General features: G+C 41.7%; 1 protein-coding gene and 3 long non-coding RNA genes across 6 annotated transcripts; 1 reads left to right on the top strand and 3 right to left on the bottom strand.

Annotated features, from left to right (window-relative positions):
- Positions 1–2021: 2021 nt before the first annotated feature.
- On the bottom strand, positions 2022–2849 carry LOC140577755 (uncharacterized). Of its 2 annotated transcripts, XR_011981887.1 has the most exons (4): positions 2721–2848; positions 2467–2642; positions 2290–2361; positions 2022–2143 (listed from the first exon to the last, which is right to left on the bottom strand). It is a non-coding gene; the product is annotated as an uncharacterized lncRNA (long non-coding RNA). The 2 variants fall into 2 exon arrangements; XR_011981886.1 differs by having other exon boundaries at positions 2467–2849.
- Positions 2850–16340: 13491 nt separating this feature from the next.
- LOC140577756 (uncharacterized) lies at positions 16341–21601 on the bottom strand. Its single transcript, XR_011981888.1, has 2 exons — positions 18761–21601; positions 16341–17035 (listed from the first exon to the last, which is right to left on the bottom strand). It is a non-coding gene; the product is annotated as an uncharacterized lncRNA (long non-coding RNA).
- A 4545-nt stretch (positions 21602–26146) lies between these two features.
- Positions 26147–45552, bottom strand: LOC140593597 (uncharacterized). The gene is made up of 4 exons (XR_011994003.1): positions 45203–45552; positions 42867–43076; positions 42274–42652; positions 26147–27623 (listed from the first exon to the last, which is right to left on the bottom strand). It is a non-coding gene; the product is annotated as an uncharacterized lncRNA (long non-coding RNA).
- A 746-nt stretch (positions 45553–46298) lies between these two features.
- smim20 (small integral membrane protein 20) lies at positions 46299–49815 on the top strand. Of its 2 annotated transcripts, none has more exons than XM_072718514.1 (3): positions 46299–46703; positions 46976–47027; positions 47759–49815. In XM_072718514.1, exons 1-3 carry the CDS (start codon positions 46595–46597, stop codon positions 47775–47777), a joined length of 180 nt encoding a protein of 59 aa, XP_072574615.1. In that variant the 5' UTR covers positions 46299–46594; the 3' UTR covers positions 47778–49815. The 2 variants fall into 2 exon arrangements, with proteins under 2 accessions (XP_072574615.1, XP_023663564.2); XM_023807796.2 differs by having other exon boundaries at positions 46321–46703; positions 46971–47027.
- Positions 49816–72089: the final 22274 nt, after the last annotated feature.

Consider the following 72089-nt stretch of genomic DNA (forward strand, 5'->3'; position numbering starts at 1 on the left):
GAGCTGCAGCGTGTGAGCGAAACAACCTAAGCTCGGAACTGCAATTTCTTCCATAGCCGCCTTCATATTACTCGCATTGTCTCGCACAATCACATGCACTTTAGTGAGTTGGATCTTCTAGTCTTTAAGCATTTCTGTAATGGAGGTTGCAATTGTACTGCTGGTATGTGACCCTCTGCACTTTTTCACCTGAAGCACCGCACTCTGTAGCGCATATGACTCCGAGTTCACCCAGTGTACAGTGAGACTTATGAGGGACATTGGGCTCACATCTGAGGTCCAAATATCAGTTGTGAAGCTCATTGCTTTAACATTTTCCAACTGCGCCGCTAACCGTGATGACACTCGGTTGTATAGTTCAGGTATAGCAGTTTTTGAAATGTATTTTCTAGACAGCAGATTGTACCTGGGCTCTAAGTGCTCCAACAGGCTACTAAATCCGACATTTTCCACTACAGATAGCGGTTGGTCATCAAGTATAATGAAGTTGAGCAACTTCTCTGTTATTGCTTTCGCTTTTGGGTTGTCTGCTGTAAATTTGTTGCGTTTTTGGAAAACATCAACGAGCGTCTGCTGCCTGGTGTCTTTTTCCCTGTTTGCTAGCATAAACTCCTGGTACTCTTTGTCGTGAAATCTCTGCAGGTGCTTGATTAAATTTGTTGTATTGTACGACGCAACCGTACTTCCACCCCTCGGCACGCTGGCTTTACACACATTACAAGTAGCTGTCTTGCTTTTCGGCGTTTCCAAACTAAAGTATCTCCAAACGAGCGACATTTTGTTCACAACAACGGCTAATGTTATTCGCTCGCTCAGACTGAAGTTGCCGCAGGTTCATGGTATGGAATAAGGAGCGGTGCATTGCGTCGAGTTTAAGGTCCAGCGCAAGCTGCGAACTGGAATATATATATCGGGCCTGTCTGACCGATATCCGATGACGGACTTACGGCTATATCGGACCCGATACCGATATCATATCGGATCGGGCCCATCTCTAAAAACTAGTACATCTGTTGAAGAAACAGTAATCTAAAAATAACAGGGCCAAAAAAATGGCAAATACAACAGAACAACTACGCAACAGTTATGGTTAAACCACACACACTACTGCTAATCACTGCCTCCTGAAGTTCAGGTCACCGACAGAGTCTGAGTAACACACAAGACATACATGAACAATTTCACATCTTCAGTTCACCTAACATCCAAGTCTTTAGGCTATGGAAGAAAACTGAAATACCAGGATGTAACCACTAATCATGAAAATGTCATAGACATGCTAAGCAATGCCTCTATGAACTAGCACAACAAATAACTCCAAATAAGTGAATTATTTCATCATTTATCATCTACTTCTAATTTATATGATGTGGCATCAAATATTCATTATTCATAATATATAATAATATAAATTTACACACAGAGCTGTAAGTAAACACTCACCGGCAAGTCAACTGGAACCTCTAAGGGGAACACTGCTTCTCTCCCATACATAAGTAGAAATGGGGAGTGCTTTGTTGTAGTGTGAATTTTGGACCTCAATGAAAAAAGTGTGGCGTCCAGAAACAAGTCCCAGTTGTTCTGCTGGTCGTTGACTAATTTCCTTAGGGCTCTAAAACGCAAGCATGATTGCTAAAAAAAATAAATTTTGTAAATAAATGTACCCTAGGAAACCTTCAAATAATACTTATCGTTTAATGTTATCATTAGTTTTCTCATCCAGACCGTTTGTCTGAGGATGATAGGCTGAAGTCACACTCCTCTCAACCCCTAGCACCTGACACAGCTTCTGGTTTAGCTTAAGAACAGCAAGAAAAGTAACAGTAATTATTTTATTCAGATACATAGACAGATACAGTACATAGAGAGTATTAATAATTATTACTGTGAATATAAAATAAAAGCTTACTTCATTAACAAATTCCCTGCCTTGGTCAGACAGGATTCGTTTGGGGCATCCATGCCTATATATTATGGAGCACAGATACCGTCCAACCTCTCCAGCAGATTTTGTTTTTAATGGATATGCTTCGACCCACTTTGAAAAATAATCAGTGGCAGTCAAAATGTATTGGTGGCCTTCTGATGTTTTTGGCAATGGGCCCGTCAGGTCAATTCCAATAAGGTCCCAGACAGCAGACACCTTTTAGACAAGCAAATATAAACAAATCATCCAAACTAACAAACATTGCTCAATAGCAAATGGATTACTTATGTTGCTGCACAAAAGAGTCAATGAGGGTCCCAAAGTAAATTGTGAGATTTTTTTGTCTACTATTACACATTTACCTTAATACACTGGAGTGGCTGAGCAACAGTCAAAGGTTTGCCAACCTTTTGGCATTTGTCACACTCCAAAACCTTTAACACGAAAATAATCAAAGTAAAAACCATACACAATATTTTAGTTATTTAAAATAAATATTATTTTTATTTAAAAAAACAATAATATGGAAAAAAACATACCCAGTTGTCAACATCCACAGACATGCCAAGCCAGTAAAATCTGGAGCACATGGCAATGCGGGTTTTCAATACACCTGTGTGCCCGCCAATAGGAGAGGTGTGGAACTCCTTGAACAGCTCCCTTGCCTCCTTTTTGGTCTTGATGACCTTCCTACTTCCAAAGAAGAGTTCCCCTTCTATATTGAAAGTAATACTTATTTAATGCCAGAATTAAATTGATAGAACATCAGATATATAGTGTTTATTATACTAACCCTTCAGAGTGAATTTGGAGGAATATCTCCTGAGGCCTTGTCTCTGAGACTTATCATACCCATCAGGGTATGATCCCGCAGACAAAAAGTTGAAAATTTCTTCCCACTTTTTTTCCATAGCTTAAAAAAGCAAAATAAACAAGTTCTAATTAGCACATTAAATTAACAGTTTATTTATTACACACTATGTCAACAAAAGCAACAGATTACTTGGCATGAATGGTATATACACTGTATATGTTACACCCATCCATTTATTGTAAGTCATAACATTAAACTTATAACGTTATACCATGTCATCATTTAACATGTTGTATTTAGAAGTCGTCTATCAAATTTATGGAAATGTTAACATTTCTCAATTTATTCTATATGCATCATTTAATGCCCGAAAGAGAGACAGCCTGATCTAAAGATTTCACAAGACGGTCATTACTCGTGCATGGCTACAATGGCCTGTACAAGATTAAGTCACACATGCAAAATATACAACTTATAAAATGTTGACAGTAAATACCTATGCAGTAAACTGTAATAAATGCATTAATGTAGTAAGGCTAAGAAAAGCATACATATTACTGAAATACAGTAACACTTACCTCAAACTTCAGCACTAGGTAGGATAGATCGACGAACAGTTGGTAAGCTTCAAGAAAAGTCGCGAAATTTTGGTCTGCGCATGCGTAGTATCAGTGAGTAGGTCATTTTGATGGGTAGGATGTTTCGTTAGAACACCTGTTATAAACAAAAGAGCCTTCGAAGAGCTTAGCAATGTGGTGCAACTGCGCAGTCAGTGCAATACGGTTGTCAGAAATCATATTGTTCTTAATCCCACTGTAGATACTCTGTGATGGATGCCAGAAGTGGCAACACCGTGTCTGTACTGGCATGACCAAGAGCCAATTCAAACACATAACAAATGTTAAATGGTATTGCACAGCTTGTGAAGAGGAGTCTTCTTTATAAAAACGCAGCCACACTACAGTGGTATGCAAAACTCTGGAACCACTTGTTAATTTTGCATTTTGCTAAGTCACGAAGTTATCTTTTGTCATGTGACTACGGTTACATACCTTAACGCAATTAAGATGTTTTCATGTGTTTTTAATGATACAATTAGTTTCCCTACAGGGGATAGCTGGGGTCCATGGGATGTTTGGAAGTTAGTGTCAGGGCATTCTGGTAGAATGTGACCATTGGCAACAATGGGCTGGACAGCTCTGTGCTCATCTTGTCTCATCTGGGACTCCCACCATCACTGCCACTGAGCATCTCCTCTACAAGCAAACACTGGGGTGCCACCAAGACCAGCAGGCCGCTGGTGGCTCTGGGATGCAACCACTACTGAGGCCAGATGAGGGAGCCACTAATGATGGCTTGAAGACATATCAGTGTCAGAATGACATGACATGGCTTATTTGTTGAACCTTGGCCGGGAATATGAGAGCACACAGATCCAAGGATGGGGCACATAAATGCAACAGAGGTACACCTGTGCAGATTTTGCCTAGGGGCACTAAAATGACCCAAACACAAAGCTCAGCTCTCCGGGTGCTGAGGGGAAATAGTTTCAGAAAACTTTTATTCTAGGGACAAACTTCTGTGGAGGCAGGACGAGTCACCAGCTTCACACTTCAGTTATTTACACGTAATGTTCATCTATCAAAGGTAAGACACAGTGTTTGAGATAAATGTAGAACTACAGGATAAATTTTCAGTTATACCGCCAGGTGTTTTCAGAACAGCTCGCTTATAGTAACATTATCACTCGCAACCATTTCACTTGTTTGATGAGAGAGAACTGACCAACTTTTGTCTCTCATACATTCCCTGTAATTATGCGCTAAATAATTAATTGTCATGACCGTTATTTGATAATGTATGTGGTTTTTATGTTGTTGTATGATAAAATCTTGTTGGCACGGTACTGACAGTAATTTTGTGTCACCAATTAGCTAGCATCGCTCACTTGGTAAGAGGCTGAAGCTAGGTTTGTCACATAGCCTATGTGTCTATGGCTTGTAGTAAAATGACACGCGGGATAATGAATGGACATGATCGTTTTTCGTATTTGTGTGTATAGTTTTTTGTCATAACTTTAAAAAATCTTGTCAGTCCGTTTCTGACAAACTTGTGTTGATCAGTGTCCTGAGCATCGCTCACGTGGAAGACTATTATCTGTCTGAACAATTATAAATTGCACTGACCAGAAAAGCTTGAGTATTGATAGCATCACAGGCAGAACCATAAATGATTTTTGGTAACATTTTTTTTGTTTTAGTCATTTTTAAACACATTGACAATGCATTATAATGCATTCATAAAGCATTATAAATATGGCTATATTTCTAAAACGGCATAACACATTGCCATGTTTATTATGCACTATGACTGCCTTATGAAGCTCTCATCTATAATGCACTATAGATACCTTTGTAATACGGTAGAAAGCTGTATTATTCCGAGCATCATAATGCATTATGAAGGTATCTATAGTGCATTCCAGATGAGAGCTTCATAAATCATTCATAATGCATAATACACATGGGTGATTGTAAATTTAAACATTTCTTTAGCTACACTATATAAAATGAATTTCACTACAGTTCTTCATTGCACCAGCAGAGAGCAGCAGAGACCCACACTACCTTCACACTAGACACGGTAGTTAGCATGTAGCATTAGCAAGCTACAGTGGTTTAAGAGGGATGTCTGATCTACTCCGTTTTTGTTCATCACGTTGTGTGGAGAATGGAAGTGAAGGTTACCTGATAACATAAATACATCTTTATTTTACTAAAATAACCACAGCACACTTGTTTTAGTGGGAAATTCCTAGTATTTTACCTGAATGCCATGGGTAATGGGAAAATGTTATTAAGGGCCTGTTATCATCAAATAATAATAATAATAATAATAATAATAATAATAATAAATTTTATTTTCAGCGCCTTTCAAAACACCCAAGGTCACTTAACACAACAAATCACAAATACATAAATAAAAACATAATAAAATTTAAATAAACAAAATTACCCATAAAATGCACAAAAATAAAGATTAAACTGCATATGCCAGCTTAAACAAGTGAGTTTTTAAACGTGATTTAAACATGCTAATGGAATTAATCTTGCGAATGTCCGATGGAAGCGAGTTCCACAGATAGGCTGCAGAATAACTAAAAGCTCTACCACTCATTGTAGTCAAACGAGTATGTGGAACTGTAAGATGGAGAGATGAGGAGGATCTGAGGGAACGAGATGGTCGATTGATTTGAATAAGATCCGACAAATAAGATGGAGCAAGGTCATGGATAGCCTTAAAAGTCAGGAGCAGAATTTTAAAATGAATGCGATATGTAATGGGAAGCCAGTGAAGTTCCTGTAGAACAGGAGTAATATGAGTTGTAGAAGGAGTTCTAGTAATGATCCTGGCAGCTGAGTTCTGGACCAATTGAAGTTTGTGTAGTGATTTTAAAGGCAAACCAAATAGAAGAAAATTACAATAATCAATGCGTGTTGTAACCAGTGTGTGAACAAGTATGGCAGTTGAATTAGGTGAAAGAGACGGACGAAGACGATTTATATTACGGAGGTGAAAATAAGCAGAACGAGTAACATTATTTATATAAGAACATAAGAACTATACAAACGAGAGGAGGCCATTCGGCCCATCGAGCTCGCTTGGGGAGAACTTAACTAATAGCTCAGAGTTGTTAAAATCTTATCTAGCTCTGATTTAAAGGAACCCAAGGATTCAGCTTGCACTACGTTATCAGGAAGACTATTCCATACTCTGACTACCCGCTGTGTAAAGAAGTGCTTCCTTAAATTCAGTTTGAAATGTTCTCCCGCTAATTTCCACCCATGGCCACGAGTTCTTGTATTTGAACTAATGCTGAAGTAACTATTCGGTTGAACAGCATCCAAACCTGTTAGAATCTTATAGACCTGGATCATGTCATCCCTCAGTCTCCTTTGCTTGAGGCTGAACAGATTTAGCTCAAATAACCTTTCCTCGTATGACATTCCTCTAAGACCAGGAATCATTCTTGTGGCCCTACGCTGCACCTTTTCTAAGGCCGCTATGTCCTTTTTAAGATATGGTGACCAAACCTGTACACAATATTCTAGGTGAGGTCTCACCAAGGAATTGTATAATCTTAGCATTACCTCCCTTGACTTAAACTCCACACACCTGGAGATATACCCCAACATATGAGCTGTGTAAGACAACGTGCAATCCAAGATGACACCCAGACTCTTAACCAGAGGGGAGGGAGAAACAATGGAATTATCAATATTAATGAAACAACTGTCTACTTTGCTTAATGAAGATTTAGTACCAATGAGGAGAACCTCAGTTTTAGCACTGTTTAATTTAAGAAAATTTGAGGTGAACCAAGATTTAATCTCATGTAAACAATCTGAGAGGGAGGTAGGGGGAAGGGTAGAGGTAGGTATAGTTGTTTTTGGCGGCCTGTCTTAATTTTAGTTTTAGTCTAGTCTTTGCGTCAAGCTGTCATTTTAGTTATTATTAGTCTTAGTCACGTCATACTCATTTTAGTCTAGTCAAGTTTCAGTCGACTAAAAGTCCGAGCATTTTAGTCATATTTTAGTCAGAATTATCCATGGCTATTTTAGTCTAGTTTTAGTCAACGAAAACTGATGACATTTTAGTCTAGTTTTAGTCAATGAAAATTGTATTTTAGTCTCTTCATTTTACTAATGCAATTCTATTTTACCTAGTCAATATAGTACAAGTACCTAGTAGAATAGACAAAAACAAAATTATTTTAGTCAAACGCATTTCACAATTAAAACAAGGTTCTTATTATATTATTGTTACCTTATAGACTCAAGAATACTCTACATCCATTCCAGACACGGAAGACGCTCTTTCAATGTTTCAAACACTACCCCTTTAGACATATATCTAGTCACGCAGTAATGAAAGCTTGAACGTTTGGATCGCCAGGATTCAAGACAACTGAGGTGTCCTTCTCAGTTTGCTACTTAGCTTTAGCTTGTTAAAATGCCTACATAGCTTCAAAATGTTCCCTTTACCCACGTATTCTCATCAGACATCTTATCAGAAAGGATGTTTTGTACAGATCGCCAAGTGTCCATGCTTATGAAATATAATTTTCTCCAAAACGACTAAAGCTAGCAGGCTAACATCTATTGCTAACGATAACATGTTAACCACAATTGGCACGAGCTTTCTAAAATAGAAAGTAACGTTACGTTAATGTCTTTACTTACCTGAATGTCATTGTGGAATGCCTTAAGATGTCGTTTGAGATTTGTAGTGTTTTTTCCAGACATTCTGTGGCCGCATTTCTCCCCATTTTTTTCTACCAGACATTCTGTTTTTTTTTCGACTTCGATGTATATAAAGTGCGTCCAAAGGTCGCTTCGTCTTTTCCTCCCAGCCATCTGCTAACGCACCACTGAAAACTAAAAAATGCCGCGAATACGTATTGAGGAAGTGACGCCATCTGTGCGCCCGAATGGGAGACACAGGAAACAGAAATTTTGCATAATAATAATAACGCGATTAAACGAGAGGAAATAACGTCTCGTCTCGTTCTCGTCAACGAAAATGAAGAGACATTTTAGTATAGTTTTTATTTTGTAAGCCAAATTTAGTCTCGTTTTTATTCGTCAACAATATTACATGATATATTTCGTTATAGTTATCGTCGCATGACCAGCATTTCCGTCTCGTCTCCGTCACGTCAAAAAGGTTCATTGACGAAAACAACACTAGAGGTAGGCTTAGAAGAAAGGTATAGTTGGGTGTCGTCTGCATAGCAATGAAAGTTAATATTAAATTTGCGGAAAATATTACCAAGAGGAAGCAAGTATATAATAAACAAAAGGGGCCCCAGGACAGAACCCTGAGGAACCCCTGTAGCCACTGAACAAGACCTGGATTTAAAAGATCCCATCTGAATGTACTGAGTACGATCCGAGAGGTAAGATTTAAACCAATTAAATGATGTATCGGTAATACCGATAGACGCTAGTCTTTGAAGTAAGATATAATGAGAGCTGGTGTCAAATGCTGCACTTAAATCAAGAAAAGTAAGAATAGTTAATAGTCCAGTATCAGCTGCCATAAGAAGATCATTAGATATTTTAACCAGAGCAGTTTCGGTACTATGCAAAGAACGGAAACCCGATTGAAATTTCTCATAAAGGTTATTATTAGCTAAATGAGTGTGAACCTGAAGCGCAACTATTTTTTCAAGAATTTTTGTAAGAAAGGGTAAATTAGAAATGGGACGAAGGTTATGAAAATCAGTGGGGTCTGAACCAGGTTTCTTAAGTACTGGAGTTATAATAGCTGATTTAAGCAATGTAGGAACAGTACCAGTAGTGAGAGAGGAGTGAATAATGAAAGTAAGTAAAGGAGACAGAGAAGGTAGACAGGCCTTCACCAATGTAGTAGGGAGAGGGTCAAGCTGACAAGTAGTTGACTTTAATTTTAGGATTAGGTTGGATATTTCTATAACGGAAGGAAGATTAAAATGTGAAAGAGAATGAGAAAAAGGAGTTAATAATGGTAGTGAGGCCAAATTCAGAGGAATGGTAGTAATCAGTTGTTGATGAATCTTGCCTATTTTGTCTAGAAAAAACTGCATTAAGGAATTACAACTCTCAGTGGAATAAAAATGCGGGGGGAACATATCCGGTGGTCGTAAAGTAGAGTTTACTAAAGAAAACAAAGCTCTGGTGTTCCCCTCACCAGCCATAATTAAACTAGTATAATAATTGGATTTTGCTATAGAAATAGAATCCTTATATTTGAGAATATGGTCCTTGTACATATCTTTATGAACAACAAGCCCAGTTTTCTTGTGAAGACGTTCCAAACGACGACCTTTTGATTTCATTTGTCGGAGCTCTGATGTGAACCATGGGGCAGAATGAGTAAAATAAACAGTCCGGGTTTTTATAGGAGCTAGCGTATCTAAAAGAATGTGAAGACCATTATTATAAAAGGAAACCAATTCATCAGTAGAAGAAGAACTGTTAAAATTAAGATTACTAATACCATTACAAAGCAAAATAGGATCCACAGACTTAACGTTACGAAATGTCATAACACGTGGCAGTTTGTTTTTATATAAAGTTAAGCTAGTGGTAAATGAGATTAGCTTATGATCAGAAATAGGAAAATCAACCGCCTCACAGTTACGAGGTGTGATACCAGAGCAACAGACCAAATCCAATATATGACCCTTAGAATGGGTGGGTACATGAATGTATTGCTGTAGACCAACACTATAAAGGCAAGATGTAAAGTCCTTGGTCATAATAGATTTAGGATCATCCATGTGTATATTAAAATCACCCAGTACTATTACATTAGGACATTGTGAAGAAAGATAAGAAATAAAAGCAGAGAATTCATTTATAAAATCATTATTAGGCTTGGGCGGACGGTAGACAGTAGAGACTATGACCAGAGTAGACCCATTCAATTGTATGGAGATTGATTCGAATGAGCGATATGAAGGCGGGGGCACCATTGAAACGTTCCACTTTTTACTGTGAATTATCGCAAGACCACCACCTCTTCCTAATTCACGGGGCTGACAAACATATGCAAACCCCGGTGGAGTACAGTCATTAAGTTGTGAAAAGTCTCCAGCTTGTTGCCAGGTTTCAGTAAGACAAAGAAAATCCAATTTACGATCAACCAAGAGATCCTGAAGGAGGGGACCCTTACTCGTGAGAGAGCGGGTATTAAATAAACCAAAATTGACATTGTTGCAGTCCATTCTGGAGTTGACCTTTGTCGATCTGGCTAGGCTGGCCAGCACCCTACGGTCAACTTTCCCACCAGCAAATTTAGAATGATGACGAGTAGAGGACCAAATAGATGGTATTAACTTGGAGGTATCAACACTAAAGCCCCTACGTGAACCACGATGGATGTATCAACCACTAGTTCATTCCATAGGGTTAAGCACCACAGAGCTACACATCAGTTACTTGGATGCAATTGTACTTTATTTATATGTACTTTATTATACTGTATATTATAGTAATCCGATACTGTTTCGGGTTAGCGAATTGTACAATCCTGTCAACAGGTAACAAATGCCCATACCCCCCCCCCCCCCCCCCCCGCCCCAAAAAAGAAATAAAAATTTTATCTGAAGCTCATGATTAATATGGGAGCCCAGGAAATGTACAAGGTATGTATACAGGGCAGACCACAATGCAGGACCATGCAGAAAATATCATGGAAGTTTTAGAAAAACCATCCCAAAGAAAAAATCTGCTCTGATGCCGTCTCTTAACCACAGAGCAAAGCAGGGCTTTGGAGCCTGATCGATGGGATTGTGGCTCATTTTGTACCATTCATCCTGTATTGTAAGACAAAACAGCCGCTAGCCCACTGTTTTATTTACACACAATAGCAGATATTTGGCAAAAGCATATTTAACGAAATATGACGGACATGTGTAGGAGCAGTATGATGAATTTGGTGGCCGGAGCCCGGCGCTGGCTGACAGCGAGCCTACAGCCCCCTCCTGCTTTACTGAGCAGCGAATCCATCACTGTCAGTTCGGCCTGAGAGAATCAGCGCTGCCTGACTGGCGAAAGTCACACTTTTACGGGGGGAGAACTGAAGGCGTGATTCACCTTATTCAATATATACGCGTGATAGGCAAGAATCCAACCAGATATGAACAAAATCATCGTTAACGTGCCAAACTGATACCCAGTCCTGGGTTATTACGGGATATTATCCGGGCCCCTGCCACCCTGCAGAAGATCATTAATACAGTTTGCGAAACCCTCATGAAATCAGTTTATCAGGGTAGCGAAACATGTCACAGATACCAGCCTCTAAAATACCTGCGACAGGCGGAAATGGGAAGAAGTTTGCTTGTAAGGAGGATCGTCGGTCCAGAGCCTCTCCGGGGAGGTAATACTGAATACGAGCGTAATTAGGAAGCTAACATCCATATTAATGCACCGATGACGACGGGGTACCTGAAGTCGGCTACTTATTCGCCAGCTTCTTATTCGCAGGATCCGCGCCACATAAATGGGGGATGCTGTTTTCATTTATAATGTACTACAGAATGTGCAGTTAAAACAAAGAAAAAAATATCACTGACAATGCACCAAGACTGACAATGCACCAAGACTGGCAATGCACCAAGATGGCAGCATGAGGTCATTGCACAAAACTGTGAGGAAATGCAACCCAGGTTGATCAGAAGGATAGTGCGGATGGTAGAAAGAGCCATGGAAAGCATTCAAAACCATTCAAACTGAGCTCCAAGATCAAGGTACGTCACTTACTGATCGCACCATACGTCGCCTTTTGAACAATAATGGGTTCCATAGAAGAGAATCCAGGAGGACTCCACTATTAACAGAAAAACATGAAAAAAGCTAGAGTGGAATTCAGCAAAATGCATTTTGACAAGCCCCAAAGTTTCTGGGAGAATGTCCTTTGCACTGGTGAGACAAAATTGGAGCTTTTTGGCCAGTCACATCAGCTCTGTTTACAGAAGCAAAATGAAGCTTTAGAAGAAAAGAACACCATACCTACTGTGAAACATGGAGGAGCTCGGTTTTGTTTTGGGGCTGCTTTGCTGCATCTGGCACAGGGAACCTTGAATCTGTTCAGGGCACAATGAAGTCTCAAGACTACCAAGGCATCCTGGAGTGAAACATACTGCCCAGTGTCAGAAAGCTCAGCCTCAGTCGCAGTTCATGGGTCCTCCAACAGGATAATGACCCAAAACATACAGCATTACCATGTCATATTTACCTTTGTTAGAGGACATTCCCTGTGGATAAATACAAAGGCAGGGAGGGTTTAGAGATCACAATGATTATTTTCCCAGTGACGATTTGCACCTTATAAGCTGTTTTAGTGTAGCAAGAACAATTCTGATGGAACGGTGTGATGAATTGGCCCTGAAACATACCAACAGGAACGTGCTGACAGACCAGGGACATCTCAGCCAATTTTGAGCTCCTTTATTCCACAAGTCGTGGCTGGTAAGAGCTGACTGTCAAGACAGTATATAAAGTTTCCCGAGTGTGGATGTAGGGGCCACATTACAGTGCAATTTGAAGCAATGTCTGGATCTCCTAATGTTGTCGGTGCTATTGTCTGCACGCCCAGACATTGAAATAGAAGCACCATCAGAGAATGAACCCACTTTTGTGAACAGATGGGTAGTAATCCAATTAAATGTATTCAAAATATATATTTAACTACTTTTCAGTATTTTGTGATTTGCATTTTGCCGGATGGAAAAAATTGTGAGAAAATACTTTGAGAGATGGTGTTTTATGTCATGCCCAGCTCCGTCCGATCCTCGTGTGTGCCACGCCCACCTCGTTACCTCGTGTGATTCCCCGATTGTAATCACCTGTGGCTTGTTAAGTTCAACCTGTCTGGTGTATTTAATCCGTGTCTGTGTCGGTATTCCCCAGTTCTGTCATTGATGTTTAGTCGCCGTCTGCCCCGTGTCTTGGAAATAAACCCGTGCACTTGTGGATTATCGTCTTCCTGCCTTGTCATTCCCCACGATCGTGACATTTTATGTATTTAAAATATTTTTTTAAATTAACACAAAATATGTATTTTTATTTATTTTCTGTCATTTTAAGAACCTTCATCACCAGGCTTAGATCTATCTTCAAAGTCACAGGGCTGCCAGCTCACACATCTAACGTGACACTTAACGCCAATTCATAGTTTGCCTTATCGGTTTTCAGTGTCGTTTATCTGTTTAACACGTTTGGTGTCCTACGCATGTATTTGTGCACAATCTATGTTTCATAAGTGTCAGTCTATTCCAAATCTAAATATTTAATATATTCACCAGAGAACAATTTGAAGAAAACAAATGTGTTCTATGGCACCTTTAAGCTTAAGGCCTCTATTAGCAGCAAAATGGTCATGCAATTTGGGTTTAAAACATAAAAATGTTCCCTGCACTGTGCTTGCAGCATTTAATGAATTGCCCCTGTCTGTTTCTTTGCATTACACTTGAGAAGCCTGTAATTGAAGATGCCTGTAATTCAATAGCAAGTGTCCACTTTAAGTCATTGTCTTATTGTTTTAACAAATTTTGTGTCAGTTTGTTTAAATGTTTTAAACACAGACAAAAAATTGAAGGCAAAATAATTAATTTATTTAACAGAAATATTATATACATATTACATATTATGTTATATAATCTTATATTGACCTTATTTTGAACTTAATCTCATCCTATCCTGTTATACAACCTTATCTTAACTTTATCTTATCCTATGTAATTTCATGTTATACAACCTTATCTTAATATCTTTTATCTTAATCTTATCCTATGTTATTTTATGTTGTACAATCTTATCTTATCTTAATCTTGTCATCCTATGTTACACAACCTTATTTTAACTTTATCTTAATCTTATCCTATGTTATTTTATGTTGTACAATCTTATCTTATATTAATCTTGTCATCCTATGTTACACAACCTTATTTTAACTTTATCTTAATCTTATCCTATGTCATTTTATGTTATACAGTCTTATTTTAACCTATACTATCTTAATCTTGTTTTATCCTGTGTTATCTTTTATTTTATTTATTTAAACCTTTATTTTACCAGGCAAAGCATTAAGAACAAATTCTTATTTACAATGACAGCCTGGCAAGTGCCCAAGAGCACTTGAACAACATTGAACAGATACAACAAACAAGATTATATACAATAACAAACATTGCATACATCTTACAATCATATTTTAAACTTATCTTAACCAATCCATCAGATTAGATAGGTAACCCATCATATAGGTAGCCCAGCTCCACAGCCATCTCCAGCACCCCGGGGATGGCACTCAGCTGGTCCAGCATATCACTGGGAAAGATCAGCTCATCTTCATCAGTGCTATGCCTCATAGGACCACCCTCATTATCGCCGTAGGAATAGGGAGCCTCTGAGGCCCTGTCCACACGGAGACGCGTTTCGCTGTATACGTAGAAATTTTTTATCGTATTGGCGTTTCGTCCACACGGATCCGGCGTTTTAGGAGACTGAAACCGCTATTTTTTGAAACCAGGGCCCAAAGTGGATAAATCTGAAAACGACACCCTTGCGGTTTCGTGTTTACAGCCAATTCGTATATTTTGTGATGTCATCACGTCACGTGTCGGCTGCGTCACACGTAACAGCAACAACAATAATGGCGGACTACATGATTGTGTTCGTGTTGCTACAAAGCCTACTAGCTTTATTACAGCAAAATCTATTGCTTCTATGCAACTGTTATGAGCAACAAGCGATAATGGACAACACCATATGCCACATGCTCTTAGATCCACCGCGGAAGACAACCAGGAGAGCAACCAGGAGAAAATTTTGGATAAGACCAGGTAGAACTAGCAGTTGGTGGGACAACTTTGTCAATGGCGTTGTTGTGGAAGATGAATGGAGGGAGAATTTCCGCATGTCCAAAGCATCTCTCATCGCCCTGAGCGAGGAACTCAGTCCGTATGTTGAAGGGCAAACAACAAACATGGGGGCACCAATTACTACACTCAAAAGGGTTGCGTTAACTCTGTATTATTTGAGCGACGAGGGACGGCTAAGGAAGACTGCTAACGCCTTCGGCGTGTCGCGACAGGCTGTGTCTGTTGTTGTCAGGCAAACGTGTAAAGCGATCGCTGTCCACCTGGGTCCAAAATACATCAAGTTGCCTTTTACGGAGTCCGATGCCGAGGATCTGGTTTTGCGTTTCCATCGTGCTCACGGCATGCCACAGTGTTTGGGAGCGGTTGACGGCACACACATAGAAATCAAGCAGCCGTCTACCAACTCGATGGACTACATCAACAGGAAAGGCAAACATTCTCTCAATGTACAGGCGGTCTGTGATTATAAGTACAGATTTATGGATGTTGTGATAAAGTGGCCCGGGAGTGTACACGATGCACGGGTTTTTGCTAATTCAAAGCTCAACCTGTACTTTAAGACTGGCCAGATCCCTCCTCTGAAAAAAAAGATTGTGGACAACGAAGAGGACATACCAATTTATCTTCTTGGTGACCCAGCCTACCCTCTGCTGCCTTACTTGATGAAGGAATATGCAAACGGTGGCTCCACACCTCAAGAACAGTACTTTGGGTTAAGTTTGTGTAGGGCACGGATGGTCATTGAGTGTGCTTTTGGTCGTCTCAAAGCCAGATTTGCTGCACTGAAAAGGCCTATGGACATCAACTTGCAGGACCTGCCCTTTGTCATTTACGCTTGCTTTGTTCTCCACAATTTTTGTGAAAACTGTAAGGAGACTGTGGCTGAACACACTGTGTTGGGAACGATGCAAGGTGATAAAGACTTACAGCCTCTTACACAATGCAACAACTACCTCACAGACTGTAATGAAGGAGAGGGAAAGAGAGTGAGGAGAGTACTCACAAAGTACCTTGACCCTTAAATGCTGGCCATCAAGTTTTTTTTTTTCCTATTTTGGTCAGTTTTTTTTTAAGTATTTACACTATTTACATTTGGAAAATGTACTAATGATTATTTTGAAAGTGTTGTGTTGAATATGTCTAGTGAAAATAAATGACTGCAAAAATTCCAGAACTTTTTTTATTGGAAAATAAATATTTAGGTCAAAGAACCATTTAAAAAAAAACTGGTAATATTGAACAGGTATAAAGTGCAACAGTGCACAAAACACAATAACTATATACAACTACTGTACAGGTAGAATAAACTCACAAAACAGGTCAAACTGTATAAAGTGCAACCGTGCACAGAACTGACGTGCAGTGAAAACAATATACAATCAAGAATTATATAGTGCAACAGGGCAGTCACTCTGTGTCATCTTGCAGCAGTGCACGTCTGTATGAAAATGATGTTTGCTGATGTGGGGTGACATGTGGTGTAGGTGTGTAGCATTCAGGGCGGTACTGTCGAGGTTGGTTTGCTGGTTTATCAGGCAGAGGTGTGTGCAGGAAGGCTGGTGTAGTAGGGTGTGGTGTTGTGTTCATGAATGATGGTGGGTGCCCTTGGAATTGACCACTGCTGCTGTGGGTGGGTGTAAATTGACATTGGAATAATTCCCTCATGAAGGAAAAACACTCCTGAATGCTGCTGGTAATGTTAGCAATGTTTGTATTTATCTGCAGCATGTTTTTCGGAGTTGCGTCTAGAAGAGTGCTCCATCAACTCCAACATCCTCCTCTTTATTTTAAGGTCCTCCTCTGCCGGATCGGTGGGAACCTTCCTCTTCAGCCTGTCTCCTCTATGGCTGTTCAACTTTGCCTTAAATAAAGCAGAGAAAATGTGCATTATTACTATGCAAAATAAGTTCAGAAAGCTATGTGAATAATGCACTAAACCAACACATCTACACAAAGAACATAAATCCATCCTAACTATACTGAAAAAAAACTAATTCATTGAATTTACTAAATGTTATGGTAAGTGGTTGCACACAATTGATTTTACCTACTTTTAAACAAATGCATTAATTGAACTAAAATTAAAGGAATAGTTCACCTCAAAGTTGATTGTGTCATCATATACTACATACAATACTGTATCATATGTAAATGGACTGCATTTATACAGCGCTTTCAACAGACCCATGGCCAACAAAGCGCTTTACATAGTGCCTCACACATTCATACTCGCTAAGCTTGAAATCATAAACCTGGAGCCAATTTTACATGGAGCAAATCCCGGCGCTGTTTTACAACCGCAGATGTAAGACAGTCGAAGGATTCCGTGGAGTTTGGAGCATCGGAAGACAGCTCCACTGTCGATGTAGACGACTCTTCCAGGTCACCCGTCTCGATGCCGGCATCGATGGAGCGTGTAGCAGGCGAACCACCCCAGATCTCCTCGCAAAGCTCATAAAATATGAGTACTACCCGTCCTTGACCACTTCGACGCCCTGTGTCCACCGCATGCCTGTATTTGCTGCGTATATTTTTCACCTTTGCGGTGACTTGGGCTTTTGAGACCATGGTAGCATCGTTAGGGAAATCCTTATTGGTTTGCTCCCTCGGATACTGTGCCTGAAATGCGTCCATTATATCACTATATTTGGAGTGACACGACTCCCAGTCCACGTTTTCTTGGAGCTTAGTGGACTTGTAGTCGAGTGTGACTCTGAGTAGAAGTTCGACTTCGTCGTCAGTCCACACGAAAGACTCCACTCTTGCTCTTGAAGTTGTTGCGTTCGCCATCTTCGTCTTCTTCTTCTTCTTGGTTCGTATACAGCGCGCAAGGTTATGCGCATGCCCAAAGTCTTCTTCTCTGTGTATAGTGTATCTCTATGGCAGAATTACAGCGCCCCATACTGGTCTGGCATATATACTACACCGTTTTCAGTGGTTTCGTTTGTACGCAGATATTTCTTGAGACGACGCCGTGTTTACGCAATTTTTTTTTAGAACGAGGAAAAAAAATGATCGGATAGGGAACGCACCGGCTTCGTGTGGTCGGAGCCTGAGCTTCTATTCCTCCATTGTTTGCAAATGTTAACTGCGCTCACAAATTCGTTCCACCACTGCTGACACCAGTAATAGGCAAAGCAATTGGCCTCATAGGTCATGTGGCAGTAGTTGTTTAGATAGTAATTATATAACGTATTAAATCGTTCCATTTTTTCTATGACCTCAGCAGGGGACATAAAATGGAGGTGTCGGACCTGTGACCAGCTGAGATGAGGGGGTTGTAGCCTGCCCTGGAACGGGACGCAGGGGGGTGGGATGAAACGGGGCTGGAGCTGGGCTTACAGGTGAGGCTACGAGAGGATAGGAAGGAGGAGAGTCCATAAAAAGAGATAGAGATAGAGAGGGAGATGGAGATGATACAAAAGAGGATGGAACTGGTGATGGAAATAAAAAGGAAGTGGACGAAAGGGCTGGTGAGCAGGGCTCAGGCTGTGTCACAGATGGGGCTCCATGCAGGATAGCAGCAACCTCGTTGTCACACTGGCTGATTGCTTGTCACCTACAGGGGTGGAATCAAAGGGGTTACCTGACACTGTGCTACTGCAGCATAGCAGCTTCTGCAGGTTTTTCGTTAATGGCCCCTTCTGTCTTCTCCCCCTTCGTCCTGACAGGCCTCTCGACGTGGTCAGGGGGTCGGATGCCGGCGGCCCGGTGCGGCATTTTGCCCGACGGCCTCCTCTACTGGTACTGGTTCGTCCTTTGGGATTAAAAAGACAGGGGACAGCACATTTAATTAAAGTGAATCCTTATGTCGCTCTACAACAAAACAACATCACATACACCGCAGATATCACACTTGGCAGTCAGTATTGCACATTGAGAAAAATTCTGCCATCTTATTGGATACAGGAAATGGAGGCTTGGGAGACTTATGCACTGGTCTTGAATTGGGCTGCCTGCATTTCAACAGGGGAACTTGACCTATGAAAACACACCAGTTAGTGCACAGATTCCCTGATATGCAGAACAACAGCGAAAAACAACACTGGAAACGGATGTAACTTATGCATTATTACACCAATGTTGAAATGCTTTCCTTGCCCTAGTAGCATAAAAGCCAATCTAGTTTATTTATTTTTGTTTTGTTCAGGTTTTTTGTCAAAGGAAGGCCCTTTTTAGTAGGCCAGTGTCTAGTCAAAGGTGTAAACTGAAGAGGAAAATAAACTATTCTGACTGTGCCATTAATTGTCTTTTTTTCCAGTTACTTTGGCAATATTGTATTTTTATTCAATTTTGATAGTAATTTGAAATGTTTTAATTTAAATTATATTTCCACAGCTAGTTCTGATAATAGTTGAAGTTGTCATGAAGAATAATAACCCTGTACCATGCCTTGATCACTAACTGCTATTCTGCTACTGCTAACAGAATTGTAAGAAACTGTGGTTTTGATACACATTTCACATAAGTAATGATATCTCAGCAACTTAAAAACCAAAGACCAAATTTTCTGGAGATGTTCATGACATTATGAGCTAGATTTATTTTAAAAATGATCAATTTTGAAATACAGGTTTTTTGTTATTGAATTTTTAATACTTTAATCAGTTATTACATGGAAATTATTCATATGGGGGTGGCATATGGCTGGACAATAGCTTTAAAACAATATGAGGACCATTTCTGTGCAGCTTATATTATGGTAAGTATAGCCAGTCAAAAAAAGAAAAAAAAATTTGAAACTTCATCCATCCATTATCCATACCGCTTTATCCATCTGGGTCACGGGGAAGCTGGGGCCAATCCCAGCATCTTCGGGGGAGAGGTGGGGTACACCGTGGACTGGTCGCCAGTCCACCACAGGGCCAACACAGACAAACATACTCGCATTCATACAGTACCTATGGGCAATTTAGAGTAGCCAGTTGACCTAACCTGCATGTCTTTGGACTATGGGAGAGAACCGGAGCAAACCCACACATGCACGGGCAGAACATGTAAACTCCACACAGAAAGACCCGGGGATCGAACCCAGAACCTTCTTGCTGTGAGGCGACAGTGCTAACCACTGCCGCCCAAGTTAAAACTTTCTTCGCTGAAATCTTCCGCAATATTGATCCAAGACATGCCCAATTTCAGTTTCATGAGTTACTCATGTGACCAAATCGGCATGCCAAGTTTCGTTAAAATCCGTGACGATGAGGTCCGAAAGTCTGATGATTTGACATGGAATGACCCTGATGTTTAAACACATCACAGCGACAGATTTTACTGATTTCATTATACAATACAGGAGGCATGCCGAAAAGAGCCCCGTATTTTTATTGCTTCATGGTAACAAAATCACCGTTTGGCTAAAAGTCAACCATTTTATTATTTAGTATCCTAAGACATGTTGTTCCAAAATAAGATAGTTATCACAGACTGCAAGATTCAACAAGACCAGCCAACCCTATTCTGACTTTCATTCTTCGAGTGCTGAGCTATTCTGGGCATCACTTTGCCGTCCTTACCATGGCTAACTGAACCGGGGATGTCTTCCGGAGCAATCCGGACACTGACTGCCCCATTTGACAGGAGCCAGTCGATTCTCCAGAGGCACACAGTGGCGTTCAGGGCAGACATCTCGATCACGTCTTGTCTCTCGCTGGGAAGCTGCAAATCTGAGCTGCTTTGAATGTTCAAATCAAATTAACTCTGTGCAACTACAATTGTTATGATGCGGTTGCTATGGTACTGTGGCCAATTAGTGTCAGCGCGCTGCAAAGTCATCAAACACTTTAACCAAATGACAACACACACGATGTACATTAACAAAAGCACGGAAAAATAATAGAAGCACCGCAAATTTAGAAGACACGTTTAAAAAGAGAAAAGCGCTGCAGATCCGCTCACAACACAGTTGCTAAGTTTCCGGGAGACAAAGAAACCAATTGTGGCTGGTCTGTATATCGAATATGTTTACGCAATACCGATATATTATCAAAATGAGATGTAGAATGACACAATACAGTTCGTGTCTGTATAATTGATATTTATGTCTAAATAAAATTTGATCGTTTGTTAAAATTAGGTCGCTATTACAGTATTTGAATACAATTCCTTCCTGGTAGAAAGTAACGCGAGAGCTGCGGTCGTGTCCTTCCACAGACTCCCCGAATTCATAGCGATAATTAAGCGAACCATTCAATTAGCGGAACATTTGATGGAGGGGAATGACCGGCCGGGAGACGTTCTTATCTCACTTGTGGTTTTGATTTACAACTGAATATTTAGCAAAGTTGGAAATTTTCTGTAGTGCTAATATTCCTAAGAATCTAGGGATATGTCGATACACTTATTACGATGTTGTGTTTTTCGTACAGGTATCGATTTTAATTAATAGTTTTCATGGAAAGGTTCCCGCGGTGGTTTATTTTCTGCTCTGTCTGACCCCCGGACAGTTAGACAGCAGTGCTGTAATTAATCTTCAGCCATTTCACTCTTCCAGTGTAGCAACGTCAACTGAAGAATTGTGAACAATGATGGAGGCACATTCACAGCTATTCCGAGCTCTCCAATGTTCCTCTGACCATGTTTTACTGGTTTCTTTGCTTCCAGTACTAGGATTTTATTAATCTTTGTTCTTCTTTACTGTTGGTGTATATTTCTTTTATTTCATATTGTATTTTACTTGTAGTTTTGTTCTTCATATGGCGTCGACAGGCTTGCATCAAAGACATCTCATTGTATTTGCACAGTAACGCTGTCTTATCTTGCGAGAGGAAGTAGCATAAGGCTGCACTGCTAACCTTAGCATTAGCAAACCTATAGGTATACCAAGCAATGTTGGTAGTAATGCGTTACTGTAATTCTTTTGTCTGTAAGGAGTAATGTGACTAATTACCATTTCAAATTAAAAAACGCAAAGTAGTGAAATTTCAACGGACTCTTACCTTTGTCTTGCGTGAAAATATTAATGGATAAAGGCAGCATGTTCCCCTAATTTCCTGTTTATGATGTAACGCCATCCGACCTTACCGTGGCGAAATGAATGGGTGATATGTTATAGGTACGCTGATAGATACAATTAGACAGTTGTATTGTCTGGCACTGTCACAGCAGCAACACTAAAATAATATAACTACCCAGAGAGCACACATGCATTGGCACTATGTCTCCGCGATGCTTGAAAATCCATCAGCAAACATCTCTGTGTTGCAGAAACATCGCCACCGAACATTTGATCCCATATTCTCCCGATGTCGGCGCGATGTTAAAGTGCACCTGTGCACCACACGTGGAAACTCCTCGCGGACACACGGTCCAGATTATTAAGGGTCCAAAGCACGTAGTGCTATGGAACCTTATTGTTTTTGTTAGGATTATTAAGGGTCCAAAGCATGAAATGCTTATGGACCATTATTGTTTTTCTTAGGATTTTTCTATTTTATTATTATGTTTTTCCTGCCCTAAAACTGAATATACAGCTTAAACTGTAAGAGCTAGACCAACCAAACTTGGTCAGATGATGTCAATTCCTACCCGCTACTCAGATTGTCCGACCCAGGCCTGTCAGCCAGATGGGGGTGCTGTAGCGCCCCCCCAACACGTTTCGGTCGATATCTCCTGTCCTGTTAGTCCTACAATCGAAATTCTTTTTTCTACATATACAGACAGCCTTGCCCTACCAACTTGCCATTTGGACTATGAAGCTCCGCCTACTTAGATTTTTTGCTAATTTGCATAATTAGCAAAACTGACTTCTGCCTTCAAGTCCTACCCTGTTCGACCAAATCAGACAAATGAGGTGTCAATCCGATCAGTCCTCTGAGCTGATCAAGAGTTATTAAAAAAAAGTCATTTGTCTATTGTATGGTCACTAGCCCCGCCCAAATCCCACCTAAATGTGGCCTGTTTTAGTCTGACTGCTATAACTTCACCCTGCCTTGTCCTACCTTAACCAAATTTGAAGTCCTACCTCCCAACTGCATTCTGGGGAGGACATAAAAAAACTGGTCGCATTTCGTCAATAGGGGGCGACTACAACTAAAAACTGCCAATATCTCCTGAATGCCTTAGCCAATCCAAGTGAAATTTGGCACATGTTTACTATGGCCAATCCTGAGGTCAGAACCTTACTATGGCAGTCATGAGTCATAAAATGGTGGCCATAATTAGCCAATGAAAATCAAGCATGCATTTCTCAGGCCTAGCAATCACCAATCTCAACTAAATCTGGATGATCCATGTGACTACACACCCTGACCTAACCCTGGTAAGGGCACCCCAGGCTGCCAGATGGGGGCGCTACAGTGACAACTTTTGCGTTTCTGCCTATTTCTCGAGAAAGGTGAAGCCTACAGTTGACATTTATTGCCAGGTCAATTCAGTATGACATGCCAAATCAAACAACATGTTGAACTTGCTTCTGCATCTTTGCGTTTTTGCATAATTTATATAGGTCTGAAAACAGGACATTTCGTTAACCTCCTAGGATTTTCACCAAACCTACACAAATCTGGTATCATTTAAATCAGGAGACAGTCCATATATAAAATTATCCAAAAAATCATAAACTTTCCATGAGGTACGGCCACCAGCCACACCCATTTCAATCAGACAGCTATATCTCAGGCGTGCCTCAGCCAATCATCACCAAACTTAAATATATAATGTAGGACATTACTGGGGAAGGGCCCTCCAAATTTTTTGCCGATAGGTCAAACGGGGGTACTACAGCAATATAACATGTCTGTATAAACCTGCAAAATCAGTTCAACTTACATTTATCTCATTTTTGATCCAGTGACATATTACTGGTTAAAATCTTTTGTCCTGCAAGTTCTGTGAGTCATGCCAAATCAAGATATATGCAATGTCCCATGATAGTCATTTGCATTCCCTTGTGATATTTAAAAACTTAATAAATAACGTATGCTATGGCCACCAGCTCACCCAACCTGCATCATTTCCATGCTCATTTCAATCAAACAGCTAACTCTGAGGCAGACTTTGTCCAATCATCACCAAATTTGACCCACTAATGTAGCATAGGACCACAGTCAGACCCTCCAACTTTGGTGCCGATCGGCCAACTGGGGGCACTACAGCTACTGTCCATATATGTCTAAGACCCACCTTAGCAAATTCAGCTGAAATGTCCTTCTTTCTCATAAAACCTTCAAAGAATTGTTACCTTTCCCTTCACCTGAGTCCATATTTTTAATTTCCTTTCATTTTTCACCCATTTGCCTCATACAACATTATCAGACTTCATTTACACTTGAGAAGGCCTGAAAATATTAAAGAGCATTTCTAAAATGGAGCGCTGCCTCCACCTGCTGGCCAAACCATTCCCATGCCCATTTCAATCAAACAGCTATATCCTACAGACAGACCCTCCACCTTTCGTGCTGATTGGTCAAAGGGGGGTGCTACGGCCTCTGTCTAAATATGTCTAAGACCAACCTTGGCTAATGCAGCTGAAATTTCCTTATTTCTCATCAAATACTCAAAGATAATCACCTTTCCCTTCATCTGAGTCTATATTTTTAAATTGCTTTCATTTTCCTGCCATTTGACTTTTAGAAATGTATCAAACTTCAGTGATACTTCAGGCTGTGTACACTGCAGCAATTGCAATTTCTTTGAACAGCTAGTCACCACATTTCCCTTCTGTTTCTCATCTACCCTCTTCCCTTTATCGTACCTTAATCAACATTTCTACGGTAATGTTCAAATGTCAGGTATCATATTATCATAGTAGTATTTCCTACTTTCTGACTATTTAAATGCATTGGCCATCAGTTACAGTCTGTACTTCATTTCCAATTTAGCCACTGTCCTAATATGTCTAAGACCAACCTTGGTTAATGCAGCTGACATCTCCTTATTGTTTATTTAAACATTTAAATATTAATCACCTTTCCCTTCATCTAAGTCCATATTTTTTTTATTATTATTATTATTATTACTTTTATTCTGATTTTTTATTTTTATCTTATTTGTTCTATTTCTTTAATGTCTGGTTCTGTGTCTGTGCAACACTACATGCCTCAAATTGCCCCTCTGGGACAAATAAAGTTTTTTGATTTTATTTGATACCAAAGCAGCTAACCTGCAGCCCTTAATGCTGGATATGGTAGTTGGCAAGCTTGAAAAGCTATGGAAAGATATGATGCACGAACTTACCACATCTCTCAACTCTGCCTTGGCCCCAGTCAAATCTACTCTTCAGACTATTAATGAAGCTGTAATTTCACATACCGCTACCATTTCCAATATGGAAGTAGCGTTATCTTCCCACTCGGACGGCCTATCCAGCCTCAAGCAAGAGGTGGCTAGGCTAAAATCGAAACTGGATTCTACTGCACAGGCAAACGAAAAACTATAGTCAGCTGTCGAGGGCTTAATCTCCCGCTCCAAAAGACAAAATCTTCACGTGGTCGGCATTCCAGAAGGTCTGGGGGGGAAAGATGCTCGGCTTTTCATGACTGAGTTATTTAAAAAGTTTACAGGAGGGACAATTCTGAATTCAGACCCGGAACTGGATCATGCTTATCGCAGCTTAGGTCCCAAATCATCCCAAAGTCTCCATGCGATCATCGTCCGTTACATACAGAAGGAACGCATGTTGTGGGCTACGAAAACCAGGGAACACCACATTAGAATCTTCGGGGACTCATGTGAATCCCGCTTGTTACCAGCTGTTTCCTGTTTGATGTAGTCAGTCCTGTGCATTTAGTCCGTGTTCAAGTCTGTTTCCCGAGGTCTGTCATTAACATCTGTACCGTGTCTGTTCGTCTGCTTGTATTAAACCCCGTTTCTAGACTTCTGCCTGCCTGGTTGTGATTTCCCGCTCCCTGCTCGCTGGCATTACATACGGTCATCACATGTGTTGGAGCACGCCGTCTCCACTGGGTCCGTGGATGAGAAGAGATTCACAGCTGACACGGGGAGAAGTTGCAAATCACCGGTTTATTCTCTGACAGATTGCAATCCGGGAGCGGCCGTCTGACATACATTCAGCATGTACAAGAGGGAGGCTCTGCCATATGTATCAGCTGTATCCCTTTTAAAGCCCTTTGGGCATCTCCCCCCCTTTCTCGGTACCTTCCGTCTACGTGACAACCACATGTTTGACACTTGCCCTCGTTAGTCGGTTCGTAGTTAAAGATAAGTAGGGGCCGCTGATGTTCTCTGTCGCCCCCCCCTATCTGTTCCGATTAGGTAGCCTTGCCGGCGCGCCAGTCAGTTCTCGTTTTGATTAGTTACAGCCTTATAGAATCATTCCCTTTATTTCCCCTTATAAAATTATTCCCTCAATTTCCCCCTTTTTCACCCTGATTATGCTGATTAGTAATATTTTGCTTTATTTACGAAATTTTGCATTCCCCCTTTTGATCTCCGCAAAGCTGAGTTCAAAGCTGGTGGCCATAGCATACAAAGCTGTCCAAATGACCTTTGCCCCTCTCCGGCCCGACAGGCAGGAGAGGCATCATCCGCGCATAGGTGTCATCCCGCTTCTCTATCACGATAGTGATGAGACGAACTGACAGTGCGCGCAGGCAGGGAATACAACAACACCCGCAAGTAACTAAAATCGCAGCAAAAGTAGCAAAGGATAATAAAAGCGAGCCCATTAAGCCTTTTCATTGTCCGAACGCCGAGGTCAGCCAAGCATCCCATATGTTATTGATCCCGGAGTGTGCATGCATCGTTTTGGAGAGGGTCCGGAGACCCTCGAGTGCCCTGGTCACTGAGCCGTCTGGTGCTGTGTTATTGGGAATGTAAGTACAGCATACTTACCCAAACATAGCACACACTCCCCTCTTTAGGACTCCAAAGGGTTCCACACACAATCCTGTCCATCCAGCCTAGGAAGGAGGGCAAAAACCCTGAGCTTCCACTCCCAGCCCGCCACAGGCGCGGCCCCTCTTCGGGGTCTATGGCTGGCACGGCTCACAAACCACTAATCATTAACACTTTAAGCATTTTAAGCATCACACATAACACACTTGTTTCCCCCAACATTCCCCTTTTTATCTTGATCTTCATCCTGGTCCTAGTGTTGTCTGGTGGTGGATGAGGTGCTTTTGTTCTTTCTGGTCGTTGGAGCAGGGGTGGACTACCCTGCTCTGGTTGCTCAGGTCAGGGGATTATTCTGCCCCTTCTGTTGAGACCTGAGTTGTGTCTAGTTCGGCCGAACTGACGCTCTGGATTCCTTCCCTCAGGGCCTCCTGGATCTCTGCTGTGGTTCTCCCTGGGTCCTCCGCAGCCGCGCACTGGTTCCAGTGAAACCACGTGTCGCCTTTACCTTTCAGACGAACCGCGTGTGACGTCCTCTCAGTAACCTGGAAGGGGCCCATCCACCTGGGCTCTGACCACTTCTGTTTGATGACTTTCAGGAGGACCCACTCCGCCATGTGTGGTTTGACTGGCTGGTTCTCTGGTCTCGCCTCCTGGATCTGTTTAGAGAAATCTGCAACGTGACCTTGCAAACAATCATAATATGCCCTAGGATTTTGCTCCCCCTTCTCGTCCAGGTCAACCCTTTCTGGGGTCCTGGGAACTGCCTGCCTGTCTGAAGCTCAAAAGGGGTGAACCCGGTCCCCCTGTTTATGGAACACCTCACTGACATCATTGCCAGTGGTAAAGCATCAACCCAATTCATTTTGGTCTGCGCGCAGATTTTTGCCAATTTTTGTTTTATTGTTTGGTTCATTCGCTCCACTTTTCCCTGGGACTGCAGATGATACACAGTTCCGAACGCATGTCTCAATCCCAACGCTTTCTCCACCGTCCGCAGGTCCTCGTTCTTAAAGTGGGACCCATTGTCTGACCGAATCCTGTTGGGAAACCCGTGTCGTGGTATATACTGATTAATCAGAAACTTTATCACAGATACCCCATCCTCCTTCTTTGTGGGCCATGCTTCTGGCCACCCTGAGAATGCGTCCACACACATCAACACATATCTGAACCCTCTCACTGGAATCACAATGTCTGTATAATCTATAATGATTTCTTCCCCTGATCTGGTGCACATTGGAAACTGCCCTTTCTCAGGCTTGACTGTGGGTCGCGAGTTATACAACGTACAGGTAGCGCAACTCCATACATATCCCCCCACCATCTCTTAATGGAAATGGATTCATTTTGTTTCTGCTTTTTCTTTTGCGTGTGTTTTTTTAACTTGCAGCGCATTTTCATTTTGTTTCTGCTTTTTCTTTTGCGTGTGTTTTTTTTAACTTGCAGCGCATTTTCATTTTGTTTCTGCTTTTTCTTTTGCGTGTGTTTTTTTAATTTGCTGCGCATTTTCATTTTGTTTCTGCTTTTTCTTTTGCGTGTGTTTTTTAATTTGCTGCGCATTTTCATTTTGTTTCTGCTTTTTCTTTTGCGTGTGTTTTTTAATTTGCAGCGCATTTTCATTTTGTTTCTGCTTTTTCTTTTGTGTGTGTTTTGTCTCTAGGGGCCACCGTAGTTCCTGCCCCCGACAACACTCGTCCTAGGAAGGTCACTGCTGTCCTAGCAATCTGCAATTTGTCCTTACTGACCTTAAAGCTTTTTTCTGACAGAAGGCACCGTACTGACTGGGTGGCCTGTAGGGCCGCCTCCGCTGTTGGGGCCGCGATCAAAAGATCGTCCACGTATTGGACGAGGGTGACACCGTCCGGGAGAGGACACCCCTGCAAAGCCTGCCTCAGGACCTGGTTAAAGATACCTGGAGAAAGGGCGAACCCTTGAGGCAGGCGGGTGTACCGCAGCTGGCAGCCCCTGTAAGTGAAGGAGAATATGTCCCTACACTCCTCTGCTAGGGGCAAACAGAAAAAAGCATTTGCGAGATCAATGCATGTGAACCATTTTTGTTGCGGGGTCAGATTAGTTAGGGCAACATATGGGTTCGGAACTGGAACAGTAGGGGTCAGCAGGAGGTTTTTTATGGTGCGCAAGTCATGGGCCATCCGATATTTGCCCATGCCGGGTTTTGCCACTGGGAGGATGGGGGTGTTCCACTGAGACGTGGAGGGCTCTAACACCCCGGCCCGCAAGATGCCCTCTATAGTCTCAGCTAAACCTTCCTCCGCCGCCGGCTTGTGCGGGTACTGTCTGAGCCAGAGGGGACCCTCCCCTGATCGAAGTTGGAACTGCACTGGCGTGCAGGATATTAGACCTACATCTGTGGGACTGGTGGACCACAGCGAGTCTGGCAGAGATGCCAAAAGGGCCGCCGCCTTTGGGTGGTCCATCTTTTCACACCCGTGATCTCTAGCTATCTGCTCATGTTGCAGGAGGGCTGTGTCCTGTGTTGTGACCTGTATGCGATAGGTACTGCAGGAGGGCGAGAAGGAGACCTGTGCGATCTGGGTCTGTACCCAGTCCTCAGTTTCTCTGGCCCGTTTCACCATCGGGCCCAAATCCTTGGCCTGGTGTTTGGGATGGAGGGCCAGAGAGACATGTGGGACAGCTTCCTGTCCCATCATGTACCAGGGCAGCTGTTCTGGGGTGAGCAGTGTGGCTGAGGCTACCCCTTCGGGACCCACATATAAGTTCTCAGAGGCAACTTGCCACTGCCAGCCTTCTAGTTGCTCAACAAACAGTTCCTCATACCAATCAGTACTATCCCTATCGTAGGAAAGGGTCACATGAGGAGGGTCAGGTGGGGGCACATAGGGCTCTAGGAGCGAGATCCAGGGCCGCCACGCTGAGTAGGCCGCCAGGATGCCAGTCAGGCTGGGTTCCAGTAGGCCCCAATAGATGTCTGCCAGGGCCAGACTCTGGACGGGCTGTACCAGCCACTGTCCCGAGCCCGCGGTGCGGGCGTCGCACCGCAGGCGAGTGCCCTCCGGCAGGGTGACCACCAGTCCGTCTGCACTACACAGGATCGAGGCCCCCAGCTTCACCAGCATGTCCCGTCCCAGGAGGTTCACTGGAATGGAAGAAGACACCACGAACGGGTGGAGAAAGGTCTGTTTTCCCACCGCAACCTTCACCGGCTTAGTCACTGGCAGTCTCAGTTCTTCCCCCGAGAAGCCCACAACGGTCACTGTTGAGGTAGACAGATGATATTGTTGTGGAACCACGTTAAGAGTGGAATACGTGGCTCCCGTGTCTACCAGAAATGGCAGTTCTTTGTCCATGACCATAAGGGACAGCATAGGGTCTGCCTCCCCTGTGTCCCGGGCCGCTCGCGGGAACCGTCACGGTGAGGAGGGGTACCAGTCCCACTCCCCTCCTTCCACTGCCGGATATTGTCCTGCCGTGGGAGCCGCTTGGGGGTTGGGGGCCGTTACCTGGGTCTTAGGAGGGCCTCTCCTGCCACGCCCCTTGCCCGAGACCGGTGCTGGGCAATCTCTGCTCCAGTGTCCTTCTGCCCCACACCTAAAACAGACACCTGACGGTGGTCCCCTTTGTGGCACGCCCCTTCCCCAGCCCCGGCCCCTGTTGCCCCGTCTCAAGCCGCCTCGGCCCCTTCCCCATTGCTGGCCCCACCCTCCATGTTAGGAGGTGGGTGGCCCATTCCAAGGGCCGGGCGGGTATATGGGTGGTCCCTCTGGGGAAACCCCTGCCACCCTCTGCTTTCCTTGCCCTTTCCTTTTGTTTTCATTAACCTTTCGCCTCGCTTCGCCCAACTGCAGCTTCAACGTCTGGGTCTGCAGTTCCTTGAGGTTGTCTGAGACTTCCTGAATCGCATGTGTGTGAACATGGAGGGTTCCTCCTGTCACATTGATCATGGGGCACATATGGGCCTGGGGCGCTGTTGGGAGTGCCTCCCTACCCTTATACGCTGAGGCAGGGGCGTTGCTAGAGATTTTGGGCCCCATGAAAGCATATCATATTAGGCCCCCCAGTCCAAACCAATCCAGTTATTTTCTTAATTTTTTAGGGCCCCTGTCACTCAGGGGCCCTTGGAATCGTCCTAGCTTTCCTCCCCCTTACGGCGCCCCTGCGCTGAGGGACGATCCCCACATTTTACTCGTTTTTCTTTTGCAGGAGGGAGCAACTTACACTCCTCCTTTTCCTCACTGTGGAGGTGGTCTGTCCCTTGCCAAAATATGGCTAATCTCGCCCACACTCTCCTTTCCTTCTCATGCATATCTCCCTCTTTTCTCAACTTCCCCTTCTGCATCAGATTAGCGCTCGCTCTCTTACGTGCTGCTTCATCCCTCAGCCTAGCATGCTCTCTCTCCTTTTTCCACAATAGCTCTCCCAATGAGCTCCTGTCTCCTATCTGTTGTCCAGCACCCCGGACCACTGCACACATACGCTCCCAGGCGTCAGCTACCTCCTTATCCTTATCTTCAGCCACTGCTTTTTCTATGGCTGCTTTCATCACCTGGATCTGCCTTACTAGTGGTTTCCACACTGCATTTTCCGGGGGCGGCCATCCCCCGTCATCTAGCTCCTGATCTGACTCGCGGTCCATTTTTAATCTGTCCTGACTGTTTTAATCCCTTGTCTAGCAGCCCTTCTGCCTCCGGATGTGGGTTCAGCCACCCACACTTAGTACACCTCCTTATCTTAGTCGAATGTCCTACCAACAAACACCACCAATACGTAAATCAACAACTTCTAAAACAATAAGACTATATTCAAAGCAGCTTACTGTTGTGTCCCTCCTGAACAGGGCACGTCCCACAAGCTCAATCCCAGTCAAACAGGCCCGCTCCCAGCCAAAACCCCGATCTCCAGCAATGTCAACTTGGAAGGGGGTGTTCTGTACGCACAACTGAGACAACCCAGGTGGGAGTCAGCTTATCGGCCGCACTACCGGTGTTCTGACTCGACCAAGGCTGGCAAAATAGCCTTCAGGCGTCACCCACCCTCCCGAGAGTCCAAGCTAGGGGTGTTCTTAGAACTCACCCTAGGCGAGGTCCTGCTCGGCAGTTGTAATGAACGCCCGAGGTACCTGTCGGCCCTGCCCGTACTGAGTCAGCGGGTGCGGCCGGGCTGGCACGCTTTTGGGCGTCCAATTGCTGAGAACTCAAACTGTAAGACCGCAAGCAGTGACAGCAGAGCCACGGGCAAGTTCAACCAACAGAGAGAGAATGGCGACCACCCTGGACAGGAAGAACCCACAACGCTGCTCACACACAAACCAGTACAACTGCACCCAAGCTGGTGCTTTGATTCACCCTTTCTTTTTTTTTTTTCTTTTTTTAGAGAGGGGGACCTTATTCCCTCCTCCCAATCTAGAGTTCGGTGGTCCTGAATTCCCCGGGTCTCCCACCCAGCTTTTCTACCGCTCGTCAGCAAGTAGTGGGGTTGCCACACCAAGGACAATGCGGTGGTCCCGTACCCTCCGCTCCTTAAGGTTCTATTCCCTGCGGGGGTCCCGTACCCTCCGCTCCTTAAAATTCTATTTCCCTGCGGGGGTCCCGTACCCTCCGCTCCTTAAGGTTCTATTTCTCTGCGCACGATACCTGGACACAATGCATACACAATACATAGACATACCCAATATATAAACACAGTCCGTGCAACCTCTCCTCCGTCTTAATTTACCGACGGGCCCCTGGACACTTCAAACTGCTCAATTTGACATATCCAATGTGCAGATTTTGATGTAACAGGCTCTGCTCACCTCTTCTAGTCGGCGCCTCGCAGTTCTCTGTGTCCAAGTACGCCGCTTCAACACTTAGCCAAATCTTGCGAATCTCCTGGGGATCCCGGACGAGCCCCCAAATTGTTGGAGCACGCCGTCTCCACCGGGTCCGTGGATGAGAAGAGATTCACAGCTGACACGGGGAGAAGTTGCAAATCACCAGTTTATTCTCTGACAGATTGCAATCTGGGAGCGGCCGTCTGACATACATTCAGCATGTACAGGAGGGAGGCTCTGCCATATGTATCAGCTGTATCCCTTTTAAAGCCCTTTGGGCATCTCCCCCCCTTTCTCGGTACCTTCTGTCTACGTGACAACCACATGTTTGACACTTGCCCTCGTTAGTCGGTTCGTAGTTGTCCTTCTGGAAGGCTAAAAGATAAGTAGGGGCCGCTGATGTTCTCTGTCGCCCCCCCCTATCTGTTCCAATTAGGTAGCCTTGCCTTGCTGGCGTGCCAGTCAGTTCTCGTTTTGATTAGTTACAGCCTTATAGAATCATTCCCTTTATTTTCCCTTATAAAATTATTCCCTCACATGGCCCCCTCATCTTGTTCGAAGTAGAGTTTGTTGCCTAACTGTGTGGAGGATTGTCTCTTCAAGTGCTTGTATTGCGTTGGTTATGTAGCGACCCTAGTGCATGACCGTTTAAGTGAACGTTTAAATATATATAAATGGAGTTGCAAGAACCACCTGATTGGCCGATGACGTGCGTATTCTCCTGCTGCTTGTCCATGTTCAGAAGACGAGCTTGGGATTTGCTATTTGTTGGTTACTTTATTTATTTATTTATTTTGTGTGTTTGTGTTTATGGGGTTTGTTGCAAGGGTAATTTGTATTTTAAACGCTCTACATGTTCCTCATCTTTGGCTGTTTGTAAGCCATTTTGTTAGGCTTGTCTTTGCTTCTGCTGTATCACTTTTTATGCTATCTTTTAGAGTTAATTATAATGATTGGTAGAATACAGAGAGACCACTTATGATCAATCCAGTTTGTGAGTAGGAATGTCAAGGGGCTGGGGAGTCCTGTTTAACGAACTAGAGTGTTCTCTGACCTAAAGTCTTTGAGAACTGATATTGCTTTCCTTCAGGAGACAAATTTGCATTTGTGTCATCATAATAGATTACGAAAACCATGGGTTGGGCAGGTTTTTCATTCCGGCTTTAATAGTCACTCAAGAGGTACAGCAATAATATTATTTAAGCGTATACAACTTTCTCCTGAACAAATAATATCAGACCAAAATGGTCGCTATATTATAATTGTTGGGGCATTATTTCAATCTCCTGTCATTCTTGTCTGTATATATGTCCCTAATTGGGACTGTCCTAACTTTATGACTTCTCTTTTTTCAGCAATACCCTGCTTAGATTCTCACCATCTTATTTTAGGGGGCGACTTTTATTTGGTCAGTAATCCTGTTCTTGACAAATCGACCGTAGCCCAATTAAAACAATCTAAAATGGCCAAAGCCCTTACTACACTTACAAATGAGATTGGTTGTACCGTCATCTGGCGATTTCTCCATTCCACAACTAAGCCAACTAAGCACTTTTCCTTTTATTCTCATACCCATCACACATACTCTTGAATAGATTACTTTTTTTTAGATAAGCAACTCTTGACTTCAGTGAAATCGTCTGAGTATTCAGCAATTGTTATTTTGGAACATGCCCCCTTCTGTTAGACTTGGTTTTACACCCTGTGGGTACTAAACACCCTAAATGGAGGTGAAATACTAGTTTATCTTCAAAGAAGTTTTGTGATTTTATTTTGGAAAGGATATCATTTTTTATACAAAATAATAAATTAGATTCAGTATCTCCATCTCTACTTTGGGAAACATTTAAGGCAGTGATTCGGGGGGATATTATTTCCTAAAATGCAAGATTAAGAAAACAGGAAAAACAAAGGCAACACAAATTAATAGAAACAATTTTTCAAACTGACAGAAAATATTCTTTGTCTCCTTGCCCAAGCATCACAGGGGCCCTGGCCCTGCCCCACCTGCCACAGGGGCCCCACGAAATTCACCCCAAAGGGCTCGCCTCTTCAAAGCTGACTTGTCTGGGGGCCAGGGGTTGTGGGCCCCACACCCATACCCTAGTGCCGTTGTCCCTTTGAGACATCTGTCTAGGGCTGAGAGACGGAGCTCCGGAGTATGAGGTTGTGGACTTGAATCCGGCTTCAGCCGTACCAACAAAATAACTGAAAATGCCCTACTTGCCATTAATATAATACATAAAAATGCACCTTACTTCAGCAACATATTTATTATATATTTATGATATATGTAGACCAAGAAGTCATGGGTCATCCAGCTCCAACCTTATCTCTGAAAAGTCATATATACACCTTATTCAGGAAAACTTACAGTATACAAGTATATACATACTTGCATACTGTAAGTTTATATAGTGTATGTGTGTGTATGTGATTATATATATATATATATATATATATATATATATATATATATATATATATATATATATATATATATATATATATATATATTTCAGTTTTGCACTTCCTTTTGAAAATGGTGCTTAATGCTTATCAGGCTACTGTTAAGCAGTAAGCGCAAATGAGCGAAAGCCCTCCACCGTGAGTTATTGTCCGTTCGTTTTTCTCTCGGAACTCGGAAATTTCGAGTTGAGTGACATCACGTCCATCGAGCTACCCACATCTCGGACCAAACATGGCTGCCTCCATGAACACGCTGCTGTGTGTTGTTGCTTTATATTTTAGCAGATTTGGAGTGAGATTATTTTTTCTGAGAGACAAACAAGAAACACGAACTAGTCAAACCACATTAAAAGCTTTAAAAAATATTTTTGTACATTCATAGCGATATTCTTTTTTCGAGAGGCAAACTACAAACAAACCAAAGACAAGTCCGGTAAAAATCTGATATTGGGAAAATTTTTTCTACATAAGAATAGATTTTTGAAAACACAACCGACCTTCCATGTTTTCCATAAGGATTTATGCCATTATTTCACGTCATTGAAATTGATGCAGGGGAAAAATGCTGTGAGAATCCGCAATTTGGTAGAGGACCTCGAGCTTAATAAGAGCCCCTAGTACTCCCCCCTTTATTACTGTTAATTTCATTTGTCATTTGTAATTCCTTTTTTTTGTTTATTTATTTTTTTTATTTTTCTATTTATTTATTTTACTTGTATATGTAATCATATGCAACTGCTTGTTCAATGTCTGGTGTGTCTACTCAAATTTTTCTGAAATTGTAATATGCCATTTATGTCTGTCAAAAAAGCTTGAATAAAGGAAAAAAAATTTTTTTTAAAAATCTGATATTGCATGTTAGGATACTGTTTAAGGTCATGATATGGTATTCTCTACACATGCAATTACATTTATAACTATATTAATACATTTAACAAAATAAACATTTTTAAAGATTTATAAAATAGAATTACTGTTGAGTGTGTAAGCCGCCAGTCCGACGGAAAGTGACCAATTAATGTCCAATCACTGTTGTGGCTCCACCCACTCGCCCTCTCTCACACTGACGTAACTGGAGCCGAGCTAGCAGCTCGATCGGTACACAAAAGCGGAAAAAAGAAAAACAAACAAGCATGGCCAGCACTAGCGGAACAGTTGAGAGGCAGAAGTTTGAAGAAGCACCGGCTTCGTACAAATCTCCAGTATGGTTTTTTTTCGGGTTCACTGTAGAATACAACGACCAGGGAGTCGAAACAGTTAATAGAAATGCCACTGTTTGTAAACATTGCCTAACACGTGTCCCATACGCTAATGGAAACACGAGCAATATGGCTAAGCATCTCAAACGTAGTCATGCTGATATAACGGTTCCTGAACGAAGGACAGACGAAAAGGTAACTGCAGGTAAACAAGTGTCTATCGAAAAAGCTTTTCAATTAACAGACATACGCTGTCACATCCGATAAACATAAGAAAATAACCCGTGCAGTGGGAACATTCATTGCTAAAAATTTGCAACCCTTTTCTGTTGTCGAAGATGCGGGGTTTTGCCACTTAATTAAAACGCTCGACCCACGTTATGTTGTGCCCTGCCGTACACATTTCAGCGACGTTATAATTCCCAACCTCTGTGACAAAGGCCGCAAAGCCATTGAAAACGATTTGGCTCAAGCACAGAGCCTCGAGTGGAATATACAGTGTTTAGAGCACTTTAACATTTTTAAAAGTGTTTTTGTTTACATTTTGTAAGTTTGAATTTTATACATGTATACATTTTTTATACATAAATAAGAGTTTATTATTTGTTTTGTTGTATTATTATATGTAGTGTTGCGTTTAAACCGAACCGAAACCGTGGCCCAAATACCGAGGTACGTACCGTGGGATACCTGTACCGTTGCACCCCTATTTTATTTATATATATATATATATATATATATATATATATATATACACACACACACTCACCTAAAGGATTATTAGGAACACCTGTTCAATTTCTCATTAATGCAATTATCTAATCAACCAATCACATGGCAGTTGCTTCAATGCATTTAGGGGTGTGGTCCTGGTCAAGACAATCTCCTGAACTCCAAACTGAATGTCAGAATGGGAAAGAAAGGTGATTTAAGCAATTTTGAGCGTGGCATGGTTGTTGGTGCCAGACGGGCCGGTCTGAGTATTTCACAATCTGCTCAGTTACTGGAATTTTCATGCACAACCATTTCTAGGGTTTACAAAGAATGGTGTGCAAAGGGAAAAACATCCAGTATGCGGCAGTCCTGTGGGCGAAAATGCCTTGTTGATGCTAGAGGTCAGAGGAGAATGGGCCGACTGATTCAAGCTGATAGAAGAGCAACTTTGACTGAAATAACCACTCGTTACAACCGAGGTATGCAGCAAGGCATTTGTGAAGCCACAACACGCACAACCTTGAGGCGGATGGGCTACAACAGCAGAAGACCCCACCGGGTACCACTCATCTCCACTACAAATAGGAAAAAGAGGCTACAATTTGCACAAGCTCACCAAAATTGGACAGTTGAAGACTGGAAAAATGTTGCCTGGTCTGATGAGTCTCGATTTCTGTTGAGACATTCAAATGGTAGAGTCAGAATTTGGCGTAAACAGAATGAGAACATGGATCCAACATGCCTTGTTACCACTGTGCAGGCTGGTGGTGGTGGTGTAATGGTGTGGGGGTTGTTTTCTTGGCACACTTTAGGCCCCTTAGTGCCAATTGGGCATCGTTTAAATGCCACGGTCTACCTGAGCATTGTTTCTGACCATGTCCATCCCTTTATGACCACCATGTACCAAGGTTATTATAGTTAACGAAAACGAACGGAAAAACTAAAACTAGAATTGAAAAAGCATTTTCGTTAACTGAAATAAAAATAACAATGAGAGTCTAAAAAAAAACGAAAACTAACTGAAACTGTTTTGTGTGTATACAAAACGAACTTAAACGAACTAATATTATAGCAAAAACGTCCTTCGTTTTCGTCTTTGTAATAAGCCTTTTGGGTTGAATTAAAATCTATTTACGTCACGCTGCCAGTTTTAAGCCAGGTGTTTGACCCGTATGGCACCACATAGTCTGTGACGTCACGTGTCCATAGTCTGTCCGCGACGCCGCCGGCTAGCGTGATGGCTGCAGCGAAAGTCGGAAGAAAGCGGCAGAGTCCTATTTGGGATTTCTTTGATTATGACAGTGTCAAAAATAAAAGTAAGTGCCTTGTTGTAGAAGCAGGTGATACAATATGTGGAATACTGCTCAAGGGGAAAAACCCCACGAATCTAAAAGTCCATTTGAAAAGCTCACACAAAAAGGCGAACCAAGAGTACCTGGACAAGCTAGCTTCTCGCCCGCCCTCCCCCGAAAGAGAAGCGATAGCCAGGCCAGGTAACATGGGAAAGGAACGTGATACGACAGCATCCGTAATGGACTGCTTCCACCGCCGACCAAATAGCTGCTGGCTAATAAATACGCAGGAACACCACAAACGAGAAGCATTGGTAAATATGTTTATTGAGACTGGAATGTCTACACGACTGACTCGATTGCCTTCAAAAAGTTCACCACTTCACTCGAACCAAAATTCAAAACACCCAGAGCTGCAAGAGTCAATAACCTCATCGGAGCTAAGATGGATAAGGCTAAGCAGAAGTTGAAAGATATAATAAAAGAGGCGAGGATGGTGAGCCTATGTTTAGATGGTTGGAGCAAGAGAGGATTAACAGCATCTTTCATGGGTGTGTCAGCTTGTTTTTACCATCCGCCCGGAGGCCAAGTTCACCATGCTTTGCTAAACCTACACCAGATGGAGCACCCACACACCGGGGAGCCCATTGCCCGCTGCATTGATCAGACATTACATGAATGGGGAATTGGAGAAGACAAAGTGCTGCTTATTGTGACAGATAACGGCTCCAACATTGTCAAGGCTGTGCATCTACTTGGGGATAGAAGCCGAGAGCAAAGTGGGGAGTCAGCTGATGGCTCACAGCCTCAACCAGGAGGTGCTGGAGACAACCAGGATGAATTGTGGCTCCAGTCAGAGTCCGAGGAGTCAGACATGGAGGACGAGGAGTGTGGAGAGCTTGGTGAGTGTGATTATTAGCACAATGTGAGTCAGCAGATTCGTTGGACTGAAGCGTCACATAAATTTTTAATATTTAAAAAAATAGATTTAATTAAAATATTAGCATTTTTAAAAACATTTTAAAATATAAAATGTATGTTTATTTGCAACAGTTATAGCATCGTTAGCATTCCAAACGACTAAATAATGACACACACATGCTCTGAACACTCAAGTCTTCACTAGGGGATAAGGGTAATCATTAGGGCTGCATGATTATGACAGAAATCATAATTGTCGGTTATTCACCTTGATATTGTAATTGCGATTATTATTGTTGATTAATAGATTTTATGTTTTATAACTTTCTGTGAAGCAGCTGCATGGTACATTCTCAACATCCAAAACTAAATGATATAATGTAAATAACAAATAATTATGGGAATTGTGTTGTTAGTAAAAAATCCAAAAAGAATAACTTCAATTTATCAATTTTACAATCGCTGATTTACCAATGTATTTAGTGCTTAAACATACTGCCAAAATGCACAGATATGAGCACAAAGGGACAGCTGTAATTGAGGATTTTGGTGATTATGTCATTGTTTCACCCGTAATTGTAATCCCGATTAGTTTTACGATTAATTGTGCAGCCGTAGTAATCACTATGATTTGGAAAATGACCGTCCATTGTACTATAAACGACACACGAATCGTTACACCCCTAGTGATTATTTTGACAGATACATTTGTTCATATTATTAGATTTTTTTTTATTTTGGATATGTGTATTTTACATTTCATGCTTACGTTAACTAATATGTTTTCTTATCCTTCTTTGCAAAGAACTTGACCTGCCAGATGATGGGGAGGACAACAAGTTCCAGAGAATGCCATGCTTTACCCACACCCTTCAACTCACATTGAAAGATGCCATGAAGCACCCAAATGCTGATTCACTCATAACAAGAGCAAGACACCTGGTAAGTGCTGTGAGGAAATCATCAGTGGCAAGTGAAGCATTGATCAAAAAGTGTGGCAAAACTCTGGTCCGGGATTGTAGCACACGCTGGAACAGCACATTTGATATGCTGAGAAGACTGCTGGAGATCAGAGCTGAACTAAACCAAGTACTTGAGGAGTTGAGCATAGACACACTTCTCACAAGCGACTGGACTAAGCTTGAGAAATTGGTCAAGCTACTTGAGCCCTTTGCTATTCACACAGACCAGCTTCAGAATGACAGCCAGTCACTCTCACAAGTAGTGCCATGCCTGCTCAACCTCGAGGCACACCTGCTGACCACTACTGCTGGAAAGCAGTTAGCACAAGTGCTGCTGAAGTCTTTGCGAGAACATTTTTCTGCCATTCTTAATCCTGATTCCCCACAGTTTGATGCTACACCAGCAGCAGCCTGCCTAATGGATCCAAGTATTTCACTGGTTCTTCAAACACCAGACACAGTGCCACTGAGGAGGGCAGCTCAGTCTTTTGTGCAAAACCTGGCTGCTGCTCAGAATAACCTAGCTACTGCTTCTCAGGATGATGTTGCCACTGCAAGGGCCAGTCAAACTCCAACAAGTTCCCCTCCTACTGTCCTACGGAAATACCGCTTTCTTGCATCCAGGATGGAGGTCAACGTGTCACTGACAAATTAGCCTGATGTGACCAATATTCTGGTGACTGAAATAAATAAGTATGTTGATGATGTCAAACACGGTGTCTTTAATGAGACACCACTGCAGTTCTGGAGGTCAAGAACGGCTGTCTATCCAAAACTTGCCCCTGTGGCATTGGACCTTGTTAGTGCCCCTGCCTCACAAGCCTTTGTGGAGCGCATATTCTCTGTGTGTGGACTGTTGTCATCTGGCCTTAGAAACAGAACAACCACATCTCTTGAGCAGCGTGTTTTCCTCAAGATCAACAACAAATTGTTGCTTGACTGAAGTTCACCCATTTCTGTTTACACACACACAAATTTGAAAAAGCTGAATTTTAAGATAGTTCGGTCATTCATTCATAATGCAAAGGTTGTCAGGTTGTTCATGATTTCTTAGATTGAGTTCCCTGGGACTCCTGGTTGCCATGCATGTTTGTTTTTATGTTAATGTGTGTCTTTAGTCTGTTAGCTATGTTAATTTGTACTCAGCACACTGTGTATCTAACCTCAGAAGCAGCATTGCACAAATATTGTACTTAGGGCTGTTATATTTCAATTTGAGGATGGGTGTTCATGTGTCCTCTGAATACATGTTTCAAAATGTATCTTTGGTTGAGTTTTTATTATACAATACTTATTCTGGTGATTTTGATTCATGCACCTGACAAATATCCTAATTTACAGGAAAAAAAAAAAAAAACTAAAACTAACACTGTAACTAATAAAAACTAAACTAAAATTAAGCAATTTCAAAATATAAAAACTAATAAAAACTAGTAAATCTGCCTCTAAAAACTAATTAAAACTAACTGAATTTGAAAACAAAAAGTCAAAACGAAATAAAAACTAAAACTAATGAAAAATCCAAAACTATTATAACCTTGCCATGTACCCATCCTCTGATGGCTACTTCCAGCAGGATAATGCACCATGTCACAAAGCTCGAATCATTTCAAATTGGTTTCTTGAACATGACAATGAGTTCACTGTACTAAAATGGCCCCCACAGTCACCAGATCTCAACCCAATAGAGCATCTTTGGGATGTGGTGGAACGGGAGCTTCGTGCCCTGGATGTGCATCCCACAAATCTCCATCAACTGCAAGATGCTATCCTTTAAATATGGACCAACATTTCTAAAGAATGCTTTCAGCACCTTGTTGAATCAATGCCATGTAGAATTAAGGCAGTTCTGAAGGCGAAAGGGGGTCAAACACCGTATTAGTATGGTGTTCCTAATAATCCTTTAGGTGAGTGTATAATACATTTAATAATGAAATATAATAATGAATCTATCATACTTAATTTAATGCGGCTCCTCGTGGCTGTGCCTTCCACTCCTCAAAGGACATCCCTTCTGCTTTTTCACAGAATAATTTATTTTCAAAACTTCTGTATCCATACTGCTGTCCCCGTGGCTGTTCACGCTGTGTGCGTGTGTAGTGCTGATGGCTCACACGTGGTGGGATGGGGAGACCCTGGAAACTGGCCAAGGCTTCAGCTGCCTTCCTATGCCTCCACTCGGTGGTCCAGCTCCAAGTCAGGTTGCCAGGGGAGTCTGCCTGCAAGGGTGTCGGCGGGGCAGCTATGGCTGGTTCAGGTGTCGGCGGGGCAGGTAAGGGGGCATGAGGGACTGGGGTTGTGGAGTAGGAGCAGCGGCAGCTTGCTGCCCTGACAGGTCTGGAGGGGAGGAAAAAGTGAACGGCCTCAGGTCAGAAGGGGGTTCTGCAGGCTCTTGCCTGGGCTGAGGTAGAGGGGCAGCTGATGTCAGGCTGGGGTTGGGGAAAGGAATGTCCATGGACAGCACAACACGTTCTTGCCACTTCACTAAATCATTATGCCTACGAGAAACAAGATGTTTTTAAAATAACCTTAGTCAGCATTTATCACTTACCAAACAGACAGTGTACGCTGGTTTATTTAGAAAAGCTGCAGTGATGTGGCCTGCATGAGCCCTGGGCTGCTCAGGACCAGCCATCTGATCCTGCCGGACAGCAGCCCAGCGTTTCAGCCTCACAGAGAGCAGAGCTCCAAGCAGATGGCCTCCACAAGCCTCCTCACGTGAGGCCACTGTGCAGGCCCGGTGCCTTGGCCCTGTATGCAGCTGCTCAAAAAAATGTAGAAGTTAGGCCAAGTGTAACACAGCAGGAGAGAGTGCATGCCTGGATATCATTGTTAAGAACTGCATTCTCAGCAAAAAATACTGAACAGCTCAATAAATGTAAACATCTCTTGACATGAACCAAGACATAATGAAATAAAAAAAAAATATTGATATATTAATACACTGCTCAAAAAAATTAATGGAACACTTTTTAATTACAGCATAGCATCGAGTCAATTTAACTTCTGGGATATTCATCTAGTCCGTTAAGTAGCAATGGGGGTTGTTAATCAGTTTCAGCTGCTTTGGTGTTAAAGAAGTTAACAACAGGTGCACTAGAGGGGCAACAATGAGACGACCCCCAAAACAGGAGTGGTTTAACAGGTGGAGGCCACTGACATTTTTCCCTTCTCATCTTTTCTGACAGTTTTTTTCACTAATTTTGCATTTGGTTAGTCAGTGTCACTACTGGTAGCATGAGGTGATACCTGGACCCTACAGAGGTTGCACAGGTAGTCCAACTCCTCCAGGATGGTGCATCAATATGTGCCATTGCCAGAAGATTTGCTATGTCTCCCAGCCCATTCTCAAGGGCATGGAGGACATTCCAGGAGATAGGCAGTTACTCTAGGAGAGATGGACAGGGCCATAGAAGGTCCTTAACCAATAAGTAGGACCAGTATCTGCTTCTTTGTGCGAGGAGGAACAGGAGGAGCACTGCCAGAGCCCTACAGAATGACCTCCAGCAGGTCACTGGTGTGCATGTCTCTGAGCAAACAATCAGAAACAGACTTCATGAGGGTGGCCTGAGGGCCCGACGTCCTCTAGTGGGCCCTGTGTTCACTGCCCAGGACCGTGGAGCTCGATGGGCATTTGCCATAGAATACCAGAATTGGCAGGTCCACCACTGTCGCCCTGTGCTTTTCGCAGATGAGAGCAGGTTCACCCTGAGCACATGTGACAGAAGTGAAATGGTCTGGAGAAGCTGCGGAGAACATTATGCTGCCTGTGACATTGTTCAGCAATACCATTTTGGTGGTGGGTCAGTGATGGTCTGGGGTGGCATATCCATGGAGGGAGACACAGACCTCTACAGGCTAGACAACAACACCTTGACTGCCATTAGGTATCAGGATGAAATCCTTGGACCCATTGTCAGACCCTACGCTGGTGCAGTGGGTCCTGGGTTCCTCCTGGTGCACGACAATGACCGGCCTCATGTGGCGTGAGTATGCAGGCAGTTCCTGGAGGATGAAGGAATGGATACCGTTGACTGACCCCCATGCTCAAGTGACCTAAATCCAATGGAACACCTCTGGGACATTATGTTTCAGTCCATCCGACGCCACCAGGTTGCACCTCAGACTGTCCAGGAGCTCAGTGATGCCCTGGTTCAGATCTGGGAGGAGATCCCCCAGGACACCATCCGTTGCCTCATTAGGAGCATACCCCGACATTATCAGGCATGCCTACAAGCACGTGGGGGCCATACAAACTACTGAGTACGATTTTGACTTGCTGCAATGAAATTTCGGCAAAATGGACCAGCCTACCGGATAATTTTTTCACTTTGATTTTTGGGGTGTCTTTGAATTCAGCCCTCTGTAGGTTTATCATTTTCATCAAACGATGTGGCATCCTTTCGTTCCTAACACATTACCCAGTCCATATCAGTATAGATATACAGCATGATTTTTTTCACCCATTGAGATATGATGTGTTTTCAAAGCGTTCCTTTAATGTTTTTGAGCAGTGTATAATGCTTCCTGGAGATTTTTGGATCTTTTTAAGTAAACAGGGCTGTATCTATGTTAAATATTGCATTCTCAGCAAAAATTACTGTGAAGTTACTGACATGACTTACAGCTATTGATGCTGACTACATAACTTTTTCTGCAAAACGTTTAATCGACAGAGAGGTGGATACGCTGTCGTGCGCCTTTTCACAGCGCGTCTGTTTCGCAGACTGCACATTTTACAACAATCGACAGCATTCTTATGCACCATGACATATTGGATCGACATCATCAAACTAACGATCTGCAAAATACGAAATCTTTTCTCGGGCTAAACACCCGAAAAAAGAATAATAACGGGGCGAGATTTCTGCAGCTTCTCGGACTTACCTGTTAGCGCTGTGTAGGACGCCGCACGCGAAACAAAAGGAGTGACAGATGCGACGAGATGTCACCGCCGCTGTGCACTTCATTCAAATAAGCGCGCCGGCCGGCCGGCGGGCCATATAGCTGCGCCGTCCAATCGCGCGGAGCCGGTCTCGCAGCTCGGCCAATCGGTCGAGACAGTTCTGAAACATTTCGGTGAAACATTTCTTCCGGCCCAATCCCAAACCGGTCCCTACACACTCCGCCTCACCACTCCGCCTTCGTTTGCGCGTTCCCGAGACCTATCGCCATGTTGAAGTGTGTCTCAAAGCAGCACGGGCTAAGGGGGAGTGGTCGATTATGCCCTCCTGAAGCGATTCCACTACCACTTCCATATCCCACAATTCCTAGCGAACAGGAAACAGAACAGCGCGAAAAATGAAAACAAAAAAAAATACACAATGTCATGTTCTTGATAATGTAATAATTGGATTCTAACCGCTAGCACTGTGAAATATACATAGGAAGTCACATGTTACATGTTATAATTCATCGCTGCAGAAAAAAATTAGGAAAGCAGCTATTTGTACCTGGTCAGTACAGATTGATTTTATTGTGATCCGATTTAGAGAGATTTCGTGTACTTTACAAACTAGAAACCACGCGAAGAAACGTTCGTACGCAAACTCGATCAATATCACACCAGCAATAACAATTTATGTTTCATATTTGCCTGTTTTCCCCAGATCTGATCTGGTATTTGGTACAGAAGTAATGCGTAACGTTTAATGCGTGTAAACTAAGCTATGGTAGAAATTTTACAGTCGTAAATAAGACGCTCAGTCAGTGCAATAAGACGACGTATTCGTCGTCTTCTCGCATTAGATAAGCTTTGTGCTTTTTTAAATAACTGATATGTCATTAAAGAAAATACAATACAGCTTCTTCATTTTGTCAGATCACTACGTAATGCATTTCCTCCTTCCAGTAAAGAAGACTATAAAAAGGCGCTGCGAGGGCAAGTCTGTCTCAAATCTTTTTGGTGACAATTTCTTTCAGTTTAAGTGCATAGGGCGTGTTGTGAGGGTGACTCAGCGGAAGTGTGACTCGAAATGAAGGCGGAGTGTCGAGGGTATAGTTTGGGATTGGGCCCAAGACTAACCATTCGATACTACTCCGTCCTGCAGAAATACCTCAATCGAAGTAGTATAATTATTAATTCGGGTTATTCCTTTCTTTATGTATAATGTTTGTATGTATCGTGTTCGTTTGTTCAATAAAAATTAACATTAAAAGAGATACAAATGGGGCACCGTCGTAAAATATGCCGTAAAGTATAATACTGCGCACGCGCGGTATGAGCGAGGTACAAGTTGGGCAGGTGGTGCGGATCGGAGTAAAGTTTTCTCTGCGGAGATGGGTGCCAATCGAAGAATCGCGATCTTTTTTGGTGGTTTTGTAACGGCTGTTGCTGCTGCATTTTATCCTATATTTTTCTATCCCCTCGCACACTTAAACGAGTACAGTAAGTAATATAATCAGCGAACCGTCTCGCTTACGATTTTTGTATAATTTCTACTAACCTAATAAGAACCCAGAACCATTTATCAGTTTTATAATGGCAAGAAAAACTAAATTGTTTAACTAATTAGCAACTCATCTGATTCGTAGAAAAACAAAATAGTGACAATTTTGACATTGTCCAGTTTCGTTTGTAAGTAATACTTGTCACAAGCTGTGGCAATCATGTGACTAAGTGGGAAAAATACTATAATGTGTCCCTTATGTGTAGAACAGATGCAGAGCATAAATCGTGCCGGAATCAACCAAGCCGAAGTTCAGCCCGTTGGTAGGTTCCCTGTTTCTTTCCTACCCGGACCGAAGTCTGAAACTGCAGTAGTCACCTTAGAGCAGGGTTGGCCAATCTTGTCCGCAAAGGGCCGGTGTGTGTGCGGGTTTTCGCTGCAGCTCCTTAATTATATTACTAATTAGAGGACTGATTAGCTGAAGAGTCCTCACACCTGGGTTTGAACAGCTGATCTAAAGGTTATCCCAAAAACCTGCATACACACCGGCCCTTTGCTGATAGGATTTGCCACCGCTGCCTTAGAACATTCGTCCTAGTCCCTTAAATGCTATATGAATCATTTGGTAATAATGGTGCCTGGTACCTCCAGGGTTAGGGCTGTGAATCCAGCCTCCTCATTGTGTATATGCACTTTGCATGTTCCCCCCCTTGTCAACTGGGTTTTTCTCTCGCATCCCAGCTGGTTGGCGCCTCCGTATTCCCCATATCTGATGGTAGTATGTACGTATATGTGCAGAATGTAGCCCAGCGTTGTGCCTTGTGCTGCCTGGGTTTAGGTTCTACCTACCATGAGGAAGATGAATCGATATAGCAAACATCACTGTGACCCTATACTGTATTATATGTAAAAGCTGGATAGGTTTTTGGAAGGGGGGGCTGTCACCTGTGCAACACATCATTAACACAATTCTGAGTATAGATATATACTCTTCTCCATATCCATAACATTATGTTTATAATTAAACATTATTTTTGTCATCTTATTTTAACAGGTGTGAAAGTATGGTCTGATCCCTTCAAATCAAAATGAAGGATTCCTTAAAATTCAACTCTGGAGGTTGTGTAATCATGGAATGGGACACCTATAAATGAATAGATGGGACTGAATGTAATGTACAGTGTATGTGGGATTTTTTTTTCTCCAAATTCTGTGATAATTGCAGAATTCATCCAGTTTTCTCTGGCCTTAAATAATAATAAATATGTAAACATATTGCATCTTTTTATTCTATTTGAAATTCAATTGTTTGGGTCTTTTTGAGCAAAATTCTACCAGTTTTTTTCTCATGGTGATTCAATAATGCAAGTAATTTTAGTAAGATTAATCCATTTGATGTTTTGCCTGTCATCTCTATATCAGTGAAATTCCTCATGCATAGTGCTAGGACAATAGAATTGTCTAGGGTTATACTTTCTTATTCACCATCTGTGTTCATACTTCTTATGCCAATGTAGTAGGCTACCACATTCTTTGATGCCAGGCCTGCGGTGGAGCTATAGAGCAAGGCTGCTTTTAAGTTACATTTATGAAGTGTGGTATAAATGTTATATTAAAAACAAAAAAAAAATACTAAGTTTTATGACTTACAGTATGCAAGGCAGGGATATTATCATTAACAAAAACATTTTGATAAATTGAAATAAAATAAGATGAAAATAACTACGAAAACTATAAATAATGAACCTGAAATAATATAAATAAAATACAGACAAATACTATTTAACTAGAGTAAATGATTTGGGACTATAGTCACAATGTAGAGCAGCTGCCATTTTGTAGTAACTAGCCATTTCTGTCTATCCGTAAAAAAACTATTTAAACTTATGTAAATTATTTACATTGTTTTTTTAATGATGTAAACCATTGATTTCTTTGGTTGGAATTGCCTTTGTTTTTAGGATGTGATGTGTGCTATCAAGGGTACCCCCAGCTATTCCATGTATTCATTACATTTCACCATCAACTCAATTAATTAATTAATTAGTTAAATACCTCAATGAGCTATTGATGAGTTAAATATGGTATGGTAGTGGTTGAGTTAAATAATACATTGGTTAATTCTGGGGTGACTTTAGGAGAGGTTTTGAAAACAAACTCACTTTGATACACAATATATTTTTACACCATTTTTTTGGTGATTGTTGCAGCCACATGTGATGGATATGTGCTACGTCAGGATTGTTTTTTTTTTTAAAACTGCTAACACTTTTTCTCTGAGCCACAGCTCTGTGACTGTGTTATTAAAGACTGATTAACATCCACAGAAGTATGGTCGTAAGTTATTCCAACCTCTGGCAGTCAGGTACATTGACAAAAAATGAATCCAAAGTGCCCTTTGTTACTTTTATGTAGACTATGTTCATCTGTATATCATCTATATAATGGCTCAACTTAATAACTTATAATGCCTCATCTTTTTGAGAAAAGAGATGTGTTTTCTGTGGTCATTTTCCCCACAGCAGAACCTAACAAAAACACACATGAATGTGAATGACACAGGATATGTCATGGTCCAAATGCAAGCGGTCTGTGATTTGGCCATTTCTTGCAGAAAAGCTGCAGTAAATTTGAAAAATTGCAAATGTTGCAAAGTTTGTTTAACTTCTGCTATTGGAAAATCACACAATCCTGGAGGGACTGATTAGCATCATTTTCATTGACTGCAAGTGACTTTTGCAAAGGACTGTTTTCCTGTATGGTTTGCCTTTTGGTTATGCTTATTTTGTGAACATTGTGAGAGAAAAATCCAAATGTAATACCCAAATGTAATACAAAAGTACTGAATGTTATGTACATGTATAATCTCCTAGCAATAGAAGAATGCACTAGGCCAGTAGAAACCATGTGTTCAAGGTCAGATGATAAATTAGGCCCTAGTCAAGAAATAGCGAGCACTGAAATACCGGAACAAACCATACTGTATATGGAAAAACACAGTAGAACGCAGGGATAAAAAGAATTGTAAGAAAAGGCTCGGGGGAGAACTCTTGAGGTATCTCCCTGGGCCCGTGCTGTAAGATACCACAATAAACTGAAGGCTGAAAAGACTTTATGCTGTCCTGGGGTCCGTTCTTCGTAGGTCTCTTGACACATCCGAGATGAATTGACACATCTAAGATGAGATCATCGCGCTAATTACGATGTGGCTAATTTGGTTCTTCAAGCACACCTGTTGTTGATGATTAGTATGGCTGGATTGAGTTGTGTAGGATTATTGCGCATTCGTGCATTGGTTTAAAAGGCGATATGCATCGACAGTAGAAACACTGATTATTAGAGGGTTATGGAGAATTTCAAACTTTAATAAAGACACCGGGAAACACAGCAAATGCTGCAAAAGCTAGGAGAGAGGGCTGGCAAAAAGTAGCAAACAAATTAAATGCGTGAGTGCTGCCCATGTTACATGTTCCTTGATATGTTATTTTTTATATATACACTCACCTAAAGGATTATTAGGAACACCATACTAATATGGTGTTTGACCCCCTTTCGCCTTCAGAACTGCCTTAATTCTACGTGGCATTGATTCAACAAGGTGCTGAAAGCATTCTTTAGAAATGTTGGCCCATATTGATAGGACAGCATCTTGCAGTTGATGGAGATTTGTGGGATGCACATCCAGGGCACGAAGCTTTCATCTTTTGCCTGCAATAAGAGAGAGAGAGAGAGAGAGAGTTATACAAGGTCAACAATAGTAGGGTACTATGTGTGAAAGTCACATTACTTACTGTGAAGTTCCTTTTGAAGCAACTCAAGTGATAATTTCTGTTTTTTTAAATTATCCACTTCAATTTGTGCTTCCACTCTCCGTTTCATCAATACCAAGTAGTCATTTTTAAGCTGAAGGTTTCTTCGGTACAAAGAACGGATGTCACTCTGTGCCAGTTGTGGAGGAGAAAAAGAAAATGTAAAAAAAAACAGAAAAAAAGGGGGACACCTCAATATGTGCCTCTCACAACAAAATTCAATGACAAGTATAACACTGGCCACCTCAGTTTCACTTCTGTGCACGGAGTCTTCTGGAGCCATTTCTATAGGCCTCTCTGGAGCCCTATCTGTGGACCTCTCTGGAGGTGGGGACTCCGGCAACTCACAAATAATAAAATACCGTCATATTACATACACATAAAGACACATACGCCTGTATCATACATTCTTACAGGTAATTCCTCCGGACACTCGTCAGACAGGGTTGCTCTTGCTCCGCTTGAGAAAAAAATTGAGCTCGCTCTTTTGCCATTTCGTCAACCAATCGAAGGGGTTGTGATCAGTGTTTCTACTGTCGATGCATATCGCCTTTTAAACCAACGCACGAACGCGCAATAATCCTAGACAACTCAATCCAGCCATACTAATCATCAAGAATCACCGAAGAAACCTTCAGCTTAAAAATGACTACTTGGTATTGATGAAACGGAGAGTGGAAGCACAAATTGAAGTGGATAATTTAAAAAAACAGAAATTATCACTTGAGTTGCTTCAAAAGGAACTTCACAGTAAGTAATGTGACTTTCACACATAGTACCCTACTATTGTTGACCTTGTATAACTCTCTCTCTCTCTCTCTCTTATTGCAGGCAAAAGATGAAAGCTTCGTGCCCTGGATGTGCATCCCACAAATCTCCATCAACTGCAAGATGCTGTCCTATCAATATGGGCCAACATTTCTAAAGAATGCTTTCAGCACCTTGTTGAATCAATGCCACGTAGAATTAAGGCAGTTCTGAAGGCGAAAGGGGGTCAAACACCGTATTAGTATGGTGTTCCTAATAATCCTTTAGGTGAGTGTATATATAAAAAATAACATATCAAGGAACATGTAACATGGGCAGCACTCACGCATTTAATTTGTTTGCTACTTTTTGCCAGCCCTCTCTCCTAGCTTTTGCAGCATTTGCTGTGTTTCCCGGTGTCTTTATTAAAGTTTGAAATTCTCCATAACCCTCTAATAATCAGTGTTTCTACTGTCGATGCATATCGCCTTTTAAACCAACGCACGAACGCGCAATAATCCTAGACAACTCAATCCAGCCATACTAATCATCAACAACAGGTGTGCTCGAAGAACCAATTTAGCCGCATCGTAATTAGCGCGATAATCTCATCTTAGATGTGTCAATTCATCTCGGATGTGTCAAGCGACGTACAAAGAACGGACCCCAGGCTTGTTCGCAGGCCTAAATTACCATGGTAATTCAGCGGGGATTTATTTAAGACACGTTGGTGGAACGGAACTCTCGCTTAAGTAAGACTAACTTGTCGAAATAAGTCAGACTTAACCTTAAGCCTGCTTCATGGAATACCCCCCAGTTGTCACAGAAAAGTATAGTTTTTCTGTCTTATGTTGTTCTTGAGCACAACATAGCTTACTTTGAAATGTCATTTACCAAGATTACTTACGTAAGGGCATAAAAGCTTTTTAACTTTTTTATGTGCATTGTGCCTTTTTATATTGCAGGGTCAGAAACATAGAACAAAATAACACGAGATGCGAGATAGAACACAAGAAAGAAATGAAAACGATGCCAAAATCAGCTTAAAAACGGGTTAATGCGGATTAATCCATCATCTTGATTAATCAGATTAAAATTTTTTACGCAATTAACCCATCTGCAATGCAGAATGACTCAAAATCCCTGAAATGTCTCATTTGCCCTGGGAACTCGTATTCCGAGTCGGATTCTAATGGTGCGTTCGTTTTTCTCTCGGAACTCGGAAATTCCGAGTTGAGTGACATCAAGTCCGACAATCTCCCGTTCGAGCTACCCACATCTCGGAACAAACATGGCTGCCTCCATGAACACGTTGCTGTGTGTTGTTGCTTTATATTTTGGCAGATTTGGAGTTTTCCAAATGGAGAAAATGGCGAAATGGAGATTTTTCCGAGAGACAAACAAGAAACACGAACTAGTCAAACCACATTAAAAGCTTTATAAAATATTTTAGTACATTCAAAGCAATATTCTTTTTTCGAACGGTAAACAAACTACAAACAAACCAAGTTGCCATGTTGAAATTACGTCACAGGGGCAGGCCCTTTAGAGTAGTGGAAAAACCTGGCTTTCTCCACCTGATGAACAAGGCAGTCCCAATGTACAAGGTACCATCAAAAACATACTTCTCCACCAATGAAATCCCTCGCATGTACAAAGAGGTAAGGGCCAGTGTTGAAGAACAGCTGAAGGAAGCTGTGTGGATTTCAGCCACCACAGACCTGTGGACCAGCAGTAGTGGAGGTGCGGAGCCATTCATAAGTTTTACAGTCCATTACATCTCCTCAGATTGGCAGCTTAAGTGCCACTGTTTGGAGTCTCATTTTTTTCCTGAAGACCACACCTCAGAAAACATCTCCGAGATGTTTGAAAATATGCTCCAGGAATGGAAGATTTCAAAAGAAAGTCTGTGCGGAATTACCACAGACAATGCAACAAATATGAAGAAGGCCTTTGCGTTCCCTTGTGTTTGGCTCACTTGTTTTGGTCACAATTTAAATCTGGCCATTAGCAAAGCCTTGAAGATCCAAAGGGTTGAATCTGCTGTCAGGGCATGCAGACACTTGATTCAAGGATTTTCTCGGAGTTGGAAAAGGAAGAGAGAATTAAAAAAAAAAACAGGCAGACCTGGAACTCCCTGAGCATACCCTCATCCATGACGTGGTAACAAGGTGGGGATCAACTTATGAGATGATCTCCAGGTTCCTGGAGCAACAGCAGGCTGTCTGTGCAGTCCTGGCTAATGACAGGAGTACATGGCATTTCATGCCAAAAGATAATGACATTGCCACTCTTGAGAATGTCAATCAGCTCCTTCGGCCACTCTATGACCTCACTGATGCCCTGGCATCGGAGAAACGGGTCACACTGTCCTCACTCACACCGGTACTGGAGCACATTGGCAGCAAAATCCTCTCTGAGCAAGCTGAAGACAATCTACTCATCAGACAGATGAAGCAAGTAATGAGAGAACACTTGCAAGGGAGATACACAGAGCAGGTGGAACGAGCTTTGTGAATGCCCGATTTAAGGGAAGCTTCTGTAAAAACCTGGATGACACAGTTGAGGCATGTGTGGAAGAAGCTGTGAATCTTGCAACAGCAGTTCCTTTGGATAGAGAACATCCTCAAGCACAAAGAGGAGAAAATTGGGCAGAACCAGGAAGCAGCAGTACTACCACCACTAAAAAGAAAGAAAAAAGTCTATCTGGTTTGCTACAGCGAATCACTTCATCTAGGCTGAACAAGGCAACCTCAGGAAATGAGAATGTCAGTGATAAGGTGCTGTCTGAAATGATGATGTACAAGTCTCTTCCAACCATCAGCGCGGACACTGACCCACTGGCATGGTGGAAAATGCATGCTGACGAAATGCCTCTTCTGGCAAATGTGGCCAGAAAGTATCTTTGTGTCCCTGCCACGAGTGTACCTTCAGAGAGGATGTTTAGTACAAGTGGACACATTCTCTCACCTCAGCGGTCAAGATTGAGCCCTGAAAATCTCAACATGCTTACATTTCTTTATCAGAACCTGACCTGAAAAAAAGCAAAGAAATGCATGCTGCTATGATAATCTCAGGAAAATATTAACAAACATGACCCTGCACATATTGCTCTCCCATATATGCTGTTAAAGAGGAAGGACAGTTTGATTTATTCTTGTCTAATATAAAGAGAAATAACTTATTCCTTATTTTGTTCAAATGGGAGATGCGCAGCTTTATTTTATTTATTTTTCCCCCAAAAGTTAGACTCATACTTCCATAAGTTTTTTTTATTTTCTTAAAAAAAAAGTTTGTTACAATAAACCATGTTCAACCAAAAACCATATCTCTTTTTATTCATTTAAGGGTCATTGTAGCTGATGATTATAATAATAATAATGATAGTTTAATACTGTATACCACTAAACCGCGAAACCGTGATATTTTCTGAGACGATTATCATACCATGATAATCTCATACCGTTACAACCCTAGAGCATAGCATCGAGTCAATTTAACTTCTGGGATATTCATCTAGTCCGTTAAGTAGCAATGGGGGTTGTTAATCGGTTTCAGCTGCTTTGGTGTTAAAGAAGTTAACAACAGTTGCACTAGAGGGGCAACAATGAGACGACCCCCAAAACAGGAGTGGTTTAACAGGTGGAGGCCACTGACATTTTTCCCTTCTCATCTTTTCTGACAGTTTTTTTCACTAATTTTGCATTTGGCTAGTCAGTGTCACTACTGGTAGCATGAGGTGATACCTGGACCATACAGAGGTTGCACAGATAGTCCAACTCCTCCAGGATGGTGCATCAATATGTGCCATTGCCAGAAGGTTTGCTATGTCTCCCAGCCCAGTCTCAAGGGCATGGAGGACATTCCAGGAGATAGGCAGTTACTCTAGGAGAGATGGACAGGGCCGTAGAAGGTCCTTAACCCATAAGTAGGACCAGTATCTGCTTCTTTGTGCAAGGAGGAACAGGAGGAGCACTGCCAGAGCCCTACAGAATGACCTCCAGCAGGTCACTGATGTGCATGTCTCTGAGCAAACAATCAGAAACAGACTTCATGAGGGTGGCCTGAGGGCCCGACGTCCTCTAGTGGGCCCTGTGTTCACTGCCCAGGACCATGGAGCTCGATGGGCATTTCATGGATACCGTTGACTGACCCCCATGCTCAAGTGACCTGAATCCAATGGAACACCTCTGGGACATTATGTTTCAGTCCATCCGACGCCACCAGGTTGCACCTCAGACTGTCCAGGAGCTCAGTGATGCCCTGGTTCAGATCTGGGAGGAGATTCCCCAGGACACCATCCGTCGTCTCATTAGGAGCATACCCCGACATTATCAGGCATGCCTACAAGCACGTGGGGGCCATACAAACTACTGAGTACGATTTTGACTTGCTGCTATGAAATTTCGGCAAAATGGACCATCCTACCAGATCATTTTTTCACTTTGATTTTTGGGGTGTCTTTGAATTCAGCCCTCTGTAGGTTTATCATTTTCATTTCCATCAAACGATGTGGCATCCTTTCGTTCCTAACACATTACCCAGTCCATATCAGTATAGATATACAGCATGATTTTTTCCCCCATTGAGATATGATGTGTTTTCAAAGCGTTCCTTTAATTTTTTTGGGCAGTGTATTTTATTTATTTAGCAAAAGTGAAATATCACAGTACTGCAGCGTCGCAAACACAAAGTTGTACATAAAGAAACCATGTACCACATACAAACACTGTAATATAGGCCTATATTGGCCCTGCAAACACTTAAAGATATTACAGCCTGAAAACTGCATAAAAACGACTTTACCGCGGTGTTGGGGTTTAAACTCGAACCTGCTTTCTGGAATATTTCGGTATGGATCCGTATATCCCTACATACACCATCAAGCGAGAATAGAAGACGAGGCTGAAGTTGGATCCTTATTTGGATTTTCCGGTCCACCTTAAATGCTGCGAGGTTGGATGCAATGACATCATTGCGCCTGTAGGGGGACTCATTTACCTTCAGAATTTCGTTTGGTTTTCGATTCGTATTGAAATTTCCATTTATGGCCACAAGTTCTAGTATTTAAACTAATATTGAAGTAGCCATTTGGCTGAACAACATCCAGACCAGTTAGAATCTTATATACCTGGATCATGTCCCCCCTTAATCTCCTTTGTGCAAGGCTGAACAGATTCAGCTCAGCTAACCTCTCCTCATAAGACATTCCTCTAAGACCAGGAATCATTCTCATAGCCCTATGTTGTAGCCTTTCCAAGGCAGCAATGTCCTTCTTAAGGTATGGTGTCCAAACCTGCACACAATATTCTAGGTGGGGTCTTACAAAGGAATTGTATTATCGTAGCATCACCTCCCTTGACTTAAACTCCACACACCTAGAGATGTAATCTAACATCCTTTTGGCCTTTTTAATTGCTTCCCCACACTGGCGAGAGTGGGACATGGAAGCATCAACATACGCACCGAGGTCTTTCTCATAATCAGCTACCTTTATTTCGGTGGAACCCATAAAATATCTTTACTTTATATTTCTGCTCCCTGTATGGATTACCTTACATTTATCTATGTTAAATTTCATCTGCCAGGTATCAGCCTAGTCGCTAATTAAATCAAGATCCCTCTGTGCTGCTAGTTAAGTATCTGCTACACCACCTACCTTGGTGTCATCTGCAAATTTAACCAGTTTACTGTATGTATTGGTGTCAATATCATTAATATAAATTAGGAATAGTAGTGGTCCTAAAATTAAACCCTGCGGTACCCCACTATGAACACAGGCCCACTGTGACATTGTGCCTCTAACAACTACCCGCTGCCTCCTGTCTGTTAACCAGTTTTTGATCCAAGCTGCTACAGTTCCTAAAACCCCTGCAGCTTTGATCTTAAGCAAGAGCCATTTGTAGGGGACAACATCAAAGGCCTTCTGAAAATCTAAGTCATAGGCCTTTTTGTGATCAATCAGACACAATACTTTTGTTATTAGTAACACAAAAGTTACTAATACAAGGGAATGCAAAACTACTTCAAAAAATATTGTATCGCGAACAACGAAGAACAAGAACAATTGCTTGCCGGGAAAAAAAGCTTTTTTACTACAAGTCCTTAAGTGAACTAGAAACACCCAATGAGCACAAAATCAAACTGTAAGGTACACACAAAGTAGGAGATTTACAAAAAGCTAAGGACACGCGAGGATAAAACAGGATGCACATTAGAGACAGGCAAACATACACGCCACAATCGGGAAATACAACTATTAACAGAACAGTACAGCAAGTGCTATTTACAATGTACAGACATTGTAATTGTCACACATAATTTTGTGTCATTTATATTTTCTTTTTGGTTTCATAATTTAATTAGGTCAGTTTGTTTTTGGAATAGCAAACTTAGTTTCAATTTTTGTTGCACCCGAACCCATTTAGTTTCCCCTCTCCTTTACGGATGCAAAAAAGGGGATAAGAAAGAGAGTGGATTCGCCAGCAAAGGGGGTAGAAAAGAGTTTTATTTAAGTTTCACCCATTTTTTTTGAGACTGGTATATTTTCTAAAAGGACTCATTCCCTCTTGATTGTATGCAGCCAGCGAGGTATGTTTAAGTTTATTCATGTTTTATTGTATTTTAAGTTTTCACTATATGTAACGTGAATGCCTTCGCTGCAGTTCGACGGTGGATATAAGAAAAGAATGCCGATGCTGTTTAAAGACGGTGAAAGACTTTAAAGAGGAATAAATCCATCAGTAACAGAAGAACAAAGTGTTGCGTATTTCCTGGAGGGAGTGAAAGTCAAACTCGGCTGATGAAGGTTTATCCCGTTGGCGAACTACCCACCTCAGCAGCTGATCAAGACGACCATACAGATAAGTCGGTGTTTGCGTTAAGGACACACAAGACCATTCGTTTTCTTCGAGACGCCTATAAGTCAGACACTGAAGTCTGTGTTCTGAGACGAGGCATAAGTATTGAAGTTACTATAAGGGACTTTGTGTAGCCTAAGTAACGCTGTTTCATGTGTAAGAAGGGGTACTTTATGTAATTATATACTGCCATTTCATCATGCAAAGGTCACATAATGGTCATTTATTCAAGATGAAAGTGAACAAGTTTAGCTGTAATTGAGCATTTATGGGTTTCTGTTCATAGCTCTCTATCCTCTAAAGCACTTTATATTTTCCAGGTTATTTATATTTCAGGTGTTTCCTAGGATGTTCTCTCTGTGTTAATTTTGATGCTTATTGTTACTGTGTAAATTTAAATATTTAATAATTCAAAAATGTCACACACAAGTAAAGACGCTCAGAATGTCGTAGCTGCTCCAGAAGAAGCATCACTCCTAGGATTGCTTGAGTTGAACGTTACTCAACAGGAAGCTAGGAGAAGTGAAAGAGCTCGTACATTAACAGAAAAGGGCAGGGAATTTCAGAGAGAAAAACTGAGAGACTTGCTGCTTCGTTTTGATAGCATTTATAAGCGCTGGAAAGTTCTGACAAAGTTAGCAAAAGATTCCGTGTTAAAACAGGATCCTAGCATTATTTTGAAAGAGCACATAAGCTGTATTCAAAAGGAAATGTTTGAGCTCAACAAAATGGATAAATCGTCGTAAAATGGATAAATGTACATCAATTACAAATATTGTAGTACAGAATGCACAATCCCAAATGCAAGGTAATGAGGAAAGGCTGAACTGGCCTGATGATGCTTCTGTGTTTGCCTCTTCAGCGTCCAGTCTTTCAGCTTCTGGCTGCAATTGTTCTAAAGCCATCTCTGCTCATTCCAAAACATCCTCAGTTAAGTGACAAGAAGCTGCTGCTGAGTACGCAACTACACAGGCCGTACTGAAAATTATGGTTGAGCAAGACCGCCACCAAGAGAAACTGCAATTGCTTGAAGCTGAGGAAAAGGTTTTAGTTGCAGACCAAGAAGCAGCTGCAATAGCTCGTCGTCTAGAAGGAGAAAGAGAAGATACAGAATGGAAATTAGAAAGGGAACAAAGGGAGGCTGCTCTATTAAAGAGTCAGCAAATAGAGAGTGCTGCAAGAAGAAGGTCTGTTGAAAACTTGAAGAGAGAACTTGAACGTTTGGAAGAGCTGAAAAAACTGAATGTAGCCAGAGCAAAGTTTCGAATTTATTATGAAAATAAAGTCCTAGAACTTGCTTCACAGAACTCTGAACTGCCTCATGCCTTGCGGACTGGACAGTTCAGTCCTGACGAGCTGTTCTTACCACCATTAAGGGATGCAGCTCCAAGTAATGTCGTCCGAAATGACATGGAAGAGCTTGGGAAAATCTTAAGCGAATCCATATCAGCAAACAGGCTACCCATCCCTGAACCTTCAATTTTCAGTGGAGATCCACTCAAATTCAATCATTGGAAGTCATCCTTTCAGATACTAATTGAAAGAAAAAATATACCAAACACAGAGAAAATCTTCTTTCTTCAAAAATATGTTGGAGGAGTGGTTAAAGAAGCCTTGGAAGGTTATTTTTTGATTGACTCAGAAGATTCGTACAATGCAGTGTGGAACTTGCTCAATGAGAGATATGGTCAGCCCTTTGTTATTGCTAAAGCCTTTCGAGACAGATTATATGCTTGGCCAAAAATAGCCTCAAGGGAAAGCACTGAGTTAAGAAATTTTGTAGACTTCTTATGTAGTTGTGAATGTGCTATGAAGCAAAATGAAAGCCTACATGTTCTTAATGATGAAATTGAGAACCAAAAACTCACCAGCAAGATCCCAGACTGGTTACGTACAAGGTGGAACCGAAAAGCCACACAATATCAGCTGGAACACGGAAGATTTCCTAATTTTAGTTACTTTGTGACATTCCTTTCAATGGAAGCTAGTATTGTATGCAATCCCATCACATCCTATCATGCAATACAGCAAAGTGAAGATGGGAAACCAAAGATCAAGAACCGAACCATAGGTGCTAAGACCTTCACAACTAACAATTGCATGCTTGTTCTGTAACAAAACGGGTCACAGCTTAGACAAGTGTCGCAAATTTGTTGAAAGGTCAGTCCAGAATGTTCCAAGGAAACAAGTTGCAGTTTTGACAAAAAGGTACAACCCACTCAAGCACAAGACGACATCAAAGAAATCACGTCCAATAGAGTAGTTCAAAATAGCAGTAGTTTCCAGACTTCAGCCATAGTACCTGTTTATGTATCTACACCAAATAATTCAAGCGAAGAAATTCTCATTTACGCTTTGCTTGATTCACAAAGTGATTCTTCCTTCATTCTAGAAGAAGTGGCAGATGCTTTGAACATGAAAAAGGAGCAAGTGAAACTGAAATTATCCACAATATCATCAAAGGCAACTATTATACTTTGTACAAGACTCAAATGCCTACAAGTAAGATGGTTCTTCTCCTCCAAGAAAATCACATTACCTACGGTGTACACGCGTGAATGTATTCCTGCCAGTCGAACACACATTCCCACTCCAGAGACCGCTAAAGCATGGCCTCATTTGGAGCATCTTGCAGAACACATCGCTCCACAGATGGATTGTGAAATTGGTCTCTTGATCGGATATAACTGCCTGCAAGCCCTAATGCCTAGAGAAGTCATCTGTGGGCAGGAAAATCAGCCGTTTGCACAGAAAACAGATTTGGGATGGAGCATAGTAAGTTATAGTGATCCATGTGAAGAGTATGGTGATGTGTTTGGAGTAAGTCATCGCATCATCGTAAAACAAGTGACACCAGAACACAAACCTACAGTCAAGCTGAAAAACAAAGTGCACTATTTCTGCAAAACTCAAATCAAAGAAATGTACAGTCCAGGGGCCTCATGTATAACGACGAGCGTAGAATTCACACTAAAACAAGGCATACGGACAAAACTAGGAATGTGCGTAAGCAAGAAAAAATCCAGATGCATAAAACTGTGCGTAAGCACAGATCTACGCACATTCCCTTTATAAATCACAAAGAGCGTGAAATTTAACGTACGTGAACGAGCCATCAGCCACCCCCCCGACCCGCCCATAATTATGTATATTTGCATATGTAAATCTGTATAAATGCCCGCTTTGTTCTATGTTTTTCTTAACCACAATGAATAAACCACGTGGGAAAAAGAAGTATTTCAGTGAGTGCGAAGTGGAGGTCATGTTAACAGAAATCGAGAAAAGAAAAGTGATATTATTTGGTGGTATAAGTGGCATCAGCAATAAACGAAAGTTGACGGAGTGGCACAGCGTGGCAGAGTCAGTTAAAAGTGTTGGTTCCGAAAATGGCACGGTGGCCGAAATTAAAAAGAAGTGGTCGGACATTAAAATCGACGTGAAAAAACGAGCAGCCGCTCACCGTAAGAGTCTTAAAAGCACAGGCGGAGGTTGCGGAATTCCCGGTATCACACCCTTTGAGCAACTAGTTGCTGCGATGATTGGGGACACACTTTTATCGGGTGAGGGGGACGCCGATGTCAGCGCGGGTGAGTTTTTCTCGTACCATACTTGTTTGAATTACTTGCATGTTTATGAATAACACGTAGGGCGCAGATGCGGTGTTACTTTCGTTTATTCTGTTTGTTTATTCTTACAGACAATTAGTACAAGAGGTGCCCCCAGTGCATTAATAGAGTACATTAATAAAGTGAAAGTGCTTTCTATTTACATAAGCAAAAGCAAATTCATTCTCTGAAGGTGACTTTATAGCAATGTGCGCGCAGTCGATAATTCGAATACATTTGGAAAACCGGACATCGCTGCGAATTGCGCTTTAATGTTTGCCTGTTCACCCACAGTGTAGGGAAAATTTATATATCTCGATGACAAGCGGATTATGCCATCCCATACAGCTGGCATGGCATGACTCAGTAATGACTGAGCAATGCCTGATCGGTCCGCAAGTTCACGCTGAAAAGCGCTTGTGGCTAAAAATCCGAGGGTGGAGAGAACTTGTACAGGTACCAGTAAGGCGCAATTTCTTGCAGTCTTCCTCCGTAAAGCTGGCTCCAGTTCAGCACACGGCTCCAAGAGGATAGCTCTTGGAAATCTGAATCGACTTAGTAGCCAGTCATCATCATGAGCCAAGAAATCACTGTGATCCCTGAATACGCGCTCTCTTCTGACTCTTCCATTTGCAATGTCCTCTAACAATGCAAGAGCAGCCATGGTTGGAATATTTTTTGTCTTTCCCTGCACCGTTTTATTGTCACACATTGATTACGATCAGGTGACCGATGGCCAATTAATTTCGGTGTATTTCATGCAGACTGCGTCATGAATGCGAGTCTGACACAGTGAAACTGCAGTAGCACTCTTTTGCCAGTAGGTGCCTCCATTTTGCCAAATCGAGCAGAAACTTGCGTACGCCTTGTCTGGGGTTGCCGTGAGAATGTGCGTGGCGGTACGCCAAGTTTAGTTTTTATACATCTCGACGTAAGCGTGGAAACGGGCGTGCGCAACATTTTTGTGCGTAAGCACCGTTTATACATGAGGCCCCAGGTGATGTGATTAAGATTCTGGAATCAGATTTCCATGAAAGAGTTGAAGAAGCAACCTTCTCGCAAGAAGACTTCTGCTTCTTGTCTAAGCTGGAAAAGGGAATCAAACACAAACAAGATGGACATTATGAGATGCCGTTACCATTCAAAAAGGACAAGCCAAATCTGCCCAACAACATGCCATATGTTGATCAACGTTTAAGGTGCCTGGAACGAAAGCTGACAAGAGATCAGAAGTTCCGCTCTGATTATATCGACTTCATGACGGACATAGTCACTTGCGGTGATGCTGAAAGAGTTCCAGAAGAAGAACTGGACAAGCAGCCTGTGTGGTATATTCCTCATCATGGGGTATATCACCCACAAAAGCCAGGGAAGATCCGAGTGGTCTTTGATTGTTCAGCAAGATTTCAAGGTGTTTCATTAAATGATCATCTCCTTACTGGACCAGATCTCACAAACACCTTGTTGGGAGTTCTTTGCAAATTTCGCAAGGGTCCAATTGCCATCATGTGTGATGTGGAACGTATGTTTCATCAGTTCCACGTTAGAGCTGAAGATCAAGACTACCTGAGATTCTTATGGTGGGAGCAAGGAGATGTGACGTCCATGCCATCAATTTTTCGGATGAAGGTTCATCTCTTTGGAGCTGCTTCTTCACCTGGTTGTGCCAATTTCGGACTTAAACATCTAGCTGCTGAAGGAAAGGACAAATTGGCTCAAAAGGAAGCATTCAAAGGTGAAATTAAAGATTTACAGCAAGGAAAGGAAACAAAATCCAATAACAGAGCAAGTAAATTACTCCAGTTAAGTCCATTTTTAGATGAAAATGGTGTGCTTAGAGTTGGAGGACGTTTGAAAAGATCTAGCCTCCACCCACATGTTAAGCATCCAGTTATTGTGCCAAAGGCCAGTCATGTTTCATCTTTGCTCATTAAGCACTATCACGAGAAGGTGCACCATCAAGGCAGAGGAATGACTGTTAATGAGTTGCGAGCCCATGGAGTATGGGTCATAGGATGCAGCAGTGCTGTCTCTACACATATTTTCAAATGCACAACATGCAGAAGGTACAGGAGACACACACAGGATCCAAAAATGGCAGAATTACCAGAAGACAGAATGGAAATAACACCTCCATTCACATACTGTGGTATAGATTGCTTCGGACCATTCCATGTAAAGGAAGCACGAAAGGAACTGAAGAAGTATGGTCTTCTTTTCACTTGTATGTGCTCTAGAGCTATACATATTGAAATGCTTGATGACCTTACCACAGACGCATTCATAAATGCATTGCGTGCCTTTATCGCAATTAGTGGGCATGTAAGACAGCTACGATGTGATCAAGGTACCAACTTTGTTGGTGCACATAGAGAGTTCATGAATGCAATGAAAGACCTGAATCAGGAACAACTGATAGAATATGGCTGTGAGTTTGTAATGAATTTTCCATCATCAAGTCACATGGGAGGTGTATGGGAAAGGCAGACAAGAACGATCAGAAGTATTCTCACAGCAATCCTTGATCAGTCTTCAAAGAGACTTGACAGTGCCTCACTCAGAACTTTTCTGTATGAAGTGATGGCTATTGTAAATAGTAGACCTCTGACAACAGAACACTTAAATGATCCAACAAGTTTTGAACCTCTCACCCCAAACCACATACTTATGATGAAATCTCATGTAACATCACCCCCACCTGGTCACTTTGTCAGTCAGGATCTCTACTTGCGCAAAAGATGGTGACAGCTACAGTTTTTGGCAGATGAATTCTGGACATGGTGGAAGAAAGAGTATCTCCTTAATCTTCAATCCAGATCAATATGGCAAAAGGATAAGTGAAACGCAAAGGTTAATGATGTTGTTATCTTGCAAGAAGAAAATTCCCCAAGAAATCACTGGAAATTGGCTAAAGTAGTAGAGGTGTATCCCAGTTCCGACGGAAGAGTCAGAAAGGTAAAGCTATTAATTAGTGACTCCACCATAGACAGTCAAGGTAGACGCACATCTAAGCCAACCTATCTTGATAGACCTGTACATAAAACTGTTCTGCTCCTTGAGGCAGAATAAATGTCTTGTTTTTTTTTGAGTACAAATCTCAATTTGATGTGAATTGGAAAATTTTGTAGTTTAAAAGGATTATTGTGATGTGAAATCGCAGGTTTGTAATTTGGTGGGAGTGTAATTGTCACACATAATTTTGTGTTATTTATATTTTCTTTTTGGTTTCATAATTTAATTAGGTCAGTTTGTTTTTGGAATAGCAAACTTAGTTTCAATTTTTGTTGCACCCGAACCCGTTTAGTTTGCCCTCTCCCTTTACGGACGCAAAAAAAAAAGGGGATAAGGAAGAGAGCGGACTCGCCAGCAAAGGGGGTAGAAAAGAGTTTTATTTAAGTTTCACCCTTTTTTTTGAGACTGGTATATTTTCTAAAAGGACTCATTCCCTCTCGATTGTATGCAGTCAGCGAGGTATGTTTAAGTTTATTCATGTTTTATTGTATTTTAAGTTTTCACTATATGTAACGTGAATGCCTTCGCTGCAGTTCGACGGTGGATATAAGAAAAGAATGCCAATGCTGTTTAAAGATGGTGAAAGACTTTAAATAAGAATAAATCCATCAGTAACAGAAGAACAAAGTGTTGCGTATTTCCTGGAGGGAGTGAAAGACATGGTCTACTTACAATTACCCGCGAGCATGCCGAACATAATGCCGTGCCGGTTAGACGTCCATGTCAGGAAATTGAGCTCACCCACTCCGCGATGCCAGTAATTTGTAACAAAAAGGAAGTACTAAGTACTGAACACTAGTGCATTTTACTAAACTTTTTTTTCTTTTCTTTTTGTTTTTACTAGCTTAGATGGCTAGTAGTAAAAATTATTCAGTTCCACCCCTGTCTATAAGTTATTATTAATCTTCTGTGTAAGATATCACAGCATATTACATGGCAAGTATTTGGAGTTATGCAGAAGAAATGGAACTTAGAAGAGATATTGGATCTGACTTGACCTCTGGGGGAAGTATCAGTCATTAATATGCTGTGTACGGGAACGTCAATTTGTGAGTAACTTATTGTGGGGTGAGGGTAAAATGCGGACCGTTTACAAACAGCGGATTCCGTGTTTATAAACAGACGTGTCGCAAAAGACGCACGCCGCGTAGACAGATCACGTGGCATAGAAAGAAACCCATACGACGTTACCTAATCACGGGGTGCGTTCGAGGTGTGTCTGCAGCTGACGTCACGTGGAGCGCGATCTGCCGTCGGCTGCAGGGGTGGAGTATACGCTGGATGTAAACATAGGGGTATTCGAGGAGCTCAGCAAGGCGCAGCAGCTGCGCGTTCAGCCAGTGCAATTTTGTCATCCATATTACAGAGTACAATACGATTGTCCGAAATCCTTATTGTTGTTAATGTTTAACAATTATTTCATTGTTGGTTTTTTTGAAAAAAAAAAAAAATTTGAAAATATATAATTTGTTGAGCGTTCTCCAGTCGGGTATAATTTGCATTTGGACGTCCAGCTACCATGAACGTCAAAGTTTGTGGGTGCCTGTTCTGGATGAGTAAAATAAATAAAAATGTTTCTTTCACCAATAAAGTGTATTCTTAAGTATTTTTGTAGATCTCATATCGAAACACTATTGAACTATATCTTCGTGTTGTCTGGTTTCATTTTCTCATATAAGTAAGGCTACTGTACACCTTGCAAACACTCATGTGAAATATCTACACTATTATAGAAACGTCACATTGGTTGGCACTGTACAAGTCATTATATCAGAATTAATACAAGAAAGAAAAAGAAAATTGCAAAGCAGATCTGTTACATTTAAACATGGAAGTAGCATGTAGAAATAAGTCCCCCAGGCTTGGCATATAGTAGTGGAAAAGGCTAAATTTGTATTTTACGAAAACATTTAAAAGTGTTTGGGGCAGGATTTGTAATTATCCATGTTGTCCTATACACTGTAACAATAGGGAAGCTGCCCTACATAATCTAAAAGTCCACAGAAGTGGCATGTAGAAATGAGGCCCCAGAACATGTGATATATTGCCAGGAAGGTCAGAATTTGTACTTTACAAAAATTTAAGATTGAAGATTCAAAGGGTTTATTCGTTATGTACACAGTTGTACACACACAACATATGTAGTGGAATGTAACCCTGGTCACTCTGAGCAGCTGTGCATGATAAGAGAGTAACAAAATATAGAAAAAAATAAGAAAAATAATATGATAAAAAATATATGAAATGTTCAGCTGTACATAATCTATACATAAGTTATAGGTAAGAGGTATTTTGCTGTGCAATGTGCAAGAGGCCTGAGGTATGTGCCAATGATTTGGACAGTGTGAAGCAGCACCTAGTGGCATTGAGTATTGTCCTGATTTAGGAGCATTATGACCTGGGGGGAAAAAGCTCCTCTTTAACCTTTCCGTTCTGGGATGCATTTCCCAAGACCATAGTGGAGCAGCACTGTAGTAAAGTTGCGTAGTTCGAACTACAGTTCTTGAGCTGTAGTTAGAAGCTTAGTCCCGGGTAAATACATCAGCGATGGTGGATAATGCAGTCTAATAAGGGTATACAGTCACCGTGTAAGTAAGAAATTTAATAATCTTTCATAACTAATAAGGAATAATTTAGCTCTACAATCACATATAATGTGAAGTTGTCTGAAAATTTAGTTTGAAACGTAATTGTTGTGTGGGTCTCTGGTCATAAGTATGGTAACTGTCGGTAGTGAGCAATAGGGACACCTTGCTGGGTGATGCGGGAAGAATCCTCTGTGTGACCCATCTGTACGTTGACGTCGAAATTCAACTCACCAGTGGCACTTGCACTCTCATCTAGCACATATTGTATGTTCTAGTCACTCTTTGGCTTCTTCTCATGTTTAGAAACATGTGTGAACAGTTTTGAGTCATTGTGTTTAAATGATGACTACTGTATGGTGGCTGTGCTGAACTTCTGCAGCCTGTGTTTTCTATTTTGCATCAAAGTTCACCACAGTGCAAAATGTGTTTTGATGAATGGGAATGTGTTTAGAGTATTGCACAAATCTGCAAATTGTGTTTAAAGTTTCACCAGAAGAGTGATTGATTCAATAAATGAGTTTTGGCAATTGGAAATTTTGTTCCAAGAATGAGGTTTAGTCTTTTAGCAATTCAGAAAAACTGTAACAGAAACATAAGGCAAGGTAAACTTTAACTTACCAAAGCTCCTTGGGGCGGTCAAACCAGATGTGTCCAGTTTATACAGATACTGCACAGTTAGGGGTAAAAGGCTGTTATGGGCAGGGTTAATCAATTGTACAGTTGTGCTTAAAATGGGGTATAAAATCCTTCAAATACTACAAAAGTTATGTAAGAGAACTTTTGTTTTTTGTCTTGTAAACAGGTACACCTACTCTTACAGTTTTAGACTTAACAGGTTTTAAAGAATTTTATATTATATTATATTATATTATATTATATAATATTAACATGATTATAGCGAATGTCTGTCAGCCCCTTTTGACAGAAGGGCCTTATACTGTAGCTATGTTTTCACAGAATCTGAGCCGGAAAAGTCAGATTGCTATGCCAAGAGTACAACTAATTTGAGATAATGCAAAAAACAGTGTGTGTGAAGTCATTTGAAGACTGAATTGTGTTACAGTGGAAAAAAAAAACCACAACAGCACAATAAAGTGCAAGTCATTCAGGCAAAGTCAGTCAGAAGGGTGTGTGAACTTGATTGGCAAACTGGGTGATAAGTATAATGATGAATGCCTGCTCACCAGTAAGTTCATGCTTATTTCCTTACAGTATCTCTTGAGGAGGCCTGCCAATGGTGTGGACAGTTTCAAAATAAAGATGGTGACTGGGTGAGGAAATTACTGTAGTCATTTGATAGATGGGAAAATATGGCTACTTGTCCTATACTGTATGTTGTTAATCCCACTGTAGATACTCTGTGATGGATGCCAGAGGTGGCAACACCGTGTCTGTACTGGCATGACCAAGAGCCAATTCAAACACATAACAAATGTTAAATGGTATTGCACAGCTTGTGAAGAGGAGTCTTCTTTATAAAAACGCAGCCACACTACAGTAGTATGCAAAAGTCTGCAACCGCTTGTTAATTTAGCATTTTTTCCAACTTTTGACCTTTTACTTTTAACTCCTTCGTTGAGCCAATATATTTATTTGAAAACAGTGTTACAGGGGACACAGTAATAAAAATCAAATTTTTATTCTAGCTTGGATTTACTTTTCTGAGTTTGTTTGTTAAAGCTCCCATGTCAATTGTCTTATTGAGTAATATGCGTAATGTACTTCTCTGGCCAAAGGTGCAAAATAAATGTGTATACTTCATATATAGTAGAACAGACATGCGTCAAGCTTTCTTCATGTTCGTGTAGGTGGCCTTGAAAAAGGACATTTTGTGTCTCAGTGATGGCTCAGTATCTTCATCACCTGCCTGCACCATGTTGGCATTGAGTGAACCAGTTTGATGAGGTGATCATGGCTGATAACATGATTCCAGGCTGCAATGAGTGACTCAATCAACTCATGTTTTGATTTTGGATGTCTCTTGGATATCTCCAAAGCCACCTTGTGCCACAAGTTCTCAATCGGATTCAGATCGGGAGATTGGGCAAGCCACTCAATTGATCGATGTTGTTCTGACGCTTCCAGTTGATTACCTGTTTGGAGCAATGGCACGGTGCATTGTCATCTTGGAACAGGAACCGGCCTTTAAACAGTTTCTGCACTGACGGCACCATACACTTTTGCAGTACTGTGATGTACTTGGTCCCACTTACCATTCCATCAAAGATGTGCAGATGTCCGACACCACTGGCAGCTATGCAGCCCCAGACCATGACCTTCAAAGGATGCTTCACAGTGAGGTTGAGGCACTCAGGCTTGAACTCCTCTCCAGGAAACCTCCTCACATAGGTGTCGGCCTGGCTACCAAACAGGCAGAAAGTGCTTTCATTGCCGGAAAGCACCTTTTCACATGGACCTTTCACATGTCCAGCGTGAGTTCTTCCGTGTCCAGTCAACCCGGTTGCACCTTTGGACATCAGTCATCAGTGGCTTGTTGCGTGCCTTGCAACCCTGCAGACCAAACTGCGGGAACCGGCAACAAACTGTTGATGAGGTGACACTGACATAACACGGTGAGGTTAACTTGTGACTTCTCAATGCAATGCCTCAAAGTGCATGATCCTAGCATGATTTTGATGCATGTGGATGACCAGACTGAGGTGTCTCTGCCAACAAACTCGCTTTCTTCTCATGTACAATCTTTACAAGTGCTCTGTGACTGCAGCCGATTTTGTTAGTAATCTGACAGCATGAAAATCCATGAAAATTTGTTGTTCCAAGGAATATTTCTTAAATAATAGTTTATTTTCATTTTTAATTCTTCATTCTGCAAATGCGGATTTGTTTGTTTAATAAATGGTGGTGTTCAGAAATCTACAAAAAGTAATTTGAGAACATGGCAATTCACTACTTTTTATGGTTCAAGGGCCCATAAACATGCACTTATCTAGTTGAAGCTGGATTTGAACCAGCAACCTCTGGATTACAAGCCCACATACTTAGACTACTGAGCTATACACTTACACTGAACTAGCTTAAGTTGTAACTTTTCAAGTGGAATGAATTGCAATGTACCTGACTATAATACTCATTAAGGTCAGTTTATTTACAGTTCCTACTTTCAAGAGCCAGCCAGCCAATCTAATTAATTTTTAAGTATTTCTCCTATAATATGTAATACACGTTTAAGTTAATTTCCAGGTAAGCATTTCAGGCAAGGCAGTGCTCATTGACACAGATTATAAAGTTTGTTTCACTCTGCAGCTCCTGGACCTGCCCACTCTCCTGAAGACCAATAGCTCTGATGTATATTTGCATAGAATGACAGGGTACTGCCTTTGTTTTAACCTTTCACCATGATGGTGTTGAATAGGGCAACAGTATAAATACCCCAGAGACTTTAAGTAGTGACTGCATTTTAAACAATGGATCCTAGTAGGATCTATTAGTTTATGTTGCAATGGGGGTACTTTGGTAGTATCTTGAAAGATGTATGTCCATGGAATAATGAAAAAAAAAAAAGTGTTTTCTCAATGCTTGTTTTCCTACTGCAGTCTCATAACAAGCCATCTCAGGCACAATAACTATGCACAGTTTATTTCTAGCAGCTGGAGTGATAATTTAGCCACTAACCACCCAATTTCCCTGTACATTAAACCTCCTTACCAGGCTAGATGAAAATTAACATCACACCCAAAATAGAGCATCTGCTTAAGTACCTAATAGAGTAGGACTTGTCATGGCATTCACATAATTTAAACCAGCAATAACTCCAATTGCTGACACAGATCCCTGACCAAAAAGCTATCACTCTGGGCCAACAAATAGGTACTACTACATGGAAGAGACTTATATCTGTGGCATTCCATTTTCAGTTGCGGTGGGTTTCTAAATTTGGGCTTCCAAAAATCAAGCCTAATAAAAAAATTTAAATATTAAATGAGAAAATTGATTTGATTTGTCCTTCTATCCCACCTTGTGATCTAAAAAGCAATGAGGCTGCCACACATAATATCAGCTCTATGGAAATACAGTCCCATAGCCACTAGGGGAGCTCTCACCTTCTTTCACAATTGTGTTGTGCAGTCTAACAAATGGCCCTTAAGCCATGAACAGTAGTGAATGTAGTGAATTACTATGTTCTCACATTACTTTTTGTAGTTTTGTGAACAACACCATTTATTAAACAAATAAATATGCATTGGTAGAATGAAGAATTACAAATGAAAATAAACTATTATTTAAGAAATATTCCTTGGAACAACAAATTTTCATGGATTTTCATGCTGCCAGATTACTAACAAAGTCGGCTGCAGTCACAGAGCAGTTGTAAAGATTCTACAAAAGAAGAAAGTGAGTTTGGTGGCAGACACGCCTCGGTCTGGTCATCCACATGCATCAAAATCATGCTAGGATCATGCACTTTGACGCATTCCATTGAGCAATCGCAAGTTGACCTCACCTCAGCTACTGCGTGAGTGGTCAGACAGCTGCCATGTCAGTGTCACCTCATCAACAGTTTTGTCTGCGGGGTTGCAAGGCACGCAACAAGCCACTGATGACTGATGTCCAAAGGTGCAACCGGATTGACTGGACACGGAAGAAGTCACGCTGGACATGTGAAACGTGGGAAAAGGTGCTTTTCGGCAATGAAAGCACTTTCTGCCTGTTTGGTAGCCAGGCAGACACCTATGTGAGGAGGGTTCCTGGAGAGGAGTTCAAGCCTGAGTGCCTCAACCTCACTGTGAAGCATCCTTTGAAGGT

The sequence above is a fragment of the Paramormyrops kingsleyae genome, chromosome 12, assembly GCF_048594095.1.
Source record: "Paramormyrops kingsleyae isolate MSU_618 chromosome 12, PKINGS_0.4, whole genome shotgun sequence".
Taxonomy (NCBI): Eukaryota; Metazoa; Chordata; class Actinopteri; order Osteoglossiformes; family Mormyridae; genus Paramormyrops; species Paramormyrops kingsleyae.

Excerpts from the sequence above, each read along its gene's own strand:
- smim20 (XM_023807796.2), top strand. The coding sequence starts at position 46,595 with ATGGGTGCCAATCGAAGAATCGCGATCTTTTTTGGTGGTTTTGTAACG. Across the intron at positions 46,704-46,970 it reads CGCACACTTAAACGAGTACA|AACAGATGCAGAGCATAAAT; the intron begins GTAAGTAATATA and ends CCTTATGTGTAG. Across the intron at positions 47,028-47,758 it reads AGCCGAAGTTCAGCCCGTTG|GTGTGAAAGTATGGTCTGAT; the intron begins GTAGGTTCCCTG and ends TTATTTTAACAG.